Genomic DNA, 72,089 nt, shown 5'->3' on the forward strand with positions numbered 1-72,089 from the left:
TCCAAAACCCCCGAAAACGCCCCTGAAGCCCCTTCCCTCCTGAAACCCATCCCCTCCTGAAACTCATTGAAAGCCATCTGAAACTCCGCATGATCTCCATTAAATCTCCTAGTAACACTCCCTTGTTGAACTTCTTTGCGACCTTGTAATCCATTTAGGTAATAAACTGAATCCATTTAGGTAATGAATCCATTTAGGTAAAAATTCTATTTAGGCAGTCCCGACTCATTACCTAAATGGAGGTTTTAGTGTAATAAAAACACTCGCAAAAAATATGTTTCTAATTTATCACGCTCCAGTATATCACGCGATTATTTTTTTCATTCGTGATATAATCGAGTAAGTACTGTATTGATAGAAATTTTCATAACAAGCATTGGTGGAAGTCACTTTTCTGATTTTTGTCCGCCTGATATCCTATAGTGGGGTGCATGATCAACCCTAAGCGCTCAAAGGAGCAATTGGGGGTCATTATCGACGATAAGCTGAAGTTCGGAAGCCACGAAGAATTGCCAGCATAAGGGCAAGCATGACGATAATGGCATTGTCAAAGATACCTTATGTCAAATAGCTCGGCAATAGTCTCGTGTAAGCGTAATGCTGTTAGTACACGGGGTCAAATAATTGTCCAAAAAGAAACCAATGCTCAAACATCGTGTTTGACTCGATCGAATTTTCATTAGTGTCAAACAAATGTTGTTTTTGAGTTCTTTCCTTGTCAAATATTTGACCCCGTGTACTTCAGGCCTAAGCTGCTCGCGGCAGTAGCGGTCTCCATACTACGGTATGGCGCAGCTGCATCGTCGATTGCGCTAGTGGTCAATCGAAACGTAAAGCGACTCGAGAGTACCCACAGACTGATATGCCTTGGGGTGGTCAGCACATACCGCATGGTCTCAAAGGACGCGGAATGTTTGCGAGCGGGCATCATACTCATAGCACTAGTGGCGGCAGAGGATAAAGAGTGCTTCGTGCGACGTGGCATAAGAGTCGCGAGGCGGATTGCCACAACATTGTCTATGCTGAAGTGGCAAAAGGAATGGGATTCCTCCAGCAAGGGTAGATGGGCACACAGGCTCATACCGAGCGTGTCTAAATGGATGAGCAGGCCCCATGGCGAGGTGGATTTCACTTGACACGCTTTCTGTCAGGCCATGGGTGCTTTAGATGATATCTGCACAGATTTGGACATGCAGGAGTCATGTATGCAGGAGATATGCGGTAGAGATATCACTCCGGATAACATTGTTGAAGGAATGTATACGGGAGCGGACAAGTGGGACTCCGTTACTTCCACGGTCACGCGAATCGTTCTTGAACTACAGAGAAAATGGCGGGCTGTTTTGAGTTGAGTTGGCCCCTCTTCCTATCCGGGAGCTTCAATTCAACGGGGAGAGAGGACAGCTTAAGACTTCTCGAAATCATTCCTGAAAGGCGTACCGCGAAGGTAAGGAAGAGAGAGAATAAGTTTTTAGTGAGTCGATCCCCACATACCCCGAGGAACCACTTCTTGGGGGTAGCAATTTAGAGGAGAGGGCGGAGTCTCAGATTATGCTACGAGCCGTGTATTAGGTACAGGAAAATAGGCTACGGGGGGGTTCGGCAAAAATCGTCAAAAAATGCTACGTCATTTTTGCTGTTGCGTACCATATACGGCGGAGTGCAGATGGAAGACGGGTCTTGGAGAAGGCGAATGAACCACTAACTGCATCAGCTGATAAGAGAACCAGCCATCGCCCACACCGCGAAAATCGGGAGGCTACGGTGGGCGGCCCAAGCAACACAGAAAACATCTTTTAACCATCAGTATTTCCAAAGATGTTTTTAAGTGAATTATAAGCGATTCAGAAAACATCTTGTGTTAATATCCAGCTGTAATTATGCTGATTGAAAACAAACAACACCAAACATGTTATTGTCTATATCACGTATGAAATATGTTTATATAACTATTATATAACAAAAACATCAAGTTGCTAATTCAATCATAAAAGCAAACGCGACAGAACAACAGAAAGAAGATGAAGTTAAAAATAAACCAAAATGTAAACATTGTATGCATTGATTTTAACCATTCCTAGGAGGCTCTGGTCGATGGGGGAGAGTGAGTGGTTCATGGGAATTGACCTAAAGTAACAGTGAAGTTTCTGAAAAAAAAAAATCAATCAGCACTTCTCGGTCGATGGGGTTACAATTGATGTTCCAGTCCCCCATACCGTTTGCCGGTTACCATATCCTTCCTTAGGGGGCATCCATTTAGTACGTCACGCTAAAAATGGGAATTTTCAACCCCCCCTCCCCCCTTCGTACGGAATTTTCCTATACTTAACACATTGCTTGTCACACTTTTCAGAAACCCCCCTCCCCCCTCTAAGCGTGACGTACTTTATGGATGCCCCCTTACGAACGTCCCCGCGCTAATTAGGATCACCATACACAAATTTGGCCAACGTCCTCAAGGCCAAAATGAACAGGCTGCTGATCTACCAACTGGTCTGTCGAATACCATCCAGAAACTGAAACACCGCGCAACTTGTATTCCGGCCTATGTGAAAAAATCAGCATCCAACAGTCGGTGCTGTTCCAATTCCAGCGTGAATTCCGGCACTCAAACTTCACCTCTAGCACACATGAATTTCACCGGAACCTTTTCTCAGTGCTCCAATGCACTGCGTCGTCATTCTTCCTGCTACCGCGGGGATTATACGGAACACTGAATGGTCGGATAAATCATCGACCACCTATAATTCCACGGGAAACACAAAACTCCGTCGGACCATCAGCAGCGCAATTATTTACTATTGACAATTAGTTTGCCATTTTGACAGGTATAGCCCCGCTAAAAGTATAGCTATAAATATGTTATTTTGGCGTTGTCTAAATGTTAAGAAAACAGAGAGTGAGGGTATGTTGAAATGATGTTATTTAGACGTATTATAAATGCTTTTTCCGTTATTGATTGCGAAGTTGCTCTCGGGGTGCAAATTTAACGTATTTTGAACTTGTTTCAAAAAGCTTGACGTGTAAAGATTGGTTGTTCTTATTTAAGAAACGTCAAGTAGATTACAGTGCCGAACAGATATATTAATACACAAATTTAAAAAAAATGGAACAAAACCCACGCTATCATTGCTCGCTCGAAATTATTAAGGAATCTACTTCCTCAGTTTAAAAATACTCGAACTTTACTTGAGTAATAATCAGTAGTTAGCCAGAGGTTCAGTTATTTAACCCACCATCAGTCGCTTGCGTGTACTGAGTACACGCGTCTCAGAAAAATGCAAAAAAATAATCGAAATTCGCACCAAATTGAACCGGGTGTTGGTCCTATTCCAAGATCCACTCTTCTTCTTGTTAGTAAGGCAGAAAAAAAAATTAAAAAATGCACGGAAAGTACTCGAAAAATACGTAATTCTAACCTCACATTTTAAATGTGTACTCAGTACACCGGCGCTACCGCTGGTGTAACTTTTTTGTGAACCTGACCGTTACACGAGCGGTCGCGTCGTGTACTCAGTACACGGCAAACGCTTTCAATTATGGTTTATAGGCTTTACTAGATACAATGTTGGTGTCTTCGGCAAAAATGTCCAACTGGATAATGCGCGTCTGATAGTGGACATGTGGAACCGGTCAACACGATCTGGTCCTGTCCCGCGTGTCGGAATGGCCCTCGCGGGAACATGTTTCGTGTACATTTCAATTATGGCACCAAAACTAGGCATGCGACGGCTCTATCTTCATGATTTTTCATGTACATCATCTAAGTAACCATGAAAATGACCAGTGACCTCCCTGTCTAACCCGTGGCCACCGGAATGTCCCCTGGAGGAACCTGTTTTGAGGACATTTTGACCATGACACCAAAACTAGGCATGCGACGGCTCTATCTTCATGATTTTTCATATCCATCATCTTAGTAACCATGAAAACGACCAGTGACCTCCCTGGCTAACCCGTGGCCACCGGAATGTGCCCTGGAGGAACCTGTTAAGAGGACATTTTGAACATGACACTAAAACTAGGCATGCGACGGCTCTATCTTCATGATTTTTCATATCCATCATCTTAATAACCATGAAAACGACCAGTGACCTCCCTGGCCAAACCGTGGCCACCGGAATGTGCCCTGGAGGAACCTGTTTCGAGGACATTTTAATCATGACACCAAAACATGGCATGCGACGGCTCTATCTTCATGATTTTTCATATCCATCATCTTAGTAACCATGAAAATGACCAGTGACCTCCCTGGCTAACCCGTGGCCACCGGAATGTGCCCCGGAGGAACCTGTTACGAGGACATTTTGACCATGACACCAAAACTAGACATGCGACGGCTCTATCTTCATGATTTTTCATATCCATCATCTTAGTAACCATGAAAATGACCAGTGACCTCCCTGGCTAACCCGTGATCACCGGAATGTGCCCTGGAGGAACCTGTTTCGAGGACATTTTGACCACGACACCAAAACGAGACATGCGACGGCTCTATCTTCATGATTTTTCATATCCATCATCTTAGTAACCATGAAAATGACCAGTGACCATCCTGGCCAACCCGTGGCCACCTGAATGTGCCCTGGAGGAACCTGTTTCGAGGACATTTTATCCATGACATCCAGACGCGCCAACTTGGTCAAATTATTGGGGGGGCAAAGTCTGGTTTTTCTGATATTTTGTATGGGAAAATCTAAAAATCGTCAAATATTGGGGGGGGGGGGGGCAAAACCATGCTTGCCCCCCTAAGTTGGCGCCTATGATGACATCAAAACTAGGCTAGCAACGGCTCTATTTTCATGATTTTCCATATCCATCATCTTTGTAACCGAAAAAACTGCGTTACCAAAATAGGACCAGTTACCTTCAGGTCACACTCGTGGCCACGGGGGTAGCGGTTACCAAGACAATGAATATACAAAGTATGAAGATAGAGCCGGCAAGGAATAATTATCCACGCTTTTTGCACCATTTCATTGCAGATTACTCCAAAAGTTCTCGATATGATTCCTCCAGAAATTTCCCCTGTAGCTTCTCTAGGATTCCCCATGGGATTCCAGAGATTTTTGTAAGGATTCATCCTGCCATTCCCTTTAAAATTTCTACTGGGATTCTCCCAGTCATACCTGCAATGCTCGAATACTTCAACTATTCCTGCTCAATAAGTATTTGCTGAGTAATTCCTGCTTCAACTTATTCTGCACATTTTGTACTTTCTTCTAATTTTTTTCCAGGGGTTTCACCGGTAATTTCGGCAAAAACCACCAGGAATTTCTTCAGAGATTCAATCAAAGATTGCTGGTTCCAGGAAACCCTGTTGAATTACTCCAGAGATGCCTCATTTTCTTTCAAAGCATTTCTTTTAATGATTCCTTCATGAATTTCCCCTTTTCCATAGATTCTCGCTGTGACTCCTCTAGAAGTTTGCTTTGAATCCCTCCAGAAATTCCCGCTGGTACTTCACGTGGCATTTCTACATAAATTCTTCATGTGATTATTCCATGAATTCCTTTAGGAATTATACCTTTGCATATTTCGGTGGAAATTCATCCGGGGGATATATCACGAAATTTCGACAGCGATTTATCAAGAAATTTCTCTAGGGATTTATCAAAGAATTTCTTAAGCAATTTTCTGCAGAGTTCTTCTAGAACTAGGTGGGCTTGCCCCGGTTATATCTCGCAGTATCGCATGAAACTGAATTTGCTTCCACTGCTGTCTACTGTCATATCTTTTGGAGTTTGAAGGCTATGTTTCAGTAGGAATAATATGTCAAGAATAAGTACAGTAGACGTTCGGTCGGTGCAAACGGTTTAACTGCAATGATTTTTACTATAGACACTATACCCAGTAATCGTATAAGATGTTGAATAAGATGATAAAGTGGTGGCCATATGCAAGCATGCCTCTATTTAGGCGCATGCAAAATGTACGCATTGACTGGGTAGATTCCATAGACTCGCAGAGGCGAAGACAATTGTAGCCAAACGAACTGTCAGTTCGTGTAGCCAAACGAGCATGACGTCACAATTTCAATAGTGATAATGGATTACGTGACGTCATATTTGCTCGGTACACTCTAAATTCACGGTAAAACACACTAAAATCGTATTTCTCAACCATGTCTCCGCGAGTCTATGGAATCTATAGTGTCTATACTTTTTACCTGTAAGTCCGGTAAGTTCAACAAATTTGGAGTTATCGCACCGCCAAACGTCAAAATGAATGAATGTGGATGAATAAAACGAAGAGAAAAAGCAGGATCTTCATATAACAAAATGCAGAAGTAACTGATGCTTCACCCTCATTCACGCTAGGTGAATAAGTTCCTCTGGCCTATGAACAATCGCATGAAGTTCACGTTTTTTTTACGACAATTGATGGCTTGATGACATCTGTCAGGCGTTGCAGTTACTCAATTTCATTCGTTAAGTGAAACGTAAACATGTTGCAGTGAGCAGCTAAACAAAATTTCTGACTTCGAAAACTATCATATAACTGCGAAAGTGTTTGTATAACGCTAAACTGGTTAGCAGACTTGGTTCCAGGAGGAGCGTGATATCATAAAGACTATTCCGTGAATCACGCTTATTATTCAAATAGCAAAACATTGAAACCATAAAAAAGTTACGTTATATTGAGTTACGTAATATCGAGGCTACGTTATACCGAGGTATGACTGTTTACAAATCAGTTGGTAACCAAAACCACAAAACAAAAAAATATGGCTCCGTGCAAGGATGGAAAAAAATCATTCATTTATTGCGTATGCCTCACTCACATCCACGCACAATCTGATGCGAGTGTGCTTCTCCCCCAGCCAAGCAAAATCTTTCCACTTTCATTGCCCATTCTTTCTAATCGCCGAGCACCGCGCGAAGCAAACAACGACGGCCGAATGAATCGCTACCGAATCTGAGTGCCGAAGGCGAACGAACCAAGATTGAACGAGTGTTTGCGTACTGAGTCGGGTGTGAGAGCATTCATATTGGAACGTTCACTTAGCGTTCAGTGGAAGCATTCAGTACTGGGAATTGAATCAGTGAGTGCGTTTTGATTCAATCAGTTGAATGCCACTCGGTAGTTGAGAGAGCGAACGTTCGTTTCGTATACACCGATGCAAGCTGATTCATTTCGAGCTCTATTTGTTTCTCTCCTGATTCGCTTCGGTGGCGTCGGTGGCGAGCCGTTCGTGTTGCGCTCGTTTTTAGTGCGCCGGGCTCTCACTCAGCATTGGGTTGTTGGCGTTCCTTTTGCTATTATGCATCGCCGGTATTCGGGTGAGCGAATGAGTTTTCCCCTGCTTGGCTCCGTGAAGCAAAAAAAACTGTTTTTTATTTCTTTCTATTCGAAAATTACAAAACTAGATTGAACATACTTTATACGATACAAAAAAAACGCTTTTGGGAGGCTAATATGTATCAAATTAACGGATTCACCATGCTATAAGCGAAAATTATGTGCATGATCGCCTTCATATAGAGTAGGAACCGTGAGCGCTGGTCTTTTTCACGGTTACTTAGGGTAAATTGCCAATTATTGCACACTTTGAAAACTCGCTAACTGTTGCACACTCCATGCTTTTCTGATGGCGAATTTTTAAGGTGTGTAACAATTGGCAATTTACCCTAGATGATGAATATGTATATAACATCAAAAAGATGGAGCAGTTGCGTGCCTAGTTTTGGCGCCTTGGTCAAAATTGTTCTCAAAACAGGTTCCTTCAAGGCCAAGTCCAGTGGCCACGGGAGGGCCAGAGAGGTCACTGGTCATTTTCATGGTTACTAAGATTATGGATATGAAAAATCATGAAGATAGCGCCGTCGCATGCCTAGTTTTGGTGTCATGGTCAAAATGTCCTCGAAACAGGTTCCTCCAGGGCACATTCCGGTGGCCACAGGCTAGCCAGGGAGGTCACTGGTCATTTTCATTGTTATTAAGATGATGGATATGAAAAATCATGAAGAAAGAGCCGTCGCATGTCTAGTTTTGGTGTCATGGTCAAAATGTCCTCGTAACAGGTTCCTCCAGGGCACATTCTGGTGGCCACGGTTTAGTCAGGGAGGTCACTGGTCATTTTCATGGTTACTAAGATGATGAATATGAAAAATCATGAAGATAGAGCCGTCGCATGCCTAGTTTTGGTGTCATGGTCAAAATGTCCTTGAAACAGGTTCCTCCAGGGCACATTCCGGTGGCCACGGGTTAGCCAGGCAGGTCACTGGTCATTTTTATGGTTACTAAGATGATGGATATGAAAAATCATGAAGATAGAGCCGTCGCATGCCATGTTTTGATGTCATGGTTAAAATATCCTCGAGGTTCCTCCAGGGCACATTCCGGTGGCCACGGGTTAGCCAGGGAGGTCACTGGTCGTTTTCATGGTTACTAAGATGATGGATATGAAAAATCATGAAGATAGAGCCGTCGCATGCCTAGTTTTGGTGTCATGGTCAAAATGTCCTCGAAACAGGTTCCTCCAGGGTACATTCCGGTGGCCACGGGTTAGCCAGGGAGGTCACTGGTCATTTTCATGGTTACTAAGATGATGGATATGAAAAATCGTGAAGATAGAGCCGTCGCATATCTAGTTTTGGTGTCATGGTCAAAATGTCCTCTTAACAGGTTCCTCCAGGGCACATTCCGGTGGCCACGGGTTAGCCATTGAGGTCACTGGTCGTTTTCATGGTTACTAAGATGATGGATATGAAAAATCATGAAGATAGAGCCGTCGCATGCCTAGTTTTGGTGTCGTGGTCAAAATGTCCTCGAAACAGGTTCCTCCAGGGCACATTCCGGTGGCCACGTGTTAGCCAGGGAGGTCACTAGTCATTTTCATGGTTACTAAGATGATGGATATGAAAAATCATGAAGATAGAGCCGTCGCATGCCTAGTTTTAGTGTCATGTTCAAAATGTCCTCTTAACAGGTTCCTCCAGGGCACATTCCGGTGGCCACGGGTTAGCCAGGGAGGTCACTGGTCGTTTTCATGGTTACTAAGATGATGGATATGAAAAATCATGAAGATAGAGCCGTCGCATGCCTAGTTTTGGTGTCATGGTCAAAATGTCCTCGAAACAGGTTCCTCCAGGGCACATTCCGGTGGCCACGGGTTAGACAGGGAGGTCACTGGTCATTTTCATGGTTACTTAGATGATGTACATGAAAAATCATGAAGATAGAGCCATCGCATGCCTAGTTTTGGTGCCATAATTGAAATGTCCACGAAACAGGTTCCCGCGAGGGCCGTTCCGACACCCGGGACAGGACCAGATCGTGTTGACCGGTTCCACATGTCCACTATCAGACGCGCATTATCCAGTTGGACATTTTTGCTGAAGACACCAACATTGTATCTAGCAAAGCATATAAACCATAATTGAAAGCGTTTGCCGTGTACTGAGTACACGACGCGACCGCTCGTGTAACTTTTTTTGATGCGACTGATGGAGGGTTAAAAAAGTAAATATTGATTGCAACATTTTTGAACGGCACTGTTAGCCAATTGGAAAAGCTGCCATATTGCTCTCACCGTAATTTGGGAAAAATAGAAAATTTAGAAAAAAAAATGCACCATTGGATTGATTCAATCTGAATATTTCAACGCAATTCAGGGGCGGTTGAATTTTAGATAGGTGAAATCATATGTTTCACCATAAATCTTTAATCGCAATCAAAAAACACTACCCTTCCTGAAAATAAACCAATGCGTAAATTGTCATTAATTTGTTGAAGAAAATATGGTCTTTGTCTTCATCACCAGAGAACAATTTGTCGCGTTGCTGGAGTCATAAAATTATATGTAATATATTTTTTTTCTGTCAGTCGCTACGTAGTCTACATCTTCATCATGATATTTATATTATTATGTAGTTCGTTATAAACAAGGCTCTCGCAAGTAATATCACTATCAATTTTTCCAATTTGAACCCATGCATGTGGTATGTTATATAATAGTATTTTACAAATCGTATTACTAAGAAGCAGCTTAGTTACAACCAATGAATATATCTGTATTATTAAGGTATTTTCCAAGTATCCATTGCCGAAAAGTAACTTTGTTAATGCATGAAAGCTAAATGGAAAGCAATTATTAGTACTATAAGAGTATTGGGATACATCTTATATAACCTTTAAGATGTTTTATAAGCCGCCATTTTTTGCGCTGTTTTGAATATATAAGTATCCCATACGACGTTAAAAATGCAAGAATAATGCAATCGAGTTAGTTCGAAACTTGAATTTTAAACTCTTATATAACAAGCTGTGTTACTTGGGGGGTCACGTCATCAGAATGTCGGATGGTTAAAATGATTCTCGAGAGGCATCCGATCGGAACAAGAAGACGTGGTGCGCAGCGAGCTAGATGGGTCGGTCAAGTGGATGGGGGTCTGCGGACTCTTCACAGAGTGCGGATCTAAAGACACACATGGACCGAGTAGAATGAAGACGACTCCTATGTAGAAACAGCAGAGGATACTCAGGCCTTAGTCTGACCAGTAAGTACGGTAAATTGTAACTACCGATGGGACGCTCCACGCATCCTGTGGCTTCGGCGTCCATACGCCTAGGCCAGCTCACCTTTGAGGTCCCTCAGGGTCGGCATTGACCTGGGGGAAAGTCGAGCAATCCTACACTTACCTGCCAACTGAACAAACGACGAACAATAGGGGAGGCCAAATTAAGCGTTTGGAAGAAACTCTCTTGCTTTTATATAATAAAATATATAAGTTGAGTTAACCTACACATATATTGCGGGTCGTTAAGGGTTAGTTTTACAATTTGTTTACCGTTGGGGCCCATTGGTGTCGATGTCGCTGAAAGGGAAGGAGAGGACGTACCTGCAGGAGCACGTGCTTGTCGTCGCAGAGGGTTGAGCCGCGGAGAGAACGGAGAGGACGGCGCCTCGGGAGCCGTCTAGCTTTCGGCTCGGTTCCGGGTTGGTGGTCGAACGCTGGATACCGGCCATCGTTGCGACGGTTGGGCGGGGCGCTTGGCCGTAGAGATGCACGCCGTTTGCTATAGGGTGAAGGGCTACACTTTTGGCAGGGTTTCCACTTTTTCCATAGACCATTAGCGGTAGGTCTAGAAAGATGGCACATTTGGTTGTCGACCCTAGCACGGGTCCGTAATGGCTAAAAAACTTTACTCGACGCTGAAACCGGACAGCACAACTTCAACTCTGGCGGCACTCATTCCAAGAAACACTTGTGGCCTCTTTGCTATCCCAAATTCAAGTCGTTAAAAAATATCTACTCTTGATCCCATCATCCCCATCTCCCACTCAAAATCCTCGCTCCTCCCTCTCCTCACATACCTCACCTTTGATCCTCCCCCTATTACCGTTGCAATTCATCAAGTTTAGTGTTGAGCTCACATATATTCCCTTCTCAAAACAGGTTCAAAATTAGGAATACATCATTTGGTTAAATGGAATTTTGAATTTAAATTACTTGCAGTGGTTCTCAAATTATTATTTTTTTACTAATATTACTTATTTAACAAAGTTTAATTTTTAAAATAATTGCATGAAAAACTAATTTTACTAACATAAAGGGTGAGTCGTTAATTATTGTGCCACCCTACCTTCAACTGATTCGCAAATTGTCTACAGTTAACGAAATGAAACCAAATTTTTACAGTAGTTTAGTATATGTATATATTTCAACTTTTTGGTATAGGTTCAAATTTAGGATGCGTTTTAGTGAAATTCACGACATTTTCAATTAACGCCCTCCATGTGGACATGTTCAGGCTCAACTTGAAACAAATAATTGAAGCTCTCTGGTTTGTTTATGCGCATCGTGCCTGGTTTTCACCCAGCTCCAAGCTTATGTTTCACTGACAACCGTCCCTGTAACCTATTGACGAACATTAAGATGATCCGATAATGTATAATCATTAATTGTTCCAAGGCGCGATGCCATGATTTTAGATTTTAGCATATGATTGTACAACATCTTTTTAAGAACTGTTAACTAAATTTATTCTATATCGACCGGAATCTCACTGATAACTGCTCAATTCATTCTATGTAAACAATAGACTATAAGGAGAAACTGTGCAAAATTTGGTTGACTTTGGCGAAGTAGGAGAAAAGTTATGTTAGTTTGAAAATGGCACAATAATTATCGACTCACCCTTTATATTTTATTTATTTAAATTTTAACACAAAATGGTTTATATTTAACAAAGCTAACAAAAAATAACACAATTTAAAAAAAATTACTTGACTTCTCACATTATTGTTGCCGATATTGTCGGTATCAAAGTATAACTGCGAGTTTTAGCTGCTACTGTTATAAACCCCTAATATTTAAAATCTAACAAAACCAATCAGCAATAGAACTGTTACTTGGGAGCTGCAAACCTAATGTTGTGTTGTATTATTATCTATTATGAGCATATCATGTATTGTTAATGTTAAGTAGTGAAATTAAATGTTGGATGAAAACGAAAGTACTGTGGATAAAATGGAAATTGATTCTCCAAGTGGTCGCTGTTCCCCAAATTGCTTTACCCCGCGTGTCCAGTAGACAGAAATGTCTTATCTTTTTGCTGCCAGAAAAAGGAAAAGTTACAGAAATGTACAACAGCGTTGCTCTCCTTGCAAACTTTTTGGATTCGACTGCGATAGATTTTAGCTTGAAAATGGCTCTTCCAGTCTTGACAAAATTCAAATACAGCTATTTAATCTTGTCCGACGTTTCGGTCTTATTAAGATGGTCCTAAATGAGACAGAAACGTCGGACAAGATTCAATAGCTGTATTTGAATTTTGTCAAGACTGGAAGAACCATCTCCTTGCAAACGGCAAGAGAACATTTCTGTCATGAAACATCTGTCCGGAAAAAAGCCAAGACATTTCTGTCCAGTGGAGACGTCGGGTTAATAGTATTTGATAAAATAGAATATCAAAAGGGGATGACAACGGTATACAAAACACCTCCAGTGTATCTTTTATTTTTCTATCTTGTGCAATGGCAATGGCACCCATCTGCATGAAACGTAACTCCCAAGTGAAATTATATTGCACTTTGTGAGACACATTGTACTGAATACTGATTACGTAGAACAAAGCACATTATATCCTTGAGTCTTAACTCTCCTAAGATGTTAAATTAGGCGCACCTTGACGGCGTAGTGCACGTTCAGCGAACCTGTCTGGGTTACATTGACCCCACCATCCTACTAGGGTTAAAGAAAGGTTTGTTTTGTTGGGTTTTATATCGAGAAGAATCGTTGTGATGCGTATCGAAAGAACGGCTTTGTATTACAAAAAATGTTGCATATAGTAAATGCAACAACTCCGCTTGTGCAGAAACCGTTTCATCCCCTCTCGGAAAACTAAATGTGGGAAGTTGCAACGAAATTCCACGCCAGAAAGAAGAGTTATTCCACGAGTTGTATTGTCTGTTCGCGGTAGTGCCTTGAAGCTATCATCACAAAGAAGCGAAACAAAAAAAAAAACCCTTAGAAATGCGAAAGAGAAATTTCCCATCGATAATCTCCTTTCCATTATCACTTCGTTTGACATGAAAATAGATTCTGAAACTTTTTGTCTCTATCGAAATGTTTCGGTTTGCATGCTGCATTTTTTTTTTTTTTGCGATAGCTTTTGCATTGTTTTCCCCGGGGAGAACTGCTACTACCTACAGCTTCGGCAGTTAGTGGAACACGTCTGATGGTGCTTCGAGATGCGCGTGCCAGACGGAATACCTATTGGATGGGTACCTAGTAGATATGCGAACGCAGCTATTGCTTTTGTGTGCAGACAGAGTCATCACAGTGTACTCTGTGGAATGTGAATCACGTGTCAAGGAAGGCGCTAGGCCAAGTCTGGAGCGGCCATATCGGTATTCAAACATAGATTTTTTTCCCCAATCAGAGTTGACATAGATGAAGATGGGGAAGATTAAATCAGCTTGTCGACACGAATGACGTTCCACAGGTCATTATTTTAACAATTATGAATGGGTAATTCAAGTAATAAACGAAAAAGGTGAGTTGATAATTTGGAAGGAACTTCCAGCACAGATCTGATTGTTGAAAGTTCCTAGTACATTCTAGTCTATGTCATGAGCATCTACTTTGAAATTTGGGTTTTGAAACGACAATGCACGGTTAAAAAACTTCGTAAAGGTTTTGGACGATATACATATCTAGTTCGTTAGAATCTTTCCGGAGACTATGATTTCAGATAAGGTGAAGAACTTTGTAACGATAAAATTGTCTACTAATATCAATTGTTGTCAATCAGACAGTTAAGGCAAAGGCATAATAGGTAATAGGCCCTGGAGCACGAAATAGCGTAACTCCGACCCAGAAAAGTCAATTGAGTGAACGAGGTCTATTACGCTGATTCGTTCATGCCCGGCTATGGCTACTTGTTGTCAATAAGACTCTCGGGCAGTCAATTAGACATGAAAAATAATGTATGGTGGAATTCTACATGTTTGTAATGACATTTTGCAACTTACAACTAGGCTTACTTACTAATTTATCCTACAGCGCTGTGGACATTACCAAGGACTGCTGCTGATGCTTACGATGGTACCGGGGCCCCCGGTCTGCAGTTGTTACTCGAACGCGCCAGTCATCTGACAACGTATCTTGGCGCAGACTCGTTGTACTAATCATTCGGCGCCCAGGTCATCACTCGACCAATGGACGCGTTTCACACCAACACACTAACACACTGTCTTCACGCCACTCATCATCTGTACCCACATGCACCTCGGTCGTCCTTCGCCGAGCGATGTAGGGGATTTGTATCTTATCGCTGCTCTTCGTGCTTCCGGACGTGAACAGGTTCCGTAAGTGAACGTGGCCGTATTGGTCTGCCACTTCAGCGACTCGTTGGGGATGATTCTGGTGCACTTTTTCCTCACTTGACGCACTTCGGGAACACTGGAGTATGCGATCGTCACTCGTCCCCGGACAATCGTTGTACGTGATTCAGGGACGGAACGCACACCGTACCGACACGTATTGTCGAGACCCGTCGTTGGCTCTGCGTCGGCTCCTGATAGGTGGTGAAAAGTCGGACAGTGCCTACACGCCGCACAGATGGAACTAGGGTTGACCAGATGTGTTGAACAGCCGTGGCCTCCAAGCTTGACGACCTTAGACCGAAGCACGGAAAATCCCGTATGAAAAAAGCCCTGGAATGATCAAAATGCGTCGTTAGCTCTTGATTGTGCTTTCCGGATCGCTCCACATACTTCTCGGGGAAGGCCTTTTCCTTTAGGAGTTGGGCTACGGTGTTGGAGGTTAGGGCGAATGTGTTTGCCGCCACGCCGTTGGAATCTGGAGAAAATTTCACGGATTAGGGTTATATTCCAAGTGTTGTTCGGAACCAGGGTTCCCACCTTTGTTTTGCTGCCGGTCAGATGCTTCCTACCGTGATACCGGCGGTAAATAGTCGATTCCCACTGCGGTATCGGCTGCACTGGTCACCGTTGTTCCACTGCCGTTCCGTAGTTCACGTGCGCCTTTTGAGAGAGATAAATTATGATTGCATCACTTTTCACACTGGTTGTGATCGGCACTTACGAGCGAGGTTGCTGCTAATATACGCGCACTGTGGTGTACGTCCGCTCTGCAAATTGCTTTGCAAGGTTTTTTTTTTGGGAATAAGGCCTCCGGCCACCTTCCTTGCAGCTGGGTTTTACCACTTTTTCAGCGGAAGTACGTTGAGAGTGACGATGAGCGAAGTGAAGAATTTGACAGTTGAGTGGCGAATTGACAGGCGAGTGGCGAGGTATGTTTCGCTCCTGTCGGCGAATCTGGCTGCGTGCTACTTATGTTTATCTGGGGTTTATCTGGGATACACACATAATTAGCTTAAGGTATTAACATAGCAGTATCTACTCATTTGTCGACATGACTCGTAACACAGTATCACATTTGCGAGACGAAATTTTTGTGAAGCTGGCCATGCTTCACAAAAATTTCGAACTGCCTGATTAGTTTTGAGGAGCTCAATAGACCTTATTCTACTTAATACATAGTACAGATAGGCAAATGTTTACATATTGTACACCAAGTCTGTATAAGAATATAAAAGGTAAGGTATTTCGGTAAGGTAGGATGCCCACACTACAAACTAGTGACAGAAGCGCATCAACAGTTACTGTTACCACATAGATTTCTATGCCAGATTGCTTAGTTGCTACTAAACTTATATCTACTGTTCAGTATTGCGGTCCGTAAAACCACGATACTTGGGCGCTTAGTATCTAAGCCTACTGAGTCATGTCGAGAAATCATATACATATAATGTGTTATTTACACATGTTCTATTCAACATACATAGAGATATTCACCTTTTGCTTGTTGTGTTGCTTATCTATTCGATGATGCTTTGCATCTTTGCCTTTCGAAATCGCGGTTGCGCTGAGTGAGTCGTGTCTTCGGTGTGTATGCCGTTGCTGGTGTTGATTCGATGCTGCTGGAAGATGCAGAATGTTGTTCAGCTTTCGATTTCACGGTGAGGCGGAGAAGACAAGTGCGTATTGCTGTGGCGCCGTAGCTTGGTAGAATCGCCGACGCCAACGTAGACTAACTTTTAGCGAATCAAAAGGATTCTGTTGATTGAAGCCGCCTACAGTTTGGTGGGATTCCGGGACTTAGGTTGGCATACTGGAGCTTTCGGGGTGCTTGCTTAGCTCACAATCGCTGTGTGAAACGTAGTTGTCATAAGGCGAGACGTTTCCGATGTGTCTGTCCGGTGGGAGGCTGGATTCTGCTACTGCTGCTGTTGCGCGTGTATGAGATGTACGTAGCGCTCCAAGGTTGAATGGTCAGCTATCATCTTCCTCCTCGAAAGGAGCGTGTCAAGGCGGTCCTAACGGAGAAAGATAAGCCGGTGTTGAACACTATTGTCGCATACTTCGAATTGAATACGTAGGCATCGTCACACAACAGCTAGCTTCTTGATCATCTCGGTACGCCTTCGTCCTAGTATGTGTGTGAAGTTTCGTTGTTGTACGATGGTCACATGTTGTTCCTGGTTTCTTCGAGCGATTGTGTTTGGAAACCTATCACCACCATTCACGTGTCCACGTATGTATGAAGTTCTGCTGTGCTGCAGGCTTGTCTTCGTATGGATTCTGTCTGGTACTCGCAAGGGTCTTCACGGGTTCCAGTATACCTCGCCCATATGGATGGTATTTGGGAAGGCGAGGTTTCGGCGAAAGTTGTTGGTCCTCAAGCCTGTTCCGCTCTGCGTGTTTTGTTGGCGATTATGCTCTTTGTTGACAGTTTTGAATAACTGTGGACATAGCTGGATATTCTTAGAGTAAACGTGTTCGTCAGTCACCGTGAGTTGCTGTGTGTTATCACGGGACTGTCGGTTCTTCCGAGGATGTAGTTCTTCGGGAGCTCCGAGACAAAGAACGTTGGTCGTGGAGAAGATGGGGTTATCCTTGGACGGCGAGGTTTCGTAATGACATGTTTTGGGGCCTCAAGCACGATCCATTTACCAAGTTATGTGGCCATTTCGGCTCGTTGTCGGCAGCAAGGAGTGTTGCGTACATAGCTTGAAAAGTTAGGAGGACTAGTCCTCTTTGATGTCCTTCATGTGGTAGACCCCCATGGATCCAGTCTTGACATCTTCGAGCAGATACATGTTCTGCCCGCGGACATCCCTGACGAAAGCTGGTATGAATTTGTGACCAAGTTTCTTAGTTTTCTCCTCCACTGCCGAGGATAACTTGAAGGAACGTCTCCAGACAAGTTCTCCTACCGCAAATGATCTGCTTCTGGCGCGTAAATCGTACCTTTGCTTGCTCTTCTCGTGGGCTTTGTGGATGCGGACTATGATGAACCTTCTGATGTTCTCCAGCCGCTGTAGTCTTTTCCTCTGCTCTTCTTTAGTGTCCGCTGGGCAGTTGAGGTCCTGTTGCACGTACTGATCCGGAAATAACACCAGATCTCTGCCGAAATTGGCAAAGTGCGGGCTGCATCCTAGAGTCTCGTGTTTGGCTGAGTTTATGGCAGAAACAATCTGTTGGAGGTGTTCGTCCCATCTTCGGTGGTCGTCTTCTACCAGTGATCGGACACAGGTGATCAGTGTTCGATTCACCCGTTCTGCATTGTTGCACATGGGTGAGTAAAATGCGGTTCTCATGTGCTGAATTCCGTATCTTGTAAGCAGACTCTGGAACGTGTGCGACACAAACTGTACACCGTTGTCGCTCAATATGATCCGTGGGACTGAGAACCGTAGAAATATATTCCGTTCTAGAAAGTCCACCATCTGTGCCGCGTTTGCTGTCCGAAATGCTTCTGCCACCACATATTTGGTTACCCAGTCAGTGACGACTAAGAGAACAGTGTTTCCTGCTCGTGAACGGACCATGGGACCTACCCAGTCGATGGACAGCATCTCCCATGGCAATTTAGCCGGTTTGGTACCGCCCATTGCTGGTGTCAGAGGGACATTTGGGGCTTTGCACGCCTTGCAGACAGTGCAAGCCTTAACGTGCCGTTGGACATCCATGGCCATCTTTGGCCAGTAGTGATCCATCTGTACCTTCTGGAGCGTCCTTTCGAACCCTAAATGGGCAGCTGTTGGTATGTCGTGGAATCTGCGGACGATTTCGTTCCTGAAGCTTGCTGGGACGACTCTTTTCCAGCGAAATGCTTGGGCTCCAGTTTCGTCCTTGATTGCGCAGTTCTTGTAGAGTTGTGCTCCTTGGAGCTTGAGATCCGGGTACTTATCCGGATCCGCTTGTACCGATTTCAGCAACTCCATATACCATTGGTCTGATTCCGATGACTCGCCGGCGATGGCGTTTATTTCACCGATTCTGCTGAGACAGTCCGGAACGACATTTATTGAACCTTTGCGATATTTTATGTCAAACGTAAATGCGTTGAGCCTCAAAATCCACCGCGCAAGCCGAGGAGTCGGGTTCTTCATTGATTTTAGGTACGACAGGCTGGAGTGATCACAGTAAACGATAAAGTGAGATCCTTCCACGTAACCCCGGAACCTCTCAATAGCGCGAATGACTGCTAAGCACTCCTTCTCAGTAACTGAGTACTTCCTTTCGGCGGATGATAGTTTCTGCGACATGTAAGCTATCGCTTTTTCTTGTCCGTTGTGCTCTTGGGTGAGCACAGCACCTATTGCGAAATCTGAGGCATCACAAGCTATGGAGAATTGCTTTGCATAATCCGGAGTGGCCAGAACTGGGGCGGTGCACAGTTGTTGCTTAAGGTTTTGGAAGGATTTCTCACACTGATCTGTCCACTTGAAGCGTATTTTGGCTTTGGTTTGCTCGGTCAATGGAGCTGCGATGTTAGAGAAGTTTTTAATGAATCGCCTGTACCATCCTGCCATGCCAAGAAACCGTTGGATTTCCTTCTTCGTGCTGGGTGTCGGGAAGTTCTTCACTGCATCGGTTTTTTCTGGATCGACGTTCCACCCATTCTCATCTAGGACGAAGCCCAGATATTTGATACTCCGCTTACAGAATGTGGACTTTGCTACGTTGATGGTGAGTCCTGCTTCTCGTAGACGTCTGGCAACTTCCTTCAGTACCCTTATGTGTTCTGCGAAAGAGTCTGTGGCTATCACCAGATCGTCTAGGTAGACGAAGACTTTCGGCTCCATGTCGATGAATAGTTGGTTCATCACTCTCGACAGGGCTTGGCTGGCGGTTGATAAGCCGAAGGGCACCACCTTAAATTGGTAGTGACCCCTTTGCGGTATGGTGAAGGCCGTTTTAGGTCGATCCTTCCGCGCCAAGGGAATTTGCCAGAAGGCTGCTTCGAGGTCGATAGATGACAAGTATTTTGAGCCCCCTAGGTTGTTCATGATTGCGTCGATATGAGGTGTTGGATAGGCTTCAGGCACCACTATAGTGTTCAGCTTGCGCGCGTCCAAACATAATCTCATGCTTCCATCCTTCTTTTTAACCGTGACGATAGGGTTATTCCATGGGCAACAGTTAGTCTCCTCGATCACGTTTAAGTTGAGCATCCGGTCTACCTCCTTGTTTATGTCGTTCAATAGAAAGCGTGATACTGGATAGTATCGCTGTTTGATTGGGGCTGCAGTGCCGGTGTCTATCTGGTGTTCGTAAAGGTGTGTGCGCCCAAGTTTTCCGGTGTTCTCTGAGGTTGGGAAGGAAGTTATAGTATGCTCAAGCTCGCGTTGCTCATCGTCGGATAGCGATCGTAATTTGTCCAAGTCTACATTGGAGTCCATTTGTATGCCACAGATCTTCACACTCACTTCGAAGGACTGCCAGAAGTCTACCCCAAGGATGAGAATGTCCGGAAGCGTACGAACACATAGTATTGGTAGAGTTAGCTTTCTGTTGTTGTATTCGATCGGTAAGTGTACGTAAAAGCTTGCGTTATGTTGTGTATTGTCCGCGGTGCTAATGATGCCTTGAACTTGGAACTTTTTAAGTCCCAGTTCTTCTGCTAGGTTTGTCAGAGTACCTCCGAGGACGCTGCAGGTTGCACCGCTATCCAACAATCCTTTTAGAGATCGGCCCAATACTGTAATATCTGCGTATGGTCTATTATCCGTTGTGATTGTATTTATGATCGTGGAAACTACTTTGTGGAATGTGGGTAGGTCTGTTAGGTGGGGAATTGGAGGATTGATGGGAGTATCGCTGCCCCTAATAGTTGATGCTCCCTCTACCGGTTTCCCGACAGATTACTTCGGTTGGGTAAGGCCAGTTGTTTCCACCTAGAAGCACAAGACGGACAGCTTCTGGTGGTGACGCCTTTGTTGCCGCAACTGTAACAGAATGTGTAAGTTTTCGGGCTAGGACATGTTGGATATGTGTGCCCTTGGTTTCCACATTGCCAGCACGTAACCGTTGTTGGTCTGGCACGTGTGTCAGGCATGCGATCCTCCTGTCCTATTGTCTGATCCCTTGCCCATGCTCCTTGTGTTTGTATTGCGTTGATTTCTGCCTGTTCCGTTGTCGCTTCTTCCCATTGAATTGCCAACTGTTGTCGAGCTTCTTCCTGCACGAGGATGTCTTCCGGTTGAATATCTTCTGCCTGTTCGTTTGGTTCTTGGGATATAATGTTTACTTGCTGCCGGTACTGCGGTCCTGTTGAATTCACCCGTGGATGTCTGTTGAAGGTTGGGTTATCCGCCCTGTTCCACGCTGGCCGTAGTGGTCCTGGGTTTCTGTTGCGCATACAATAAGATCGGGACACTGCGAAGTCACGGCAAACTGCTACCAGCTCTTTTACAGATGTTGCTCGAGCTGCCGATGCGATCGGTGTGAAATCGGCATTGAGATGCGATTTTAGTATAAAAAGCTTCTCCGATTCAGGTAATGGAGGCTCCACGATTTCGAACGCTGCTACCAAATCTCGGTAAAACTTGGCAAACGGTTCATTTGGTTCCTGGAATCGCAGATAGAGATCCTGTTTTACGATTTCAGAGTAATTCGGTGGTAAGAATTCTCTTTTTATCTCTAGTTTGAAATCGTTCCAATCGCGAAGGTGCATGTAGCAACGCGTGTACCATTGTAGTGCGCTTCCCTTCAGTAGGTGCTTTATGGATCTTAGCAGTGTAGTTTCATCCACCCCTTCCGTTATGGCATATGTCGTCACCATGTTCAAGAATTCGCCCAGCAAAATGGTGTTTGCTTGACCAGCGTATTCAAAAGGCCACTTGTAAACCGGTTGAGAGTTTTGTGGTCTGTTTTGATAAGATCTGCTCGGCCATCTCATCTCCAGTGGTTGAGCATTTTGGTATGTTTGATTGGTGGCAGTTCTATACTCGTGATTTGCTGCATTTGGCATACCCTGCCCATAGTGATCATCTGGTTTGGGTGGGAAGTCTGGAGTCCTTCTGTTTTGCTGGTCTGTCTGCTGAAGAGATATGTTGCTTGTTGCACGCATCGATTGGATGTTTTGATTTTGTTGTGATGTCCCACATGTCGCAATAGCAGCGTTATGCTGTTCCCTCGCCGGACGCCATCCTGGTTGATTTGTTATAGCTGGATCTAAAAACCGCTGCTGTGACTGGTCTTTCTGCAATCGGAGCTGATATAGTTGTTGTTGGATCTGCAGTTCTCGTTGAATCTGTTCTTGCTGAATCCGCTGGAGTTCAATTTGCTTTTGAAGAAGTAGTTGTTGTTCCTGAAGTTGTCGCATTTGGTCCAGGTGTTGCTCTGCTGCGTTCCGTTGGAACGTTGGTTGACGTTGGCTTCCTGATTTGACGCTGGATTGTAGTTGCGCATTTTTCAGCCGTTCGAGAACCTCTGCGTCATCTGGGAGAATAGCCTCGTTGGATTCTGGAACCGTTTTAGGTGGGTGCATGTCCAGAATGGTTGTATCGACGAAAAAATTGCTGATTTTGAGAAGGGACAGCTCTACTACGTCCTCTAGTTGTTTCACGTATCCTGCTAAGTTCTTCTCGGTGATCATCTGCAGTCGCGATCGATAATGTAGGAGCCTGCTCCTGCATACGGCGAGCTCCAATGGATCCTCCTTCTCTAGGCCCTTCTTCACTCGATCATTGATGAACTGCATCTTAACTTGACAGTGTCGCAAGTGGTCCTCTTGCGAGATGATATGGTCCGCACAGATTGGCATCTCCATGTTGGTTCGCTCCTTCTCGATATGCTCACGCAGCCTGCTTGTCTTCTCCCTCTTGGTTCGCCTCTGCTGGTCTTCGTTCCTCAGTTGCAACTCAAAGTCGAGCTCTCCATCCGATAGGTGTAGGATATCCATTTTCTGAACTCACACAACACGACTCACTATGACACTTCACAATTGACCGATTCGCGAACTGAAAAGATCGTGGATATTTCAGTTGGGCGCCATGTAACGATAAAATTGTCTACTAATATCAATTGTTGTCAATCAGACAGTTAAGGCAAAGGCATAATAGGTAATAGGCCCTGGAGCACGAAATAGCGTAACTCCGACCCAGAAAAGTCAATTGAGTGAACGAGGTCTATTACGCTGATTCGTTCATGCCCGGCTATGGCTACTTGTTGTCAATAAGACTCTCGGGCAGTCAATTAGACATGAAAAATAATGTATGGTGGAATTCTACATGTTTGTAATGACATTTTGCAACTTACAACTAGGCTTACTTACTAATTTATCCTACAGCGCTGTGGACATTACCAAGGACTGCTGCTGATGCTTACGATGGTACCGGGGCCCCCGGTCTGCAGTTGTTACTCGAACGCGCCAGTCATCTGACAACGTATCTTGGCGCAGACTCGTTGTACTAATCATTCGGCGCCCAGGTCATCACTCGACCAATGGACGCGTTTCACACCAACACACTAACACACTGTCTTCACGCCACTCATCATCTGTACCCACATGCACCTCGGTCGTCCTTCGCCGAGCGATGTAGGGGATTTGTATCTTATCGCTGCTCTTCGTGCTTCCGGACGTGAACAGGTTCCGTAAGTGAACGTGGCCGTATTGGTCTGCCACTTCAGCGACTCGTTGGGGATGATTCTGGTGCACTTTTTCCTCACTTGACGCACTTCGGGAACACTGGAGTATGCGATCGTCACTCGTCCCCGGACAATCGTTGTACGTGATTCAGGGACGGAACGCACACCGTACCGACACGTATTGTCGAGACCCGTCGTTGGCTCTGCGTCGGCTCCTGATAGGTGGTGAAAAGTCGGACAGTGCCTACACGCCGCACAGATGGAACTAGGGTTGACCAGATGTGTTGAACAGCCGTGGCCTCCAAGCTTGACGACCTTAGACCGAAGCACGGAAAATCCCGTATGAAAAAAGCCCTGGAATGATCAAAATGCGTCGTTAGCTCTTGATTGTGCTTTCCGGATCGCTCCACATACTTCTCGGGGAAGGCCTTTTCCTTTAGGAGTTGGGCTACGGTGTTGGAGGTTAGGGCGAATGTGTTTGCCGCCACGCCGTTGGAATCTGGAGAAAATTTCACGGATTAGGGTTATATTCCAAGTGTTGTTCGGAACCAGGGTTCCCACCTTTGTTTTGCTGCCGGTCAGATGCTTCCTACCGTGATACCGGCGGTAAATAGTCGATTCCCACTGCGGTATCGGCTGCACTGGTCACCGTTGTTCCACTGCCGTTCCGTAGTTCACGTGCGCCTTTTGAGAGAGATAAATTATGATTGCATCACTTTTCACACTGGTTGTGATCGGCACTTACGAGCGAGGTTGCTGCTAATATACGCGCACTGTGGTGTACGTCCGCTCTGCAAATTGCTTTGCAAGGTTTTTTTTTTTGGGAATAAGGCCTCCGGCCACCTTCCTTGCAGCTGGGTTTTACCACTTTTTCAGCGGAAGTACGTTGAGAGTGACGATGAGCGAAGTGAAGAATTTGACAGTTGAGTGGCGAATTGACAGGCGAGTGGCGAGGTATGTTTCGCTCCTGTCGGCGAATCTGGCTGCGTGCTACTTATGTTTATCTGGGGTTTATCTGGGATACACACATAATTAGCTTAAGGTATTAACATAGCAGTATCTACTCATTTGTCGACATGACTCGTAACAACTTCCATATCTGTTGTTCAACACCACCCTCGAAGTGGTTATGGGACGAGCCGAGCTCAACTGTCGGAGCACGATTTTCATGACATCTGTATCAGGTATCAGAAGGCCGGCTCCAGAGGCACGTTATCCTCCATTTGGGACACTTGTGCCATCGCCATAATAATAGCCTATTTCATCATCTACCTGAGGAAAAAGGAAGGAAATAAGGATAAGGATAGGGATAAGGACAGGTCGGGAAATAGGAAACAATACCCTGGAAGAGGGTACTAACGCATAAGCGTGCCACAATGGGTTCAAACAGTGCCCTGAAAAGCGAACTATAATAACGCATAAAGCGAAAGAGAGCATATAGCTTTTTACCACAGCAGGTTAAGAACAACAGAATATCCTGAAGATTCAGGTTTCTGAAGTCAGTTTCACTTAATAAGTGTTTACCGAATACTCGGCAACGCAGTTGCGCAAAAACTGGACAATTTTTTTCCTGTTGGGGACATAGTACAACTACGACCACCACCACCACGAAGTTCCATAATCGGGTTCACAGCTATCACATACAAATGAGTCAGCTTGCTGAATATTCGCCATGTGGTAGCTGAGTCGGCAGTGGCCAGTCAATGCTTTGACCAGAATGCTGCAATTCTGCTTTGACAGATTTGTCAGATTCTTCGCCACCCTTGGAGATGGCTCAGTACAATACAATTTGGTTTGACGACATGACTCCAAACTATTCCAGTATTGTCTGTGTTGAATGGCAGCCCAGGTATGAATCTGAAGCATTACCCAACATTTTGATATCGGCATAGCTGGCTCAAGGCCAATGAAGTCATGTGATCCTCCAGTGCGAGCTAACTCATCAGCCATTTCATTTCCAGCGATGGAAGAATGGCCAGGTACCCATAGAAGGTGAACAGCGTTTGCTGAATTCAGCTCCTCGATTTGAGTTCGACAAGCGATAACTGTCCCATATTTAGGGCCCATATAGCCGAGGCGGTAAACGCACGGGTATTCAGCATGACCATGCTGAGGGTGACGGGTTCGATTCCCGGTCGGTCCAGGATGTTTTCGTAAAGGAAATTTCCTTGACTTCCTTGGGCATAGAGTATCTTCGTGCCTGCCACACGATATACGCATGCAAAATGGTCATTGGCAGAGGAAGCTCTCAGTTAATAACTGTGGAAGTGCTCATAGAACACTAAGCTGAGAAGCAGGCTTTGTCCCAGGAGGACGTTACGCCAAGAAGAGGAGAGGAGTTGGCCGAAGCAAGTGCTTTAATAGCAGCCTGGCTATCTGAACAGAAGTATATTACTTTGCCCATTACGTGCTGCTGAAGTGCTGATTGCACTCCGCACATAAGAGCAAAGATTTCGGCCTGAAAAATGGTGCAGTGTCTACCAAGTGAATTAGACTGATACAGCCCTAGCTCACGAGAATAAACACCATCACCTGCTCGGCCTTCGAGCAGGGAGCCATCAGTGTAACATACGATGCCGTCTGAAATACTTCTTTCCAGATATCCAGATGCCCACTCTTCCCGGGAAGGGAATTACGTGGAAATTGTCCTATATGGAAAATTACAAGCAATTGCAAGATTGCTTGGCGCAAGAACAATGTTGTCCCAATTCACTAAAAGTGGAAACAACGAGGTGTGTGTGTTGATGTGCGGTTCACAGGAGTTTCCTCTAGTAGATCGAGTACCCGTAGCCGGTAAGTGCAAGAAAGTGCTTCTTGTTTAAGATGAATGTGTAGTGGGGCAACGCCAAAGAGAACTTCGGTGATTCACATACCAACTAACAATGTTAGATAGCCGTCGGAAAAACCATCAGTAGGAAAACCGCTATTATTGAGTTGTCTCAATAATGTATCTGCTACGAGATTCCACAAAAGCGGTGACAAGACTCCCCCTTGGGGGCATCCACAAACACTCGATTTGCTAATCCCTGCTAGACGCAATGTCGAGAAGAGATATCGGTTTCTGAGCATGACTCCGTGCGGCTTCCAATATGGCATCGAAAGGCACGTTGTCAAAGGCGATATCTAAGAAAACACCCAAACAATATTGCTTTTAAGCGAATGCTTTCTCGATATCGTAAACAACGGAAGTCACTGTGGACTTACCAGATTGGTAGGCATGTTAGCTCACATGAAGAGGCACGTTGGCCAGATGAACATCGCGGATGAGCTGATCCACAATGCGTTCTAAGCATTTCAGAAGAAAAAAAGTCAAACTGATAGGTCTGACACTCTTTGCTTCTTCATACGACGCACGACCCAGTTACGGAATGAACTTCACAGTAATATCCCTCCAAGATTTGGTAATATACCCTGTAACAAAACTGCAAACAAGTATTTTTTTTTTCAAAACATGTTTGAAATGATCAAATCCCTTCTGAAGCAAAATAGGATAAATCCCATCTGCCCCAGGAGATTTGAAAGGAGCAAAGCTATTATGTGCCCACTCAATCGATTCTATAATTACAATTTTTCCGAGCCGAAGCCAGGGAATCGTAACTACAAGAAAAGACATCAGGTTCATCCGAATATGTAATTTCCACACATCCAGGGAAGTGTGTGCTGAATAAGTATTCCAGAACTCCCTCATCAGAGGAAGTCAGATCGCCATTTGGCAAACGAAGTTCGTTCACCCGGAAATCCTTAGATTTCGCAAGGATTTTGTTTAACCGACTGACTTCACTCAAACTAGAAACATTTGTACAAAGGTTTTTTTTTTCAGCCAGATCGTTCAGCAGACCAGAGAGCTTTCCTGTAGGCCTTGCGAGCTGACCTGAAAGCCTACGAACCAGCCGAACGTCATCTGTTCCAACTCTTTCTACATTGTTTCCTGAGTTTCGCCAGATCAAAGTTCCACCAAGGGATTCCTCTTTTGATCTTCACAGACCGTAGAGAGCATACTTCTTCAAAAGCTTCCATGATGAAGATAGTTATAGTGTCAACGGCATCATCTAAATCACTAGGAGTGTCAATGGATTGTGAGTATCCATGAAATTTGGCCGCAACCAAATCAGTGAATAGATCCCAGTTAATTGACCGAGGATTTCTGAAACGTATACTAAAAAAACTACATAAGGATTTCAGACGATATACAATAATACATATCTAGTTCGTTAGAATCTTTCCGGAGACTATAACAAGGTGAAGGACTTCCATATCTGCTGTTCAACACTGTCCTCGAAGTGATGATGTGACGAGCCGAGCTTAACAGTCGGAGCTCGATTTTCATGAAATCTGTCCAATTTGTCTACTTTGCAGCTGACATGGATATTTTTGCTAAAATATTTGAAACGTTTGCAGTAGCTATACATCCGTCTGAAATGTGAAGCAGCTCGGACTGATTATGAACGCGTACAAAACGAAGAATATACTGGCAGGTGGAACCGCAAACTCCAGAGCAAGCCTAGGCAGCAGTGTTACGTTAGACCTAGACGAGAACACTCTCGAGGATTTCGTCTACTTATTAACGGCAGCCCCGAGTGTACCCATGTGATATGCAAGCGCATCATCAGCCTGTGCCGGGCCTATGAGACTAGGGGCTTCACAAGATGCTGCAGTCGAAAAATATTCACCCTCGCATCAACTATGGATTTTGCACAAAGAGCACATGCAAGCACTCGAAGTGTTCGAACGACGGGTGCTTAGAACAATCTTTGACGGTGTGCAGAAGAACGACAGTGAAGGATGAACCAGTGGTGATTTAATGGTGGCCCAAAAGCAAAATAGGTTTATGTATATGGGAATAACTAAGGCGAATTTCCGAAAAAGGTTCTCCGCACTGTAGAGCATAACCACATGGGTGAAGTCATAGAATCACAGCCAAATTGAATTCTTCAGATCTCAATGATGAATGTTGCCGAAGACCGGAACTTATTTCGACAATCGGGTAAAATGATAAAAATTCTCACTCGCATGCGCATCTTTATACACGATGTCCTGCAAGGTGTGTAAGAAGGTAACACGCACACTATGATTGCGTGTCAAGCGAGTAGATCGAGCTGTGGTCTTCTGTTCAAGCATGCATGGGTGAATATTGATTAACAACTTCTGTGTCGTCAGTCGAAACGAGTTGCGGTCTTCGGCAACATTCATCATAGAGATCTGAAGAATTCAATTTGGCTGTGATTCTATGACTTTATCCATGTGTTAATTCTGTACGATCTTTTTTGAAAATTCTCCATAGTAATTCCCATATAAATCATTTTTGTTTTTGGGCCACCATTAAATCATCACCGAAATGGCTGAAAATTTGACAGGTTTCATAGTTTTGCACCAAAGATTACAATAAACATATGGGATCTTTCACGCAGAAAAATGGCGCTTGATTAAAACAATAAAACGCATGGTTGATTTTCAAACTGAGAATTTATTTATTCTAAAGTTATATTTAATTGTTTTCATTTAGAGTTTATCGATAAATACAACCGATCACCAACATTTCATATAATGTCAAAAATTTAATTTGTTTCAACAAAATAAAAACCATAAACATGGTCCGAAAGCACTCACACAGCTATAAAATACTTACCCCAACATCGCCACAACGAAGAAGGTGTAGCAAATCCTTCACACCAACTTCCAAGTGCAGCTGTGGCCGTGATGGATAACGCGCAGGTACTCACGACAGCATCCACAAAAAGTTGATCGGTTTCGCCTTTTTTGTCTTTTTTTTATCGTTCTCCTCCCTATCCGCTTACTGACGGTCTAAAAATAGATTTCCGAGCTGCCACAGTTGCTGCCGTCATCAACACAATCACATTCCGGGTTTGTTAGTGGCAAAAGTGCAGTCGTTTGAATCAATCCATTATTTCATGTTGAAACCCAAGTAACACAATTAGTTATATAATAGTTTAAAATTCACTTTTCATACTTGGCTGGTAGTATTTATCTTGTAATATTTACTCAAAATTCGTCACCTATATAATCAAAACAGCGCAAAAAATGGCGGCTTATAAAACATCTTAGAAGTTGTATAACATGTATTAGAATTCACTTATAATGCTTATAATTATGGTCATGGTACGTTCCAACCAGCTTGCAAAAAATCATTAGTTGCAATCTAGTTATTCGCCAATGACAGTAACTATCAAAATACCTAGATACTATAACCGCAACAATCAGTAGCAATTAAGCTATTTTCGAGTGATATAACTCATAGAAAACATATATAGTACTTACCACTTGCATGCGATTAATTTAAGTTTTACTAGAGTAATATAATCGGCAAAAAGCATTTTTATAACAAGTAAACGTGACATATTTATACGTGAATTCACTTAAGCATTAATTTCGACAGAAAAAAACAACAAAACAAATTGTGTTAATAATTACTTTTATAGCTCTCGAACCTGGAATAGTTCCCGTATGATGGAGTCTAGTTATGTTAAGTACTCGGAAAAGAAATAATGAAATTGGTCTTTCTGAGTAATGATAGTCTTGTTTTTCTTGCCCTTCAAGATTTGTGGCGAAACTGCTAATTGTACTTCTCCACATTTCAAGCGCCAACGCAACACATTCAGACAAAAAAATATTGTTCCCAAAACAACCCTTATAATGCCTATGTTTGAAGGCTTTGCTCAAAATTATACGATGAAACAATATGGCAGACTCAACAAAAATCTCACAGTGCCGTTCAAAAAATTCAAGAACTTATTCAATTCTAACGAATTTATGATTGCGCTCATGGCTTGTTTCTGATTTGTTTCAAACTATCATGTGTATTTTTTTGTTGATGGATCATTAAAAATCGTGGGATATATTATTGCCAACTTGTGTCTTATTTCTAAGTTTGTCTTCATTGTTTAAGCCGGCACTGTAATCGGAATGTTTTTTACTCAGGCACATAAATATCTCTGCAGATGTTACGGTTTGAAGTTAGAATAACTTAGAAATTACATCTATTAAACATACCCATTCATTTATGTTTAGCAAACATAAAAACTATGCCAAAAAAACTATTATATAACTCGTATTCATCTTTGCCGAAACTAAACTGTCAAATTGTCAAAACAATTGTTGTGAATGTTGGAGCTGTTAATTTTGTTGATATTGCACTGGATAGAACACGACCGCGTCGGATTATTCTATAGTTTCCGTGAGATTTCTGAGCACGACCGTCGATTATTCAATCGGTAGCCGGTATTTAAGGTTTGAAATAATCCGTGGACGATTTGGAAGCCGTAAATAAAGAGTAAGACGGCATCCCGGCGGAAAACTCATTTGCCGGGGGTAGATTTGGTTCTCAACCATTTGACTTCAGCAACTGTTCATAGCCCTGAATGTTTGTGTTATGGAAGAAGGGGTCACGCTGGAGTTCGAAAAGCCTGTGCAATGTGCACTGCAACGGTTTATAATGCAAGAAGTGGTTTTACGATTTCAGAGATTTAGCTGGAATAGTCAGCTTAGTTCATACTTTGGAGCTCCTAAGGCAGGTTGGTGTGAGTGGACCTACAGATTGAGTTCTAGCACCTGTTTTGGTTTTGCCAGTAGTTAATCGATACTGGATCTGGAATTGGAAGTAGCAGGTGAAAGATTATTCAGCAAACTACATGTTACACGTCATATTTCGGTTTAAGTCATAACATATTGCAATTTGATAAAGTAATCGTAAAATATGTAAGGTTATGTAAGACGAGAATGTTAGTTGCTTTCATGATCTATTTGTTTGAAGCTCTAAAATGGTTGTATTTTTGTGTAATCAACGTATGTTGTACATGGTAAAGCCTATGTGCGATGAATTGCACATTTTTGCTATTTGTTACTGCTCAACTCAATAAGTGCTTGAATATAACTAAAGATGTATTTTGATGTTCTTATAATACATTTATAATACATCTATTGAATATTTGATTTCCCAAGATGTTTTCTGTGTTACTTGGGAAATACCATATCTCTGTTTGTTTTAACAAACTGTCAAAAATTTCGACAAATGAAAATATTTGTATTATCAAACAATAGAACATTTCAGTTTAAACTAGAAATCAGTTTGTCGCTACAGTAAACTGAAAAATCAGTTGATTTGAACTAGAATTTTATTGTGTTTACAATTTATTTTTCTGCGTGTTGAATTTCAAACATGTTTCAAGTCTGAACTGCCCTAATGAACCACAAGCTCGCTGGATGTAAGACTGCAGCTACAAACCGCGTATTGTGTGTCGTATGCTGAATGAATCTCAACAAAAAATAGGGTCTGGGACCATTTGGGCAGGAGCACCTATTTTGGGCACTTACCGCTATAGCTCAGTCAATTTTAATCCGATTAACTTGATTTTTGAAACACGATCAGGAAGGCGCAGTATCTAGCTATGTTCAAAATTTCAAGTCAATCGGTTTGAAATTGACTGTGTTATAGCAGCAAGTGCCCAAAATAGGTGCTCCTGCCCAAATGGTCCCAGACCCTACATTCCGTCCAAGTATTTCATTATTCTGTAAGCTCATCCCACACGAAAGGTAAAACCCATTGCCAAAATTCTCCGGGAATACAATGTAGCACAGTACATCATCTTCATGACTTCCAGTGAAAAGTGACGATTCACAGTATGAGAGAAAAAAAAAAACACAGTCAGTACATATCCATAATCGAGCGCAAAGTGCAGATAGACCCTGATGGAAGGATGAAGAACCAAAGTGTACCCATTCAGCTCCAACCAATTGTTGTCATCGCTTTTGGATTCGTTTCTTTTTTTTTTTTTTTTTTTTTGAGTCATAGACTACAGACATTGCGAACATCGATGATGATGCAGGCATGTATCTACAACCTACCAACGTACTCCCCTATATGCACAATGTGAATCCGGTGGATTTTCGAATCCGAGCGAGCATTATTTGAATCGAGCCAGAGCCATGACAGAGGTAGGTATTATCACGTTGGCCGCGCTTTGTTGTTGGCACATGGTTACGCCGTGAGGTTATGCGGATCTTCTCTGGTCCGCTCAGTGTGTATGCCCTCACTCGGTTGGGGATGTGTATCGAATTCGGGTTTTTCTGCAACCCGCACCCATTGTGGCCAGAAAATACATGCAACATTTGAGGTTTTGAGGTGAGCAACCGACTGCTGGGTGTTTGTGCATTATATTTTCAGAGGCTTCCATCATATTTCAATCATGGTGGCTGCCAGGTGTACGTTGCGGCACCAGTGGATTGCTCGCCAATAGTGTTCCAAAGGCTTTTGGGAAATGAGGAAAAAACAAGTCAGATGATTTTGGTTGGAACAAGGCCCAACAACGAACAAGTTCATCAAAACATTTTTAAATGGATTAGGCAGACAATGAGAGGAATCAATAAATGTGTTTGAGAGAGCTGTTAAAATCTATGCTTATTTAAGTGTAAAGACATGACCGTCTTTATCGTTTGATGGTGTAGATCTGAACTAGATTCCACTATCACGCATTGTTTGCTTCCTTTCGCAACAGGGCACCTCGGACCGGTAGTTCCGAGTGGTAAGTCCCACCCTATGATGCACCCCCGCCAGCCAGCAAGGACGAAAAATACGACAGAGACCGCTAGCAGAAGACAGGATCCGCTTGGGCACCTCGGGACTAGCCTCCCGAGCGGTAAGTCCCACCTCATCCAGGATCGCCATCGAGCATCACCCACCTTCATTTTGCAGTGGAACATAAACGGTTTTTGGAACAACTTCCCCGACCTGGAACTCCTAGTTCACGACCAACTGCCCCTGGTACTGGCACTCCAGGAGGTTCATCGAATCGATGAAAGTGCCATGGACAATACCCTCAGGCAGCGCTACAAATGGTTCAAAACGGCCACCAATTCCATCTACCACTCCGTAGCGATCGGCGTCTCTGCTGAAACCGCGGCTTCCCGACTGGACATCGACACGGACCTTCCAATTGTCGGTGTCCGACTCGGCCTGCCATTTGCCGTATCCGTCCTGTCGGTCTACCTCCCCAACGGAAAGCTCCCCGATCTGCAAAACCGCCTCCAAGACGTTCTTCAGCAGGTTCCAGAACCGGTCATAATCGTCGGCGACGTTAACGGATATCACCAAGCTTGGGGTGGCAGCAAGAACAACATCCGTGGCAACTGCGTCATGGAGTTTGCCTGCACAGACGACCTCGTTATTCTGAACGATGGTTCGCCAACATTCCAGAGGGGAACGACCGAAACGGTGATAGACATCGCGCTAGCCTCATCGAGCATCTCCGCCCGCCTGCTGTGGCACGCGGTAGAGGACCCCCACGGCAGCGACCACTCACCAATCATCATCACCCTGAACAACAGCAGCCCACCGGAAACAACCCGACGACCCCGGTGGCTCTACGAAAAAGCCGACTAGGCAGCGTTCCAAGCAGCCATCGAAGAAGAGATCGGGACCGGGACGCACACCTCAATGGAGGAAATCACCTTAGCGATCATCTTGGCAGCCGGCCAGACTATCCCAAAAACCAGCCCCAAACCGGGGAAATGCGCACTCCATTGGTGGGACGAAACCACCAAAGCGGCGGTGAAACTCCGAAGGAAGACACTCCGAGCCTTCAAAAGGGCGAAAGACCGACTCCCGCCGGACCACCCAGACATAGCGCTAGCGAATGAAAACTACAAAAACGCGCGGAACGCCTGTCGCCAGGAAATCCGCGAAGCCAAGGAGAAGTCGTGGAAGGAATTTTTGGACTCCATCAACGACCAGCAGTCGTCTGCCGAGCTATGGCAGAAAATAAACGGATTGCAGGGCAAGCGAAGAGTTAAAGGCATGTTCCTAACGGCCAACGGCCAACCTACTAGAGACCCCCAAATCATCGCGGAAACTCTGGCAGGGTACTTCTACGGACTCTCGTCCATCGAGAACTACCCCATCCCCTTCCTAAAAGCCCACCCATCTCCGCGCACCGCAGTCGCAAGATTCGCCGTCCCCCCTGATTAGAGATGGGCAATCAGATCCGGACCCGTTGAAAAGATCCGGATCCGTGCAGTGAGTGAGCGAACCGTGGCTCTTTTCCAGAGAGAGCCGGATCACCCGTCCGCATGCCTCTGTACGAAAGATCTGAGAAAAGTGTCGTAAAGTTATGTCTGCCCCAGTGTTGGTAAAATCACACTCAAGTCTCACTCATTAACCGCTCCTGCGTGAGCAAACTCGCGCGCGATTCTGAATCATTTTCTCACGCGCGAGATTTTCATGCAAAATCTCGCTCTCGCGAGTCAAGCGCCGAAAACTCGTTCGCTTGTAAAACGAATCCAAATCAATTTAAATGACATTTAATGTTTTTACATGCAAGATATGGTCTCTTTCTGTCATACAACCGTCAACATTTCGTTGCAAATAATAAGCAAACCGAGAAATAAAGCAATGAGTTAAATCATGATTCAAATCATGCTTGATTTTTACGGCAGTGAGTTTGGCGAGTCAAGAATCGCGCGTGAAAAAACTTAACCATGAGTTTTGAGATTTTGAGTTTTTACCAACACTGGTCTGCCCAGTGCGGTTCGGTCATTCACGACTGAGCCGCAGACCCGTTCAGAAGATCCGGTTCACTAGAGTGATTGATCCGACTCGGTTCCGATCACTGAAGTGAGCCGTTTTGCCCACCTCTACCCCTGATCGGGGCCAAAACTTCAACCTCCCGTTCCGCCTTCCCGAGCTGGAATTTGCCCTCAGCAGGGCAAAAGGGAAATCCTCGAGACCGGACGAGCTTGGTTACCCCATGCTCAGAAATCTACCTCCCAGCTGCAAGCGCAGCCTGCTGCAAGCAATAAACGACATTTGGGCTTCGGGCGCGCTCCCGGCCGAATGGAAGCACAGCCTGGTGGTTCTGATCCCGAAAGGCACCGGACCAGAAAACAAGACATCCAGCTACCGGCCGATCGCGCTAACCAGCTGCGCCTCCAAAATAATGGAGAAAATGGTGAACCGTCGACTAGTGGAGCACCTGGAGACCAACGGCCACCTAGATCACCGGCAGCACGCTTTCCGGGCCGGACGCGGCACCGGCACTTTTCTAGCAGAGCTAGGTCAGACCCTGGACTACGCGCTAGACAGCAACCAGCATATCGAGCTAATTTCCCTCGACCTGGCCAAGGCTTACAACCGGGCATGGACCCCCGACGTCCTGGAGAGGTTGGCCCGATGGGGCATCACCGGGAATCTACTCCAGTTCCTGAAGGATTTCCTTGTCGGAAGGACGTTCCAGGTGATCGTCGGGAACAACCAAAGCAGCCCACACGACGAAGAAACCGGAGTACCACAAGGATCGGTAATTACGGTCACCATCTTCCTGGTGGCCATGCGCGGAATCTACCAGACCATCCCAAGGGGCGTATTCCTCAAGGTGTACGCCGACGACATCACCCTGATTGTGGTCGGAATGCACCCGAAGGCCATAAGGAGGAAAGCCCAAGCAGCCACCACCGCCGTCGGCAAATGGGCCGCCAAAGCCGGATTCGACATCTCCGCCGCCAAGTCTGGGAGGTTGCATATCTGCGCGGAAAACCACCAGCCGCCACGGAAACCCATCACCCTAAACCAGGAGGCCATCCCCACCAAAAAGACTTTGAAGACCGTTGGCGTCACCCTGGACCGGCATCTCACCCTGCAGGCCCACTTCGACCAGGTCAAGAAGAGCTGCAAGAGCCGTTTAAACCTTCTTCGGAGCATCTCAGGCAAAAGAACCCGGAGCGACAGAGCCACCTATCTGAGGGTCGCCGACGCTATCATTGGCAGCCGGATAACGTACGGCATCGAACTAACCTGCCGAGCTTAAGACCGTTTAATCAGGACGCTAGCACCCATCCACAGCCGGGCCATTAGAACCATTTCCGGCCTGCTCCCCTCAACCTCCGCAGACGCAGCATGCGCCGAAGCTGGCGTTCTGCCCTTTCGGCACAAAGTCGCGCTGACCACCTGCAACCGAGCCATCGGTTTTTTGGAAAAATCCCGGGAGAACGGGCAAGGCTGCTTCCTCGCCGAGCAAGCAAACCTGGCCCTCCAAACCGCGGCCAACGCCACACTTCCCCCGGTGGCTGGTCTCCACCGGCTTGGGCCGAGAAGCTGGTCGGCCAGGGCACCCGAAGTTGACAACACGATCAAGAAACGTTTCAGACGGCAGGCTCAACCTCAGCAAGTTCAAGCACATTTCCACGAAAGGATAAGAAAACGGTACCACAATTGGGCGATCCGGTACAGCGACGGCTCCAAGGTAGGCGAACGAGTGGGAGAGGGAGTTCACGGTACCGAACATGAACAACACCACCGACTCCCGGCGGAATGTTCGGTCTTCTCGGCTGAAGCTGCAGGGATTTTCCAAGCAATAACAGCCCCAAGAGACCGACCCGTACTTGTTGTGACTGACTCACAGAGCGCTATCTCAGCAATCGAGAGCCCAAAAGCGAAACACCCCTTCATTCAGGGCGTCCAGGCAGAATTAGATTCCGCCGAACACCTGACAGCTCTAATGTGGATCCCCGGGCACTGCGGAATTCGCGGAAACGAGCGAGCCGACGATCTGGCTGGCATCGGCAGGAACAGCCCTCTCCTTACACGGAAAACCCCAGCAGAAGACGTGAAAAAGTGGGTCAGGGACACCATATGGCGGTCCTGGTCCGACGAATGGAGGCGGAACAGGATTCTGTTCCTACGAAAATCTAAACCATCCACGGGGCCCGGCGAAGACCTGCCAAACCGGCGGGAACAAACTGTCCTCTCTCGGCTCAGATCGGGACACACTCGGGTGTCACATAGTATGACCACCAACAGCTCCGGCTTCCACCGACAATGCGAAATCTGTGTCACATCAAACACGGTCGAGCACTTCTTGTGCACCTGCCCAGTTTACGAGGCCCTCCGTCAGATGCACCAGGTGACAGACGTCCCCAGGTCACTGGCCAACGACAAAGTCAACGAGCGCCAAGTAATCAACTACCTCAAGGAAGCTGGCCTCTTTGACAACATTTGAGCGATCGGCGTAAGGACCCTGGTCGTGGGCACCTCGGACCTCTCGGACTCCCCGGGAGCCGAGTGGTAAGTCCCACTCCAAACAACCTACCCCTCCACCACGACACCACGATCAATCCGGTCGTCAAGGAGCAAATACAACACTACCGTTCAGAACTCCCCGGGTTGGAGCCCCCCCCCCCCAGACGAAAAACTCTGGGTTTGGGTCCCAACTTTCCACGAGAACGCAAACCATCGAGCGCCTCGGGTTTACCCAAGGATTAATTACCCAGCCAACGAAACCACCGCGGCCGTGGGCACCTCGGACCCCCCGGACTTTCCGGGATCCGAGCGGTAAGGCCCACCCCAAGCGGCCCACCCACTCAGCCCCCACGCCATCGCGATCAAGCCGGCCGATCTAGAAGGAAAGGGTGGCCCCGCTTCGGGCGCCCGCACAACCCATCCAGCCATTACGTCACCGCGACTAATCCGGTCGAATAAGGAGGAGAGGGTGCCCCACCACGGGTACCCATATAACTAACACCACCCCACAAGGCCCCCCGGGTTAGGGGCCCCCTCAGACGAAAAACTCTGAGGTTGGGCCCCAACCCCACACAAGAGACAAACCGTTGGACTCTCCGGAATCCCCATCAACCAAACATTCAAGCGATGAAGCCACCCCTGGTCGTGGGCACCTCGGACCTCCCGGTCTCCCCGGGACCCGAGTGGAAAGTCCTACCTCAAGCGACCCACCCAACTACCATGTCACCGCGACCAAACCGGTCGATCAAGAAGAAAAGGGTACTCAGAAAAACTCTGGGGTTGGGCACCAACCCCCCACGAGAACGCAAACCACGGAGCACCTCGGGCTTCCCCATGGACCAACCACCCAACCAACGAATTCATCCCGGTCGTGGGCACCTCGGACTCTCGGACTCCCCGGGACCCGAGTGGTAAGCCCCACCCCAAGCGACCCAACCACTCAACCAGCGCTCCCCTACGACCAGCTCGGTCGGATACGAGGAAGAAGAGACCCATAATTAACGTAAGAGACAGTAATTTATCTTCAGACAATAATGTTCTACTCTTCAACCGCTTAACCTAATTTACAGTTCTTTTGTCCACTGGGGCACTGCGTGAGCGATTCCAATTGGCAGCTGAACTTACACTTCGTACTGCGCCTAAATGTATTCTATTTCAATTATGTATGGGTAACATTTCACATTTTCATGGAACATATGATCATTCTCTATGGAGTGCTTTTTGACTTTTTATGAAGCGAGGCATTCCAAGAAGCAGCACGAATCGATACTGATCGATGTTTTTTGATAAACTTGATATTTTTCTATGCTATTTGTTTTAATGTGAGAAACATTTTTTTCATATCAAAAGTTCATATAAAGTCACGACTAACTTTCCAATAGGGCATATGAAAAAATGGAACACATGCAAATAAAAAAATATATCACGGAAACGGCTTGTTCGATCGGAAAGGTGTCTTCGGCAAAGTTGTAGATTAATATATGACGGCTCTCAGAAAAATACACATTGAAAAAAATATTTTGTTTTTCTTCCAAAAAAACTGAATTTTGGTACTAAAAATTAAATATCTTAAAAAGTTATTTTTTTACCATTCCCATTTTTTGGGAGAATAAAGATCAATCCATAAGCTACATTCTGTGAAATTTTTATGATGGTAAAAAATATACAGAATAGTTATGACACTTTGATTATTTTAAGTCATTCAAACACACATGTTTTTTTTTAGAGTGTATGTTATTTCGTGAGTATGTTTATGTCACTGTTGCAAGGTGTTCTACACTTAGTTTGTCACATAGCGATGAACTGTAATACTTGTATTATACATGTGATATTGAATTAACTGTACAACTAGTCACGATTGCAAAAGGGTGGGAAGATGCCAATTTGTGTACCTAGCAATGTAGAAGCTTAGGATGGAGGTATAGAAATGTATTATTGTACCTACTAATGTACCCAATTTTTTGCATACAAAACTACCTTCAGGTTTACGCCTGTGGATACCAATAGGTATATGCTTTTTGATATAGGTAGATTTTTTTCATCAACGGTTTCTAAATATATATTTAACTGAACAGTAAAGCTATTGCTTCAGTCATGAAATCGCTAAACATATAGGAAGAAGTGAAAAGTGATATTAGAAAGTTCATCATCAAACATGAATAAGCGAGCAAATTTTATAAAATGTTGTAAGCCGTTTGAGGGATAGCAGTGCTCTAAAGAGCTGCGACATATTTCAACAAACACCATCGATAAGTTAGAGGCATGTGGATATGCTGAAGCATCAACATTGAATACGTTATCGTATTTGCACGTCCTGCCGTTTAAAAGTTGATCAACTCTCGCTATCATCCGAGCAACAATGTGTATTAGGAAGATCATCTGAAGCATCCGAGGAGTGTGAAGCAGGAAGTTCAAAGATGGCAACTGCTTCCGAATTACCTGACGTACCAAGTGCAGAGAGCCTTGCCACTGTATCTTCAGTGACTTCTGTGGATACTGATACATCATCGGCAGAAGAATTCAGGCAACCCGTCAATATTGAAATATTTTACAGAGGTATTGCCGGAATTCAAGTAACACCAATAAAGTTGGAAAAGTTGAACTACGCCAATTACGTCGAAAAGAAGTACCGCCAAATCAACGAAGGCGTTAGGAGATCTCTGTTCAAATTTGGACGCGAAGCAGGAGAAGATGCCGACTTCACCGAAATAATTATAAATATGAAAGAAAGATTTTCAAATCCAACAATAACGAGAAAAGAACAGCTGTTAATTTTGTCGATGCTGCCGAGTTCTTGGACAATCAAGGCCATGGAAGAATTCAATACAAACAGAAACATCGCAACGGAGGCAAAAAAGTTCAACGATAACAAGGCTGTATCAAACAGCACCAAATCTATCAGTTTAAGTGATGAAACTAAAGTGGCAGTGATACAGTTTTTTGAAGACGACGACGTAAGCCGACCAATGCCTGGTCAGAAAGACTATGTGTCCATAAAGAAAGATGGAAAGCGTCAAGCCGTCCAAAAAAGACTATTACTGACGACCTTAAAAGAGGCATATACATATTTCAAACAAAATCACGGACATGTAAAAATAGGCATTTCGTCGTTTGCAAGCCTTCGTCCTCGTCAGTGCAAACTTCTATCTGCTTCAGGAACACACAATGTGTGTGTGTGCACAAAACATGAGAACGTAAATCTTATATTGCATAGTTTGAACAAAATCAACCTTGTTATGAATTTGAAAATGTTAACTGCAAGCTTACTATGTAGAAACACAACGTCAAATTGCTATCTGCGGCGTTGTGTGGATTGTCCAGACTCTTCATCCTTGGAAAACAGTTTGTTGGGAAAATTAGAGGAAAAATATCTCAGTCAATTTTCGTTTGAACAGTGGGTATCGACTGATAGATGTGACCTTGAAACTATCATAAAGCCAATAGATGAGTTTGTTTCATTTTTTTGCTCACAGTTAGAAAGCTTAATACCACATGATTTTATTAAAATTGAACAATCGAACTTTTTAAAAACGACCAAAAATGATTTGCAAGAAGGTGAGTTTTTTGTTATTTGCGACTTCTCTGAAAACTATAGTTTTGTGTTACAAGACGAAGTGCAGTCCCATCATTGGAATGTACAGCAAGCAACAATACATCCGTTCGTAATATATTTTAAAGAAAATTTGCAAGTTAAGCACTTCAGTTTTATAGTCATTTCTGAATATCTAAGGCATGATTCAGTGTCCGTAAATTTGTTTATTTCAAAAATGATTGACTTTCTTCGCGTGGATAAAAACAAAGAAATCAATAAAATATATTTCATATCTGATGGTGCTGCGTCGCAGTATAAGAATCGTAAAAATTTTTCAAGCCTTTGTAAATTCAAAGTTAAGTACGGAATTGACGCACGGTGGCATTTTTTTGCTACGTCGCATGGAAAAGGCCCTTGTGACGCAATTGGAGGAACAATAAAACGTATGGCTACAAGAGCAAGTTTAGCAAAGAATCGTGAGCACCCTATAAAAAATGCAAAAGAACTTTTTGATTGGGCCAATCATAGAAAAGAAGAAGATTTAACCAAATTATCATTTTGTTTTGCTACAACAGAGGAATACGAAATAATGGCTTCAGAGCTTAACGAGCAATATAACAATGCAAAAACAATCCAAGGGACTCAAAAGTTTCATTGTTTCATACCACTGTCAGAAAGTAAAATCAAAGCAAAGCTTTATTCAAACTGTGCTGATTCAAAAGTTTTCGATATAAAAAAATGCAATGTGAATTGAAAAAATATGTTATGCTATGTTATCAAATAAATTGTTGAAAATTGAAAGAGGTTAAAAATAAATATATAAAATATTCATAACGGTGTTTTTTTTTTCAAATAACATGTGATTCCTTAGGGGCTGTCCATAAACCACGTGGTCATGAGGGGGGGGGGGGGGGGGGGGGTGTTCGGCTAATGACCATTTTGTATGGACAGAAAAAAAATTTTGTATGGACAAATGACCACGCGGGGGGGGGGGGGGGTGGGGGGGTCGAAAATTAAAAAAAAATGACCACGTGGTTTATGGACAGCCCCTTATAGTTGCCCTTGTTTTCTAACATTTCTCCTGTAGCAATTGAATTTCCAATACCATTGCAAAAATGACCCTTTTTAAAAGTTAGTCGTGACTCAATATAAAAAAAACAAAAATTGGCTCCTCATATGAAATTGATCACTGTGAAATTTTTAAAACTTAGATACATATGCAATAAAAAATGACATTAGAAACATACACTCTAAAAAATCTATGTTACACATAACCGAAAATGTTCAAAATGTCATAACTTTTTTGTACATTTTTTTACCATTATGAAATTTTTACAGATGATAACCAACAGAATGAACTTTATTCTCTCAAAAAATTACGACGGTAAAAAAATAACTTTTTGAAATATTAAATTTTTAGTAACAAAATACACTTTTTTGAAAAGAAAAACAGATATTTTTTTTCATAGTGTATTTTTATGAGAGCCGCCATTTATGAATCCACAACTTTGCTGAAGACACCTTACCGATCAAACAAGTCGTTTCCGCGATATAATTTTTTATTTGCATCAGTTCCATTTTTTCATAGGCCCTATTGAAATGTTAGTCGTGATTCGATAAAAAGTTTAAATAAGAAAAATTGGTTATTCGTATTAATTAGAACAGCTGTGCAAAGTTATAGGCAAATTAAAAATGCAAAATTTAAAAAATCCGATATTTTTCGTGCTGCTTCTTGGAATGCCTCAAGCGTTTCTAGTTGTTTATGGGTGCATTAAAAAGGCTTCCATGGTTAGCCTAAGTACAATAAAAAATGCACTTTTCCTGTATCCAACTTAGAGACATTTTGCTAAGGAGTTTGAAGTTATGCATAGTCACATAATGCCTCGCCAGTTATCGCATCTTATTGATGGGAAGCGCGGTGGTCTTGTAGATGGCGTAGTATGATTTTTCCGTGGCATAACGTCCAATCATGGAGTTGCGTCACAAAGTCCTAGTAAAAAAGGTACAATGGATTTTATGACGCATCCAAGCTTTTTGACGTATCATAAGAACCTAGTCATTATGGCTCGGGCGTAATGACCCAGTCCCTTCCTAGATATTGCAGAATCCCGTAAATTCCAATGGGTATGAGTGACATCTCATGAAAACTTGCACTTTGTAGGTGGCATCAATAATGGTGATCGCTCGGAAGTTCTCACGCACTGAATTATCGCCTTTCTTGTAGATAGGACAAATTATCCCTTTCTTCCAATCTCTAGTGTGCGCAGCTTTTTCTTTTTTCTCGCTCACTCTCGTCGGCATTTTGCCCCTCTTTTATCTCGCTCTTTCTTGCGTTTATCAAAAAGAATAAGCGAGAAGAAAAAAAAGCTGCTCACGCTAGTGCTTCCACTCCTCTGGTAGTTGTTCCGTTTCCCATATCCTTGTTTTGGTACATTTCGGCTTGCGAAGCCGTTGCGTTGAGTTTCGGTAGAACTTCCCAGATTCTAGAGAACTGTACAAGTATCCAATCTACGAAGTATACCGTAACTACGCTAACGCTAACGCTAACGCTAACGCCAACTTCTCAGATTCTAGAGAACGGCTCATTAATTCCATTTTCCCGTGCTTAAATTCTTCCAGGTGCTGCACGGTGGGACGAACGGCCAAAAACGTGAACTTTTTTCAGCAGTGTCTTAAAACGTAATTTTATCGGCATGGTGTCTTCGGATGAAAATTTTATAAAAATAGGGCGCATTCAATGGCGTTAAGTTTTAGTTCGCAACTTTGCCACAGGCAGCGCTGTAAAATCCAACTTTTTTGTTTGACTTTTTTCAATATGGTGTCTTCGGCAAAGTTGTAGATATGCTCAATACAAATATCTTTGCTGAAGACACCAACCCTCTATCTCTTCGTTGTTTCAAGATACAGACGTATTTTATGAATGACCCCCCAAAAAATCACGTTATTCATATGTTTCAAAAAACGCGCAGTTTAGAAAGTTGCAATGTTCTACAAAGTTATGTAAAATGTCAAAATAAACAACTTTGTGGAAGTGAATAGGGTTCTAAAATGTCAATCTAATATGAGTTGACTTTCTGCTTGTTCAGTTACTATACGTGCTTAAAAATAATATGTGTTTGCTTGCTGGTGATATCACTTGGATACATATGACCGACTGGTTTAGCTCAGAAGCAGTGTTTGTAAAATAATGTGATAGTAATTCGATAATAATTGGTGTTTGTGGGCGCAATAATGCATACAATTATGCGAATAGATAATATTTATCACTTCGCAGAAGATAATAGGGTTCTAAATGACATACAAAAACTAATATTATTGTTTTAGCGTCAAAAATAGGCTCTAGTAAGATTAAGAACCCCTGCTAAGGATACTCATGGATACAGCCGAAAATATCGGGATATTCAACTAATAGTAATACATATTGAATCTAGTGGGGTTTGGTTTGCATCCGTTTGCATCCAAGATAGTTATTGAGCCATGAAAAGCGGCTATTTTTTACTCAAAAATAGCCATAACTAACCCTATTTAGATTTTAGAACCTATTCACTTCTACAAAGTTATTTATTTTGACATTTTACATAACTTTGTATAGAACATTGCAACTTTCTAAAACAGCGCGTTTTCGAAATATATGAATACAATGATTTTTGGGGGGTCATTTATAAAATACGTCTATATCTTGAAACAACGAAGAGATAGATGGTTGGTGTCTTCGGAAAAGATATTTGTATTGAGCATATCTACAACTTTGCCAAAGACCCCATATTGAAAAAAAAAGTCAAACAAAAAAGTTGGATTTTACAGCGCCGCCTGTGGCAAAGTTGCGATCTAAAGCTAAACGCCATTGGACGCGCTCTATTTTTATAAAATTTTCATCCGAAGACACCATGCCGATAAAATCACGTTCAAAGACGCTACTGAAAAAAGTTCACGTTTTTGGCCATTCGTCCCACCGTGCGCTGTTTTTTGTCCCGAAAGGGGTGAGCCTGTAGCTTTCGATTCCGTTTGTAACGTTCCATGCTCTGCCAGGTTCCATATTACAGCAAAACCGCCAGCACCGTGCTACGTTCATCTTCCCCAAAATCTCTCTAGACTCTTCGTTAAGCCAATCAATCCGTTGGCTCTGTTCCATGAACCCGTAGTGCTTTCAACTGCATTGTTTTAGAGATGAGATCAAAAAGGGCCTCCATAGCCACATCTGTAAAGGCGTGGGTATTTGGCATTACCATGCTGAAGGCGACGAGCTCGATTTCCGATCGGTTCATTAATTTTTCGTCAAGGAAATTCCCTTGACTTCCTGAGACATAGATAATCTTTATGCATGAAGCGTGCTCCACGATATACACTAAAACATCTTTTGTGCAGGTTAATTTTATGCACTTTTAAATTATGAACCTTTTTAATGCCCTAAATAAAAATGCAGAAACGACGGTAACTATGGCAACGGTGGCAGGAGGGCATTTATAGGGGAGAGCAAAAGGAGGTTGCAGGGGCGTCTCTGGGGTATAACAGGAGATCTCAGAGGAGTTTTAGGGGATGTTAAGGGATACCAGTCAGCCTCATGGACGTTTAGGGAGGACTGGTGAACGTTTAAAAGCCTCATGGGCGTTTCAGGTGGTCCAAGGGGATTTCAAGGGGATAGCTGGAGGTCTTATTGGATACCAGAATGTATCAGTGTTCCAGGTCTCAGAAGGTTCCAGGTGAGTTCCAGAGGGTCTCAAGAGCGTTTCAAAGTGTCCCAAAGGGCTCCATGGGAACTCAAGGGCGCTATAGGGGTTTTTCACAGGGTTTAAGAGGGGTTTCTGCAGATCTCAGAAGCGGTTTAGGGGAACTCAATTGAGGGGTGTTCACGGCCAAAATTCCACTCCATACAAATTTTCAAATTTTTGTATGAACAAAAGTTTACGAGGAGTGAGGGTGGTGTCTGTGAAGACCAAAATTTGGTCTACCTGGTTTATGAACGTATCCTGATGTCCGTCGTATTCTTCCTGGCCAACTTCTGGATGTTGGATTCAGCACACCAAACGCTTTCAGCAATATTTTGCTGAATTTTGTCGAGCTGAAGGGTTCAGCAAAATTTTTTGCTGAACTTTCGGCAAAGTTTGCTTAATTTCAGCAAAACGTTACTGGTGATTAGCAGAGTTTACTGAACAATTCAGCAAAATTTTGCTGAATTTCAGCAAAATGTTTACTGAAACCTTCAGCTCGGCAAAATTCAGCAAAATTTTGCTGAAATCCTGAATCGATTTTTGGTGTGAACGTAGAGTGCAGCGAGCTTGTGGTTCATGCTTCGCCACCACACACCGTTTTCCTGCACACCGTCGAAGATCATCCTTAGGGGCTGTTCATAACGACATAGACCAAAATCCAGAGCCACTCCCTGAAGCGTAGATTTTGTTTTAGTAGGATGAAAATGGGAGCCACACGTTTAATAAGGGAACCACATGGAAGGAAATGTCACAGAAATAAGCGATGGTTATTTTAATTCATCGCCGACGTTTCGATCCTCGGGATTGGTTCTTCTTCAGGGCCTGTGGTTTATTGACGGTTTTAATCTCGGTAATTGCACATTTTGACTTCTACTTACTTGAAGTTTAACTTGTGAAGTGCCAATACCCTATCTAAATATCTAAATAGAATGGATCCAGGTTTTCGGCCGAAGAGTCAAGAATTTCAGTCAAATGCCATTAATATGACGAGGAAACCAGGATGAATTGCACAGACAACTGATTCAAAGCAGTCTAACAATGGTGTGCCTGAATGTTGACCAAAAGAATCCCTTGGAGTTTGGGGAGCCTCGTAGCCGTGCCGTTAGGGTCACCAAGCTTCAAATCGCACCATGCTATGGTTCCCGCTCCGGGCGACGAAACTTTTCGTGAGGATAGTTTCTTCTCCGTATCCACTGGTACATGATCCGTGTGTCCCTTGTCTAGTGTTGAGTTTCATTCAGTCTGTACAGCCTCTGGCTGAGGACGGTGTCCGCGTCGATTTTCACCCTTCAGCTAACAACACACTGTTTTCTAAAGAACGTGGTTTGGTGTTGACAGTCTGGAGCATACTGATTTATTGTTCTTGTTAGGGTGGTCCATTACACTGAGTAGCAGGGTGGTTCAAATACAACATCCCCCCTTTTCTTAAAGCTAATATTAAAGGTATTACATTTTATAGGAAATATAAAAAGTTACATTTTGTAATCTGCAAACTTTGATGGTTTTCTGACCTCCCTCCTAGGTCGAGTTTCAGGAATCGATGTTAGTTCTCGTTGTTCGTCGATACCCTGTTGTTTCTCGAAATCTGCCGCTTGCGACTGGCCCTCTGGAACGGATGCACCGCTAGGCCTGCCGCTAACGGTCTTGTAATCACGTCTCTCGAATACCATCTTCCTTCGATCCTCAACTGGGACTTCCTGGGACCGATGATCATCACTCTGGCGGTCCGTTACACTTGGTTGCTTTACTGGATCCTCGTTAAGTGTAGTATTAGGCTTGTTGCTGCATCCCGGTTTAACGTGAACTGCACTTCTTCTGTAAACTCCGCCATCCTTCGTTTGTACTTCGCAAGATTGGTCTGGGAATTTTCTCACTAGCGTTGCTTGTTCCCACTGCTTAGTAGCGTCAGGTCTTCGCTGAATGATAACATTTTCACCGACCCGCAAATCTGGAAGCTCCTTAACCCTTTTGTCGTAGCTTGCCTTGACTACCTTTCTCTTGTGTGCAATCCGTTCCTCAACGCGTGAAGCTTGCTGCGGTTGTAGCTTGTTCGTGATCATTGGTACTACCCCACGTGTGCTTCTCGAGAAAATTCGTTGATTAGGACTGGCCCCGATCGCATTCGGTGTGTTGCGATGCTGCTGCAGTGCTTGCCAAAAATCCGCCCCGCTTTTTCCACACTTCTTGAACAATTGCTTCATGGATTTTACTGCTGATTCAGCCTTGCCATTTCCTTGAGCGTGATATGGGGATGATGTCACATGCGCAAAACTCCAATCCTTCGCAAACCTGCTCCACTCTTCGTTGTCGAACTGCGGCCCATTGTCAGTAACTACCACTTGCGGCGTACCATGTCTTGCAAAATTGCGCTTGCAAGCCGCGACGATGGTTTTCGTTTTGGTGTCGTTGATGAAATCTACTTCGATGAAGTCCGAAAAGCTATCTGCCGTAACCATCATAACAACTTTCTCACCACCTTGTTTGATCTCGCCCAAGTCAATGTTCACTCGCTGAAATGGGTACTCCGGTATCTGGTGTGTCGTCATTGGGGGCCGGCACTGGCTGGAACTGAATTCCATACAAATCTCGCAGTTGCGCACGTAATTGCAGATTTGATCCGCCATGCCTGGCCAGAACAAAGACTCTCGAGCAGCCCGCAACGTGTAGTCAATTCCCAGGTGCGCAACATGCAGCTTTTCAATGTACTTCTTCCGGAGGCTTTTTGGTACCAAAATGCGGTCTCCTTTGAAGATCACTCCTCGAAACGTTGTGAGGTCGTTCTGGAACGTTCTATAGGGTAGTAATTCGTCACGCAACTCTTCTTTTCTTTCTGGCCAGCCTTCTATTAAGACTCTCATCAGGTTGCACAGGGTTTGGTCCTTTCTGGTTTCGGTAGCTATTTCCTCGAATCTGTCGTCAGAAAGGTTGATTAGTTCGACTACATTCACGCTGGCTATTTCGCTGAAAGCAGCATCCACTTTTTCCACGTGTATAACATCCGCATCGGAACCACTTGCTTGCCTCTCTGTGGCGGTCCTGGACATCAGGTCAGCAATATACATCTCTTTTCCTTTCCTGTAGCGTACGTCGATGTCGTACCTCTGCAAAGTCATCCTCATTTTTTGCAGTCTCAAAGGTGCTTCGGTAATCGGCTTCCTGAAGATGTCCTCTAACGGTTTGTGGTCCGTCTCGATCAAAAGTTTTCGTCCTGCAACATACTGGTCATGCTGTTTGCACGCAAATACGATGGCCAGACATTCACGTTCGATTGACGCATAGTTCTTTTCCGTTTTAGTCAGTGTCCTTGACGCATATGCAATCGGCCTACCGCCTTGCAGCAGGACACATCCAACACCGAGTTGACTTGCATCACACTGAATCGTCAGGGGCTCGGATGGATCGTAATACCGAAGTATGGGCGTTTGCGTGACCAAACGCTTGATTTGCGCAAAGGCATCCGCTGCTTCTTTGTCCCATTCAAAATCGACGTCTTCTCGTGTCAATCTTCTCAACGGAGCGCTCACATCTGCTAGCATGGGCATGAAGCGCCCCAGGTATGTTATCAATCCTAGGAATGTCATCAACTGCTTCTTGTCTGACGGTTCTGGAATATTCAAAACAGCGGAAATCTTGCTCGGATCCGGTTTCACTCCTTTGTCTGTCAAAATGTGACCAAAGAACGGCACCGACGATAGCGCCACTCTTGCCTTCGATCGGTTTAGCTTCAATCGTCGCTCCCGGAACCTCTGCATTGCTGCCTCCAAATTCCGGTTGTGGTCCAACATCGCCTCTTCTATGGTGTCACCGCATCCGAACACAATGACATAGTCAGCAATACAACGTACTCCACGGAGACCCGCGATGACCTGCTGCTGAGCTTTCTGATATACTTCGGGTGCCAACGATATTCCAAACGGCATCCGCTTCCAGCGATACACGCCCATCGGTGTCCAAAATGCCGTCAAATCCGCGCTTGGTTCGTCCAGCTCCAGATGCCAGAACCCGTTTTTGGCGTCCAGTACTGTGAAGACCTTAGCCTTCGCAAAATCCGGTAGCATCTCTTCTATAGTTGGTATTTGATGGTTGGCCCTTTTGACGGCTCGGTTTAGCTCCGTTGGATCCAAACAAAGACGTAGTTTGCTTCCTTTTTTAACCAGCACCAAGTTGCACAGCCAGTCCATGTGTCTGTTAACCGGTTCTACTATTTCCTTCTTCTCTAGTTCCTCAATTTTGGCCTTGAGCTCTGGAAGGTATGCCAGAGGAATACGCCGGGGCTTTTGCTGTACCGCTGTAATAGAATTATCAATTTCGATTTTGAATTTTCCATCGAATTTACCATCACCCTCAAACACGTCTTTGTACTTACTCAAGATCTTATCGCATTCTTGCTGAAGCGTGCTGAGGCTGTACATGTCATGTACCTGGATGATGCCTAGATCCATTGCTGACTGTGACGACAACAGCGGTGGTCGATCTTTCTTCACCACAATGAACGTCAATTGCTTCGTGCCGTTCTTCAGCTTGATCAGCAAGTCAATCTGCCCCATTGGCGTAATGATTTTACCGGAATAGCATCTCAATTTGATTTTCGTGTGGCTCAAACTGTGACCTGGCATCAGTCGTTCCAAGTCTCTCTGGCACACTACGTTAACCCTTGCACCGGTGTCAACTTGTATTTCGAATGGTGTGGTTTTCTTCTGCCCCACGACGACTTTCAGTTGGACCATTATCTTGCCAGCATCTTTGCAGTCATCGATTTTAGCAATGTCCACGAATTCACATTCTTCGGTGTCGGAATCGTCGGATTCCCCCGAACTGTCCACGACTCGGCGAACATATCGTTTAGCCTGCTTCTTTTTGTTCTTCCTCCAGCAAACAATCTTGAAATGATTCTTCCTCCCACATTCGAGGCACTTCTTTCCGAAGGCCGGACATTTCATCTTCTCCGGCACATGGTCTCCACCGCAATACCGACATTGCTTTTCCATCTTCTTCGTAGCAGTCACCTTGAACGTATTTCTCGATTCCTCCCTGTTCGGTGCCATTCTTTCGTATTTCTTGGCCAGCTCTTCGATCTCCTGATGATCCTTCACCCTCTTCACCATGTCCGCTACCGATATATTCCCGGCTTTCAAGAGCTCTTTCCGCATCTGATGGCTCTCGATGCCAGCGATCATCCGATCCTTCAAAACTTCTTCCTGCTGAGCGTCACTATAGCCACACTTCTTCACTTTTCTTTTCATCCTCTTCACAAAATCTTCATTTTTTTCGCCTTCTTGTTGACAAATCGTGTTGAACTCTGCTCGTTCCACTCGAACATCTCTCTGCGGCACCAGATGCTTTCGCACCTCTTCCAAGATTGCATCCGGTGATGCCTTTTGGGCCGTAGTCAGTGGAAGCTCGTCAATCATCATCACCGCATCCGCTCCAATGACGGCCATCAGCGTTGCCACTTGTTGTGCTGCCGGTTTCGTGGCCAGCTCCGTGGCCAAGGCATAGTACTTCCATTGGAGTTTGAAGATGCCAATGGCTTCTTCCTTGTCACCGTCCAATCTCAGAGGTGCCGGAATCGGAATATTTGACATTTCGAGGTTATGTCAACACCGCGAAAACAAAAAATGTCTTTTGACCGGAACTTCGAACCGACCAACGTTACCCGTTCGCGACGACGTATCGAACTAGCTAAATCGTACTAATTTACGGGGCATTTACGCAGAAAGACCGAATTTCACGCGATTTTCCGACAAAAAACCCCACTTCTGACACCATGTTTTCTAAAGAACGTGGTTTGGTGTTGACAGTCTGGAGCATACTGATTTATTGTTCTTGTTAGGGTGGTCCATTACACTGAGTAGCAGGGTGGTTCAAATACAACACACACAAATTCCCATGACACCTAGGCCTGAGAGATCGTAGAGCTGTCAACATCTTTCTTACAGGGGATGGCCAAAATGTTTGGGATAGGCAACTTTTTTTCTCCCACAAAAAAATTCAACATGCTGTAACTTTTCATAGAGTGATCAAAAAATCTCAAATGTTGACTGTTTGTCAACCTATTATATGTGCATCATTGGAACAAGTTTGAACTGTCATATCTCGGAAACCAGTGAACTGAATTGAATGAATTTTTTAACGTTTAATAACAATATATTGATACTAGCGTTCGAGCTGCGCGATCAAATACGCCCTTGTCATCAGTCAGTGCTTTCGGAGTATGAAATGTGCCCATTGGTTATGCTAAAGTTGAAGAATCGGTTTTTGATCCTCAACGTATACACTCTTCCGCTGATTGGCCATCAATCGATCACGCGCATCTGCATTTCGCCCATCACCGTGATTTTCAATAGGCAGCCAAAAAGTAATATTTTTACTGAAACTCGATAACAATAAATTGATATACAGGTCAGACTCGATTATCCGGAGTCGGGTTCTGAAGCTTCCCAAACATACATCTAAAGAACGGAATGCTGTATAAATCTGACATTTTGCCATTTTATTGAACCAACTTTGATGATTATTCAGTCAAAATTTCAGCTCTGTACAGCATTCAGTTCTTTAGATATACGTTTGGGAAGCTTCAGAACCCGACTCCGGATAATCGAGTGCGACCTGTATTAAGAAAGCCCCGGAAGACCATATGAAGGCGACAACTGCATTTGGCACACTCTGTGCTAATTTGTTTAATATTATTGTTTGGTATACCTTCTTAACCATTCTAGTGAAAACTGATTCAATTGACCTCCGGTATGCGGCATAGTTCGGAAACCCAGGCACAGTTATATATTTTACGTGAATTTAAGCTCATATGCAGTGCCCAGTATTTATCAACTCGCAAATTAATGACAAAGCTGTACGGTGAATAGATACTCATTAGTTCCATCAGCAGCACACATCGTGTGAAAACGACCAGCCAGCCACCCAGAGAGACTAATGAAACGTCAACACACACGTTGCTGGCGTTGTTGGTTTGGCATCGAATCGATATTCTGCACTGCCGCTCGCTCAATGCTTTCAATTAATGTCGCACTAAAATTGCACACTTGGCAAGTGTCTTTTATCGATATAAAATTCTCCCTCTCGAAACGCACTGGCTCGCAACATGCAATTGACGTGGAGTATTTGCGACCATCGGGCAACATTTTTCTACCATTTCCCAGAACGATTTTTCGGCTCTATCGTTGTTCATGCTGGTGTATGGCCTGGGCAAAAAAAAAGAAAATAAAATCCTGCTCACATCAGCAGAACCGCCGCCGTCACCCAGCATGCTGTCGACTATAATTGCGATGGCTATGTGCCGGAAAATGGGTCCCCATTTTTCCTGTTCCGTTTGGTGGGGAACCTCGGGTGAGACGTCCGTGGGGAATAAGTTGCACCACTCAATCTGGATATACGAAGTTTATGAACAGGTTAGTATTTGCTGTGGATAAAACCGAGTGGAAGAATTTGTGTAGTATTGAACGTTGAACAATTTGTCATTGAAATCATCGTCATCATCAAACATTTGACAGCAGTTTTTTCGTTCAAAACAAAAGTCTTTGCTATGAAAATATATTCACTGTACTCCGCATGAGGAATAGAATGCAGTGAATATATTTTCATGGTCGATGTTTTGATTTACAGCGAGAAAACTGCTTTTTATTTTCCGAAAAATGATGACGGATGCTTGAGCCTGAATACATATGTACGTCCATTGGGTTCTTCAGATCACGGTTGACAACAGTGTGAATCGTGGAAAATGACAGCTCATCATCACAGTAAGTAGTGCCAACTATGGGTCTTAAAATAAACGGCAGACGAAAAAAAGATTAACCTCCGCAACAAATGCACCATGTACAGAACAATAGTACATGATACTTGGACCAAGCTTAAGGAACATATATTCAAGCACTCGAAGTTATGGAGTGACTGTGCTGAGGAGGAACTTTGGCGGTGTGCAGGAGAATGGTGTTCTGGAGTGGTGTTTCACCGCCATCCAGAAAAGGTGGTCAAAGCCGGAATGATGTGCCGGGGCCCGTGACGCAAGTGATTACACGTTTTCTTCATAAGCAGAAGTCATGGGTTCGATCCCAGCCCCGGCACTTTCGTCAGCTGCTCTTTTCGGCGAACGGCAACTCATAATGTACTCCCAATCGGACTGGAAAAAGGAGCAACCAACAGCCACACATCAACATCCTCGTGTCCATCATTCTACCATTATAGGGTGGAAAGTGAAAGCAGCGCGAAAAGCAACCAGTTCGATATAGTAGAATAATAGAATACATTTAGGCGCTGTACAAAAGACGCGAACTGGAGGCATAGCAAGAGTTCCTCAAATTAATCGTACAATTTGTCCCTCCGGATCTAAGCGCATCTGGAAGAGAATTAAATTTTCTTTCCAGAAATGGCACGTTTGTTTCTCTACGATACGGAATTCAATATGAAAAAGTTAAAACAAAGTGCACTTTACCTATGCTGCGCCATGGCACTTTTTTGTGGAGTCACTCTTTTCATAGGGTTCTCATTCCTGCCACCAGATGCGGAGGGATCGTTAGCTTCCGTCAAATTCACTTATAGCTAGAAAAGTAAATGTGTACATTTGACACAGTGATGAGGCTGACCCAGTCGTACAAAAAAGGTGTAAATGATGTTTCCGTGAATCTGTCTTCTGAATACCGTCGGAAAACTGTTGGAGTGGATTATTCTGTAGAGGCAAGGAATTGTCGGGATGTACAGTGCGGTGCGAAAAAAAAACCTGTGCTTCAAACAATCTCAAGTGCTGGTATCCCGTTTTTGCCGAGAGACAGAGACTTATGAGTGAGAGCTTTCATTACTGTGCGAGAGACAAATCGCAGCATTAGCTCTACGCAGAAAGTGCTTCGCACTGTGAATGTCACAGTGCATTTTTTTGGTACTTTCAATACACAGAAAAAAAAACCTAAAAAAAATTGAAGAGTTTGTGTTTTCGGCAAAGTTGTTAGGCTTATCAAAGACTTACAGGCGATGGATCGTTTGATTCAAAATGTTACCAATCTTGCGTAGAATCAAACACAGTGCAAACGCAGAGACCAGCACAAAGAGAATGCTTACGGCAGAGTGCTAGAGACAGAAAACATCCAGCGCACGTCAAAGAAAGGGTGCAACATACAATCGATTGCACGTACTCACCTCCTACTAGTTTGTTGAGATGTCTTGTAGCAGCTTGTGCGGCGCGAAAAGAGTTTTGAGTCACACCAAATCCCTGGTCGAGGCTAACGATCTATAGCAAAAGGTCAGATGATTCTGGTATCTGGGCAGCAGGCAGTACAGTCTCGGGGCCTGGCAAAGCACAGCAAACCCCCCCCCCCATAACCCCCCGCTTGCGACAGAGCGTGATTGATGAGGGCCATCAATCAAAAAAGAGAAGAACTGCCCGCAATCAACGTGGCTGAATAGCTTGGCAAGATAATGGACTTTGCGTCCACGAAGCCCAACATCAGTAAGGACCTTAAAGTGGCCCTGTTGCGAATTCGTTTGTTTATGGATGATGCCAAGCATGATCACGAGAGACTCGTGAAGTCTACAGCAGCGGCAGAACCGGCGAAAGCTAAGGTTACGGAATCTACCCTGACGGAGGCCTTCGCTTTCGCAGGAAATCCAAAAGGTGTGGCGGGTGCGACTGCTTTTGATAAATACTCGCAGAAGCGGGTGAGGCATCCGTCAGGTGAGGAGCTGTCAGGCGCTGTCCGCAAGGCTAGGTGGATACTAACCCCGAAGGTCGGCAGTAATGCCGGCAAGTCGGGCCCCAGCCTGGCGTCCCGGAAAGCTGAGAAGGATGGGCCTAAAAGGACTCGCCCTTCCCAGATGAAAAGGAACAGTGGGTTGCGACCGTTGTTAGGCCCTTAGCAACCACAGAGTAGGACGAACCAAGGGGAAGATTCCCTTGGACGAAAATCGAACTGAAGAGGAAGATGAAAAAACCGGAAGTCGAGGAGATCAGGGACGCCAAACCAAGAAAGCGTAGAGGATCAGTTGCCAAGCGCGTGAAAGGCGACGCGCTCGTTATCAAGGCCAAACAGTCTAAGTACTCGGACGTCTTGAGGACGATGTAAAGTAAAACTCGTGGATCTGGGAGCCAACGTGCGCAGTATGAGACGTACTCGTACGGTTGAAATGATCCTCGAGCTCAAGCGCGACAAGGAATGCAAGAGCTCTGCTTACAAAAGTGTGGCGGAAGAGGCCCTTGGCGAAGGGGTCAAGGTGAGGGCTCTTACAGCAGAAGCAACTCTAAAGGTAGAGAACCTACACTCTTAAAAATAGGAATAGGACGTGAAGCATCAACGTACGTAAACATCTCACGACTGAATGGTTTATTTGATTCAATTTTGCAACCATCATGTAAGTTCGAGTTGTTTGCACAAGATGCCAACAAACGTATCTGACTAGGTACATAGAAACAGTTTCACATTTATTGTCTCACAACTCGTGATATGGAGAGGTATAGTCCGTGCCTCTCAATCAACGGACCAGTGTTCGAATCCAGTTCAATATTTTACTTTCACATGTTTTATCTGTCGATTCGGTTCTTGCGATTACTAGTTCGACTTTATTTGTAATGGAAGACGTAAATTTGAGTGAAACGGATCGCTCCTTTTATGTGCATTTAAGTGAACTTAAGTTTACATGATTTTTTTTAAGAGTGTAGACGAGGTCACTGAAGCGGAAGAGCTCGTCACAGCACTGCGGTAACAGTACGAGGTGCAGGTTGTCACCACAGCCGTTTGGCTACGGAAGGGATACAGGTAGCCTTGGTGCTGCTACCCGTGGCGGACGTAAATAAGTCCGCAAAAGTAGGGGAGATCAAGGTGAGCTGATCAGTATGCTGACTGACCTTGCATGAGCCACCGGAGATTTGCTTCAGGTGTCTGGAACCAGGACACAAGTCATGGGACTGTAAGGATCTCGACAGGACCAAGCTGTGCAGAAGATGCGGCGCCGTGACCAGTCCACTCACGTGTTTGATTGTTTGCCGGGAAATCCGTGAGCAACAAGCACCCAACGAGTGGTCCAAGGTGTATGATCTTCAAAACAGCCGTTGCGAACAAATCACAGTGCTGGTAACACAGCTGAACTTGAATCACTGTGACGCAGCTCAGCAACTGCTTTATCGGCCGGTATCTAAGTGGGGGACGGATACCCTAGTAGCACGCAAGTTCTATACAAGTTTATGTAACTCCAATATGACTGAATTTCATATAAGAGTTGCATAGACCTATGTAGAACATGTGTGCTACTCGGGTATTGTCGTCGAAGCGAGCCCATACCAAGTACCCGTCGGCAACGGCAATTAATTGGGTCACGGATGGGTCCAGAAAATGGCGGCGGGACGACGGGTAAATACCCCTTCCAGGAGTTGGTATCTACTACCTATAAGAGCTTTTTTGCCGGCGAAGCAAACGGGGTCTTCTTCTGTATCAGGTATCAGGTATCAGAAGGCCGGCTCCAGAGGCACTTTATCCTCCATTTGGGACATTTGTGCCATCGCCATACATATGAGCCTGTTTCATCATTTACCTGAGGGAGAATGGGACAAGGGATGGGAATTGGGAAAGGGAAAGGTGATGAAATAGGAAGAGGTGCCCTAGAAGAGGGAATGAACGCATAAGCGCAACGAGAGCTCATAGCCCATACCACAACGGGGTTAATCAGTGCCCTAAAAAGGACACTGTAAAACGCAGAGGCGTAAAGAGAGCCTACAGCTCATTGGAGGTAACTTGTGACGTCATGCGACTTTCAATATGACATAGAAAGGCACGTCATCAAAAGCATCCTCAATATTCAAGAAATCACCCAAGCAAAAACTACGTTTGTTTGAGCGAGTGCTTTCTTGAAAACGTATACAACATTGTGTAAAAGAGTCACTGTGGACATCCCAAATTGAGAGACATGTGAGTTCACATGAACAGGCATGTTAGCCAGACGAACATCACAGATGTGATAATCGACAATGCGTTTCAAGCATTTCAGAAAGAACGAGGTAACCAGATAAATCTGGAACTTATTCCTTCTTTTACAACGCACGCACCCTTTCGGTATAAAACTACAGAGTAGTTTCACGCCATGAAAATACCCAATAGAAAACTACAAGAGTTCAAAACATGTTTGGAAAACTCAAATCCCTCTGGGGAAAAATAGGACAAAGCCTCATTCGCTCCAGGAGATTTGAAATAAGCAGAGCTATTTAGTGCTCACTAAATCGATTCTATAGCTACAATCCTCGGGGTCAAAGCTAAAGATTCGTAGCTATACAAAAAACTGGTTTACCCGAAGATATTTAGAACTTGAACTGGTCCGAGTTCCATTCAGGAATACCTCTTGCGGTTCCCAGAGACCACAGAGGACAAGCTTCTTTCTAAGCAATAGCTATGGTATATCGCAATGAAGGGCGTTGTAATAACAAAACCACAATGAAACTCTCTTGGAATAGCAATGGAAGCGAGTTATCCATAAAATGTGATCGCAACCAATTATTACAGGTTCCCTAGTTTGTTGAGCAGGGACGCCTGAATACGCAAAGCTTGCAAAGGAACACTGAAAGGTGCATAAAAGGTCAAATGGAGATTCCTCATCTGACACATGCCAATCAGTCAACTCATGACAAATTCTGCTCATGCAGAGTTGGGTTAGGTGCAATTCTATCTTAAGTTAACAATGAACTGTTCTACCTAAGTATTCAATTAAACTGAAGCATCTCAAATCAAAGTTTGAGCCACTTCAGATGATATAATGATCGTAGCTATACTGCCAAATATCAGCAAAAAGATGCTGAAAACAAGAGATTGCTTGAAGGCATCCATAAGAAAAGGTTGAAACATACTGTCAACCTTATTCTAAAATATAGCATGCTCGAGGCACGACACTTCATTTATAATGAAAGAAGTAAAACTGGGTTCACAAGGCAACCTATACAAAAGTTACCCTACGGAAATGAACTTTTTGAAGTAGATCCGCTTGGGCTACACACGCTTTTTACGCTGAAATTTGATCTGAAGTTTCCTTGCCATAGCCACTACCCAAACTAGACAGGATTACACTCTTCATAATCACAGCACAAAAAGGAAACATCAACGACGAACCAAATCGGTGCCAATTGAAAAACGCCAATGGCGAAAACGCATTAAGCGAACCCATATAGGTAGTAATGTAAGCTAATTAACAACATTTAAATAACCCCGCCCTTATTTAGCCTCCAATTTGAAACTTAAGAAAAGCAACTGATTATCTCGGAGAAACGCAAGGTCCACTGCACCATTGCTCCGGTTAGCGCAGTAAGGGCTACATACTGTGGAGGGCGCCCTGGTACTCCACAGGCTCCGTTAGCGGTTAGGTTTTTATTAGACCCCCCTAGCCATTCATTCCTAGGCACGGTAAGCATAAAGCCGCATCACACCATGAATTAGGGGTCACCTGTTGGTGGATTCTTACCACCGGAACAGGCGGTCCGTATTGTTATTCTTAGCCAATTGAGACAACCGCTACCGACACTACACAGCTATCTAGGCTGATCGGGAAAAAAAGTTAACATTGATGGTCAACTTCCAAACGAACCCGAACAGCCTAAGAAGAGCTTTTTTGCCGGCGAAGCAAACGGGGTCTTCTTCTGTAGCTGCTATTTGCCTCGATCGAGCAGTTTACGCAAATGCTGGACTGTATGACGTTTTAGCTGACTGGGCAAAGGCCGATTGTAACAGCAGGTGACTTCAGTGCCTGGGCATTGCAATGAGGTAGCCGTTTTACGAACCAGTGGGGTCAAACCCAGCTAGAGAAACTTGCCATTGTAAATGTTGACCTGGCTAATATCAGTAACAAGAATACCTTTAATCGGAATGGGGCGGAGTCGATTATTGACTTTACATTGTGTAGATGTGGTGTAGTCCTGGTCTAACAAGTAGTTTGAACTGGAGAGTAGACGATGGCTACACTCACAGCGAACACCTGGTCGCTCGCTACAGTATCGACTACAACAACAGCAGGCAGCGGGTAGGAGAGATTCACTGTTCGGCATTTCCAAAGACAAATCACCTGCCTCCAAGTCATGCGCAAGCATGCATTAAATGACCAAAGAAAGTTTCATCACCTCCTCTCTATCACCTCCGCACGTCAAGGATGCGCGGATTCCACAATCGGCTTTAACAATGTTTGTGCACATGTGTATATGTCTGGAAATTCAAACTTTATTTGTATGTGTATGATAAGAATAAATAAATCAGTCCCTACTTGACCATTGCAATGGAAAGGTGTCGCATACTCCACCTAATTTATTACTTTGTAGTATCACAATGATAAACGGGTTCTACCCTTGCACGAGCAAAGCTTTTTATATGTTAGTAAATATTATGCTACTAAATATGTAATTATGTTAAGTTAAAAACTTTGTGTTCATCGATCATTAAGCATATCTCTTTCATTGTCTTCTATTCCCGTAATTCAATTATTAATGTCAATGTTTTGGTAGAGACATTGCTGATTAGAGTAATTAAACTGATAATATGTGGCTTGCTGGGAGGAGTATAGGTTTACAACATGTTAAACTATTATAACGATATGATCCCATCCTACCAATCTCTTGGTGACGAAACGGGAAAGAAATAATTGAGCTGCTTCTTGATATTCGCACTATAAAGTGTCTCAAATCATCAGAACTGCTGCTGGCTCAGTTTAAATAATACGTTGATTTTGCGATGTTATTTCTTCTGACTAGTTCATTTTCAGGATTGTCAGCGGTCCCTTATTTCTTTGGTTATTCAGTTGCCCATTTAACTGAAGCAGTACACGTGTGGGTATTCAGCAAGACCATGCTAGGATTTACGGGTTTGATCCTGACAGGTCCATGAACTATTCATAATGTAAATCTCATTGACTTGCTTGGTTACAAAGTATCATCGTGCCTGCCAAACGATATACAAATGCAAAATGATTCAGATGCTTATAGCTAGTTATAGATTAAAGCACCAAGCCAAAGAGCAGACTTTGTTCCACTTATGCCGAGGCAATAGAAGAATAGTATTAGGGGAAAAGCGAAACACTTATGCCATTCTGAGTATGAGCCAGTCCATAATTCATTTCTCAGATGATCGATACCAGGCCAGGCATTATATTTAAATGATTTGATGAATGACGAAATACCATTTGCATACAGAAGTTGTTCCAAAGAAAAATGTTCATTTTATGAGAAATTTCTCGGTTGTTAAATAGTATCAGACAAATGCGTTCGCTTATGATTTTCCAAAATCTTCATTCTCCTTAACTTAACATGGTCACCTTGCCCCGCGTTCCCTTTCATACCATAGCAAATGCGGACCTGGGCTTGCTCTTCATTCCTTCGGTTAGCATCAATTTCAAACTCATTGATAAATGGTAATTTCAACCAAACCCGTTTCGAGGCTTTGAGGTGGCTTTCCGCAATCATTCTCCTCATTCTGTGAACTTTTGTAATTAGTTCTGCGGTGGACAGAAGTGGTCCGAACTCCAGCTTCAGCTTCAGCTCCAGCAATTTGCGCGAGCGAGGACTGACCGGAGCGACAATCAACTTGGGGACGGCCGATTTGATTTGATTTAAATCGCTTCCGGACAGTATAGTGAAACCTTTGACTGGTCGATTTCAGTGGCAGGGTCCGTCCGTCGTCGTCCGCTTGCTGGTTTGTGCGTGTGGTTTCTCGGAAGATTGATTATTTCGATACTCACTGGCAATTCCACGGCACTGGCTGCTGAATGGGGTAGCTCGATGCTATCAATGCATTTGTTTGCGTATTATCAATGGGTCCTGTTGATTGGTGGCATGCCATTTAAAAATTTGAATTCAAGCTCTGTACAGCAATTTATTTGATCGTTTATGAATACTTACTACACTGACAGTACCGATAGTTTTATGGCTGCAGCATTACACGGAGCGGATTACTTTTGATGGGTCATCTATTATGCATCTATCTGAACGATGGATAGCATCAACAGCTCAATTATATCACCGATGTTGAAAAGGTCATTTTATCGCAACATAACTGGTATACCGGAAACCAGAATGCATTGAATGGCAGCGAAGTGTATCCAATAAATGGCTTGAAAAGCAACATTTGTTGCGCGGTTAGCTGTTACGAGCTGGATGGTTGTTGACTAGTCACTACTGATAAGTATTTTATAGAACGATATTCCTAACGTGGTAACAGCGTCTTAAAGGAAACCCAACGTTAAGTTCAATTTCTGAGAAAGTCTTAAAATAAAAAAATAAAAAGAACACACTTGGAAAAACCCGACTTTGGTAATGTTTTACAGTTAAAATTTGGTAACGATATCAACTTTTACTGGACTTCTTCAGAGTTTGTCAGTTACACGATAACATTTTACCAAAATGTGGTATTTTTTACAGAATTTCGGTAAAAATCTATTACGGATCGCTCAACAGTTCAGATTTTGGTAAAAATTACCGCACGGGACTAGTTGTGGAGGCTTACCGAATGTTCCTAGAAGCAGTAATTACAAAATAATGCGCAAGCTTCAAATCGCTTTAAATTAGATAAATTGACCATAAGCATGTTATGTCCACATAACAAACATCAACAATAACTTCCGAAAATTATTCACTTTTAACCTGATACCCCCGGAGGGGCTAGGTTTTTCGCCATATTTGATTACGTTCACCCCAAATAATTAATTCTAACCATCAACTTCAGTGGTCATTGTACTTTGCCGGTGCGATTATTAATTCAAAATTCATTGATGTTACATGCACCGCTCAGCATCCAGCGGCCGAATCCTTTCAACCAATAAATTAATATTGTCAATCACGCTCGGCAAATAATTTCATGATCCACTAGGTTCAATTAGTGGAACACTTGTACCGAACAGCTACTCATTTACGCTTCCATTAAATGCACCCTACTGCATCAAAGTGAGCACCAGTTTTTAATTACGCAAACAAACCATTTCGGGCGTCATAAATAGCGGGGCTTTATTACCCCATGCCGTGTCTCTGTCTGTTCTCCATGTCAACGACTATTCTTGAATACCTGAAGTGTAACCACCCAAGAGGTCGTAGTGAGCTTTCGACGAAAAATTGAGAAAATGTTCGTTTTAAAATACCTGGGATGCACCTGACCATTTCTCCGATAGGCGAATTCCGGCGCACTTTTTCTTGCTGGTAGCCAATGGAAGAAAATGTCTACTCTTCGAAAAAACAGTGCGCCGGAATTCGGCCACATGTGCTCTTTAAGAAGTTTCTGCGCAGATTCCTCTGGGAGTTCCTTAAGGGTTTCTTTCAACAACTCCTTCTGGCAGTTCCTTCTAGGCATTGGCGTAGCTAGCTTTTTCTTTCTTCTCACTCACTCTCCTAAACAAACGCAAGAAAGAGCGAGATGCAAGAGGGGGCCTGTGCCCCCTCTTTCATCCTTCTCTTTCTCGTGTTTGATTAGGAGAGTGAGTAAGATAAAAGAAAAAGCTAGCTACGCCAATGCTTCTAGGACGCCTCCAGGAGTTCCTTCTGGAATTCCTCCACGAGCTCCTTCCGGGATTCCTCCAGAAGTTTCTTCCCAGATTTCTCCAGATGTTTTTTTCGGAATTCCTCCATAAGTTCTTTCCCGGATTCCTCAAGCAGTTTCTTCCGGGATTTCTCCAGTAGTTCCTTCTGGGATTCCTTCAGAAGTACTTTCTAGGATTCTTCTAGGTATTCCTCCCGGGATTTCTCTAGGAGTTTCTTCCAGGCTTGCTTCAGGAGTTGTCCTCGGGATTCCTTCCAAGACTCTTCCAGCAGTTCCTTCAAGTTTTTTTGCAGGATTCCTTTACGTATTCCTCCCAGGATTTTTCCACAAGATTCTTCCGGAGTCCCTCCAGAAGTTCCTTCCCGGATTCTTTCAAAAGACCCTTCCGAGATTCCTCCATCAGTTCCTTCCAGGATTCCTTCAAGGTTTCTTTTCAGGGTTCCTCGTGTAGTTTCTTCCAGGATTCCTCCAGAAGTTCCTTCCCGGATTCCTCCACGATCTCCAACCAGGATTCTTACAGAAGTTCTTTCACGAGTTCCATCTGAGATTTCTCCAGGAGATCCTTCCCGGACTCCACCATGAGTTCCTTCCCGGATTCCTCCAGCAGTTCCTTTCAGGATTACTCTAGGAGTTCTTTTTGGGATTCCTCGAGGAGTTCCTTCCCGGATTCCTCCAGAAGTTCCATCCGGAATTACTTCACGAGCTCCTTCCGGGATTCTGCCAGAGGTTCCTTCCGTGATTCTTCCAGGAGTTCATTTAGGAACTTCTCCCGGAGTTCCTTCCGAGATTCTTCCAGAAGTTCCATCCGGAATTACTCCAGGAGCTCCTTCCAGGATTTCTCCTAGAGTGCTTTTCGGGATTCCTCCAAGAGTTCCTTTCAGGATTCCTCCAGCAGTTTTTTAATCCTCCAGCAGTTTCTTCCCGGATTCCTTCAGCAGCTCTTTCCGGGTTTCCTCAAGGAGATCTTTAGGTATTCTTCACTGGATTTTCTAGGAGTTTCTTCCGGGATTGCTTCAGGAGTTCTTCATGGGATTCCCAAGGATTTATTTCCAACATTCCTCTGGGAAACCCTTCCCGGATTTCTCCAGGAGTTCCTTCCACGATTCCTCCAGCAGTTCCTTCCGGGATTCCTCCAGCAATTCCTTTCAAGAATCCTCCAAGTTTTTTGCAGAATTCCTCTAGATATTCCTCCCAGGGTTTCTGTTGGAAGCGAGGTTGGAAGTTAGGTAGTGATGAACGCTTGGGTAGCGTCGAACCTTCAGCCGTCTAGTTTGATGGAAGGTGTCTTGCGTTCTTTTAATTTATTATTAAGAAACGGTCACCGACGGAGCTAGCCTTGCTATGGCCTGCGTGGCCATTAGCGTGGGACACCAGAAGACATTTTACTCCTGTACACTTTTTGAGTTCCATTTTGGTCCCATATCAACTGTGCAAAATTTCAGCTAGATCGGAGAAACTATATTTTAGCGCCAGCCATTTTAAGTTTTCATACGATTTACTATGGGGAAAATCACTTTTTTAAAGAAAAATCGCCACAGGTTGCCCCTTAACCCCTAAAAATAAATCGATGAATGATTGGAAATTTTACGAGGAACTAACCCTCCGAAGACCGCAAAGCGATCTAAAGCATGTGGAAAAAGTTATTGACTGAAAACTGTATGGCATGCCAAAGCTGTTTAACATGTAAGGAATAACAATAAATAATAAAATCTCGTCATTTTATCGATCGGGGGAGGCTTAATAACTTTTTCCACGAACGTCGCATCGATTTGTGGTCTTCGGAGGTCTAATTCCTCGTAAAGTTTCTTTAGTTACAGAAATCATTCATCGACTTATTTTTAGGGATCTAGGGGTGACTCCTAGCGATTTCCCCATAGTAAATCGTATGAAAAACTAAGAATGGCGGGCGCTAAAATATAGTTTTTCCGATCGATCTGAAATTTTGCACAGCAGATATGGGACCAAAGTGGAACTCAAAAAGTATACAGGAGCTAGAGTTTTTCCATTTTTTGTATTTTCCCATATAAACCGTGTACCAGGCTAGCGGCCATGGTGGACAAGCTCTAAGAGTTTCTTCCGGAATTCCTCCAGGAGATCCTTCCCATAATCCTCCAGGAGTTCCTTCCGTGATACTTCCAGAAGTTCCATCCGGGATTCCTCCATCAGATCCTTCCAGGATTACTATAGAAGTTTTCGGGATTCCTCCAGCAGTTCCTTTTGATAATTTCTCCTGCAGTTCTTTTTGGGATTCCTCTATGAGTTTCTTCCGGGAATCCTCTAGCAGTTCCTTCCGGGATTCCTCCAAAAGTCCTTTCCAGAATCCCTCTAGGTATTCCTCCCCGGATTTGTCTAGGAGTTTCTTCCGGGATTCCTCCATGAATTCTCTCTAGGACTCCTAGAGAAGAAACTTCTGGGATTTCTCTAGGAATTTTTCTTAGATTGCTCCGAAAGACCCTTCTGAAATTCCTCCAAGAGTTTCTTCCAGAATTCCGCCAGGATTTCCCTCCAAGATTCTTCCAGGAGTTCCTTTCGAGATTCCACCAGGAATTCCTTCCGGTATTGCTTCAACAGTTCCTACCGGGATTTCTCCAGCAGTTCCTTCCGGGATTCCTCCACGAGCTCCTTCCGGGATTCCCCCAAAGATTCCTTCAGTGATTCTTCCAGGAGTTCCTTCCGGGATTCCTCCAAGAGTTCTTCCCAGGGTTCTTCCAGCAATTTCATTCGGGACTTCTCCAGGAGTTCATTCCAGGATTCTTCCAGGATTTCTTTCCAGGTTTTCTCTAGGTACTCCTCCTGGGATGGATTTCTCTGGGAGTTTCTTTCAGGATTCTTCCAGGAGATCCTTCCCAGATTCCTCCAGGAGTTCCTTCCAGGATTCCTCTAAGTAATCCTCTCGGGATTTTTCTGGGAGTTTCATCTGGGATTCCCCGAGGACTTATTTTCGGGATTCCTCTATGAGTTCCTTCACGGATTTCTCTAGGAGATCCTTCCCACATTCCTGTAGGCATTTCATTCGGGATTCCTCCAGCAGTTCCTTCCGGAATTCCTCCAGCAGATCCTTCTGGGATTTCTCCAGGAGTTCTTTTCAGGATCCCTCCAGGAGTTGGTTATGAAATTCCTCCAGCAGTTTCTTCCTGGATTACCAAAGAAGTTCCTTCCCGGATTCCTCCAGCAGCTCCTTCCGGGATTCCTCCAGGATTTCTCTAGGTACTCCCCCTGGGATGGATTTCTCTAGAAGTTTCTTCCAGGATTCTTCCAGGAGATACTTCCCAGATTCCTCTAGAAGATCATTCCCGAATTTGAATAGGAGATCCTTCTATGATTCCTCCAGGAGTTTCTTCGAGGATTCCTCCAGTATTTGCTTCCGAGATTCCTCCAGAAGTTCCTTCCGGAATTCCTCCAGAAGTTCCTTCCGGGATTCCTCCACGAGCCCCCTCCGGGATTCCTCCGGAGGTTCCTTCAGTGAGTGTTCGAGGAGTTTCTTCCGGAATTCCTCCAGCAGTTCCTTCCAGGATTCCTCCAGCAATTCCTTTAGGGACTCCTTCTGGCATTCTTCCAGAGATTTCTCTAGGAGTTCCTTCTGAGATTCCTCCAGGAGTTCCTTCTAGGATTCCTGGAGAAGTAACTTCTTTCCAGGATTTCTTTCCAGGTTTTCTCTAGGTACTCCTCCTGGGAGGGATTTCTCTAGGAGTTGTTTCCAAGATTGTTCCAAAAGACCCTTTCGAGATTCCTCCAGGAGTTTCGTCCAGGATTTGGTTACGGGATTCCTCCAGGAGTTCCTTCAGATATTCCAACAGGAGTTCCTTCCGGTATTGCTTTAGTTGTCCCTTCCGGTATTCCTCCAGCAGTTTCTTCCGGGATTTTTTAGCAGTTTCTGCCGAGATTCCTCCAGAAGTTCCTTCCGGGATTCCTCCAGCAATTCCTGCCGGGATTCCTCCACGAGCTACTTGCGGGATTCGTCCTGAGGTACCTTCAGTGATTCTTCCAGGAGTTTCTTCCGGGGTTACTCCAGCAATTCGTTTTAGGATTCCTCCTGGAGTTCTTTCCAGGATTCCTTGAGGCATTCCTCTCGATATTTCTCTAGGATTTTTTTGTGAGATTCCACCATAAGTTCCTTCAGTGATTCCTGCAGGAGTTCCTTCCGGGATTTCTCCAGAAGTTCGTTCCGGGATTCCTCCAGCAGTTCCTTCCGAATTTCCTCCAACACTTCCTTTCAGGAATCTTCAAGAAGTTCCGTCCCGAATCTGGTCTGGTGTTTCTTCACGGATTTCTCCAGGAGTTTATTTCCGGATATCTTTAGCACAGTGGTGCTCAGGCTGAGGGATACCGCGGGCCAAATTATCAATTCGGGATCGACCTGCGGGCCGCAAAGAATATTGATGCACACAAACAACACAGCAAAAAATTTCTTGTGATATCACATCACTTTCGCTGCACATCAGTCGCGTCGTAAAAGTGATGTACAAATTACATCCTTTCCACACAGTGAATTAGCTGCCGTAGCTTGAAAGTGAGTCTAGCAATCGCTAGAACCGGAACGTTAGATGTTTCATATATAAGTAAAATATTGGCATGGATTCGTACACTGATCCGCGGATTGTGAGGCATATCCCTTGCCTCTCGGCTATTTCGCCGAGTTAGAAGGAAGGTGATAAATATGATACTGCTTCTAAATATCCGTTGAAATGGGTTTGTTGACACTTTCTGGTGCCAACCAGGGTGTACATGGTGAGTGTGATAATTGTTGGAAAACGATGTGTCCGAGTGAGATTACGTTCGAAAATGGATACATCGCCAGAAATTACGCGCCTGGAAATTACAAAATTATTTGCTGTGAACTAAAAGAACAATTCTACAACACATTTATTGAAAATCAGAACTGTAAGAGACAAAATTTATAATCTGCTCCCTTTTGGAGTTTTTTTCTTAAAGTGACAACAATTGACTCATAAACTGTGGATTTTTCTGATTCTACAGAACAAGAAAACTGGCATTAACAGGAGCACTCGCTTCGCAGGAGGTATTTTTACCGATTCCGATACTCACTTCACCCACTTTGTTCTGGCCGTGGGCTGGATGGGCTGATTTTTCAGAAATCGATCCGGCTCGCAGAAAAGAGGTGCACTCTGCTTCGCGCCACTTTCACACTTGTTCTGTAGAAGCGTGTGTTTGCTGTTCGGCTATTGTTTCGTAATGTGTGTAGGATGCCGGCGTACGTACTGCTGAGGTTGTCAGTGTCTGTACGCTTATTGACTGTGTTGGGTGTGTTTATAATGTGACATGTTTCGAGTGTAGGTAGATTCTGTTTCTTACGACTAGAGTCTAACAGTTGTGTGTTTTTGCAGTTGATTCTGGAATCTTGTTTGTAGTTACTCCAAAATATTTCCTTTTTTTGCTCCAAAAATTTCTTCAGAAGTTGTTTAAAAATTTGCTGCTAGAGTGGTACCAGAACTTTTTCATGACTGGTTTTGTGGCTTAGCTGAAACGCCGTAACATTTCAGAGTCGTGAGTTCAAATCTTACCAGAACGGATTGTTATTTTTGTTTGTTTATCATTTAAATTTTTTATTTAAATTTAACAAATTTAATGAGATATTTCCAAGAGACGATCCAGCCTAAAGTCTCTATAATAAAGACAAATCAATCAACAAGATATTTCAAATAATCGTTATAAATTTCGATTCGTCTCTAAGTACTCCACGGGCCGCATTTCAAGGCCTGAAGGGCCGCAGAATGAGCACCACTGCTTTAGCAGCTCCTTCCGGGATTCCTCCAGGATTCCTTTAGGTACTCTTCCCGCGATTTCTCCAGGAGTTTCTTCCGGGATTCCACCAGGGGTTCTTTTCGGGATTCTTCCAGGAGTTCCTTTCGGGATTCCTCCAAGAGATCTTTCCAGGATTCTTGCAGGCGTTCTCTCCAGGATTCCTCTAGGAGTTCTTATCAGGATTCTTCTAGGAGTTCCATTCGGGATTCTTCCAGGAATTCTTTCCAGGATTTCCTCAGGAATTCCTTCCGGAAATCGTCTAGCTGTTTACAGCTAGGGGAGCATCCATTAAGTACGTCACGCTAAAATAGGGAATTTTGGACCCCCCCCTCCACCCTTCGTACGGGTTTTTCCTAAACCTAATACATGGCTCGTCACACTTTCACCAGAGATGGAAACACTCGCATCGTGAATTAACTCGCGAGTGTAAAAGCAACAAACGGTTTACTCACGGTGCCGAGAGTAAGCCGTGTGTGAGTTTATTCGCACCCGCTTGCTTCACGAGTATGAAGCCAAACAAAAACAAAAACACTCATGAATTTTTATTCGCGAAGAACAAGTGGAGATGCGGGAATGGCATTTTGGTGCGATTTTAATAGCAAAACAAGTAATTATCCATCAGATAGTAGTGTTTTGTGCTTTATTGTGCCTGAAAAGTTAATCTGTCGGTCGTGTAAATTCGTTTTTTCACAAAATTGAAAAATGTTCAGAGCTGCTTCGCGAATCAATCACGAGTGCGACGAGCTTCGTTAGCTCGCGAGTGAAGGAAGTACGAATATATTCTGGCTTCTGTTGTTCACGAGTAGGATAGCTTTGCGTTTGTGTCTACTCAGCTGCATTCCTCACTGTTTTCCATCACTGACTTTCACAAACCCCCCCCCCTCACCCTAGGACGGTGACGTACTTAATGGATGCCCCCTAGTCGTGTTCGGATTTTTTTTTTTTGTAAAACCTCAATTGCTGAGTGTTCGGTAATTGATTTTTACTGGAATTATGTAGAAAAAATACCAAATTGCGGTTAAATATTATTGTTTATCTGTCCAAATCTAACGAAGTTTGGTGAAAATTGCTTACTTTACCGATTTTCGGTGAAAAAAAAAACTTGACGCATGAGATTTCGGTAAAACATTTCCGTAGTCGTTGGTTTTTTAAGTGTGTTCTTTCCAGAATTCCTCTCGGAGTTTCTTCCGGGATATCTCAACGAGTTTTTTTTTCCGAAATTCCTTCCGGTATTCCTCCAGGATTTCCTTTCGAGATTGAACCAGGGATTCTTTTCGGGATTCTTCCACGAGTTCCTTCCCGCATTTCTCCAAGAGTTCCTTTCCGGAGTTCCTTCCAGAATTCCTCAAGAACTTCATTCCCGGATTCCTCCGAGAGTTCCTTCCAGAATTCCTCCAGGAGTTCTTTCCGGGATTCCTTCTGGAATTTTCTGGGATTCCTCCAGGAGTTTATTCCGGGATTCCTCCAGCAGTTCTTTCCGGGATTCCTTCAGGAGTTCTTACCAGGATTCCTCCAGATATTCCTCCCATAATTTTTTAGGAGTTCCTTCCGGGATTCCTCCAAGAGCTCCTTCCCAGATTCTCCCAGAAGTTCTTTCCGGGTCTTCTCCAGAAGTTCCCTTCCAGATTCCTCCAGGAGCTTCTTCTGGAATACCTCTAGTACCTCGTTCTGCGATTCCTCCAAGAGTTTCTTTCAGGATCCTCTAGGAGTTCCTTCCGGGATTCCTACAGGAGTTCCTTCCGAGATTCCACTATAAGTGCTTTCTGGGATGTCTGTAGCAGTTCCTTCCAGGATTCCGCCATAAGTGCCTTCCGAAATTTTTCCATGAGGCCCTGTTCCAGGAATTGATTCCAAGATTCTTAAAGATATTGCTTTCAAGATTTCTTTGGGATTTACTAAAAGCATCCTAAAAAAAAGTACCATTCAGTATTTTCTGACGGTTCTTCCGCGCTTCTATAAGGAGTTATAGCCAGATAATCGCTATATTCTGATTTTTCATGAGAAGCATAATACATGGTTGAGCAGAATCGAAATGTAAATTTAAAAAAAAACGCTGGCTATCTATCAAGCTTTAGAGCATTACTAGCGAACTTAAGGTGAGATGCGAATGTTTCACCATTGCCCTCAGTAACACACTAGTTTTACTGTAAGAAATTCTTGTTCGCCCTTTGATTCAACACATATCGTTGTTCAGCTTTAGGCGATTTTGTAGACCATTTCAAATTGACCTGTGTTTTTAAATAGGTATCTCTAAATTATGACTAGGGTTGTCACCTTAAAGTACTTATGACGGTACTGGCATTTCCTGATGCTAAAAATACCAATAGCCATTATGATTTGAACCAATTGCATTTGTCGTCACTCTGCCACACGCCATCGCCGGTTGGAAAACTTCCATTACACATTATAAACAAACAGTATCCCATCCTTAACAAGCTGTCAGCTTAGTACAAAATCCTTCACACTTCACGCCTGATTCGCGTTGCGTTGCGTATGTATGCCAAGTTATTCAAAAGCACTCTGTTCGACGTCCCCGTCCGTTTACTCGGCCATAATTTAATACACTTTCGATCGAGTGGGCACCGCACCATGCAGAAATTTATATTCGTTACGCATACTTGACGATCGTTATACGCTCGCATGCATTCTGGTGTCCTCCTGCGTTTATGCATTCGCGCTTTTTCAAATGTCCTAAATATCTATTGGGCACTTTTCAAGAGGATGCGAAGACTGATTCCTGTTTCATGTTTTCAAATGTAGGTGTTTTCTAAAATTAATAGAACTGTATTATTTTAATCGAAAAAATATTAATTTTTCCACACATGTGGTGTAACAGTGCATTATTGACCATTGCCGGATGAGAGTGAGTTCAATGAGCTTCTCTAGGGCGCTGCAAGGCAGCACTAAGGCAGCCATTAACGAAGTTTCTGAGGCCACCATGCGGTACGAAACGAAAAGTTTACCGTGGAGTTTCAGGAAACAATCACGCAGCAATGGAAATACTGCTGCAGCATTGTACCCGGCAGAACAATAGATTCTCCAGAAATGACGAGAATACCAAATTCTAACGAATATCCTGTTCGTCAACTAGGTATATGGCGGTGTATGACAGTATAGAAGATTATCTGACTTATCACAGCAACGATGGCTGGTATGCAAAATA

The 72,089-nt window shown here is 44.0% G+C and overlaps 4 protein-coding genes across 4 annotated transcripts; 1 reads left to right on the forward strand and 3 right to left on the reverse strand.

Annotated features, from left to right (window-relative positions):
- Nucleotides 1-14,257: 14,257 nt before the first annotated feature.
- On the reverse strand, nucleotides 14,258-16,300 carry LOC134290475 (uncharacterized). The gene is made up of 3 exons (XM_062857625.1): nucleotides 16,297-16,300; nucleotides 15,227-15,453; nucleotides 14,258-15,166 (listed from the first exon to the last, which is right to left on the reverse strand). The coding sequence occupies exons 1-3, from the start codon at nucleotides 16,298-16,300 to the stop codon at nucleotides 14,693-14,695; spliced, it is 705 nt and encodes a 234-aa protein (XP_062713609.1). The 3' UTR covers nucleotides 14,258-14,692.
- A 6,608-nt stretch (nucleotides 16,301-22,908) lies between these two features.
- On the reverse strand, nucleotides 22,909-33,092 carry LOC109429331 (uncharacterized). The gene is made up of 3 exons (XM_062857626.1): nucleotides 33,002-33,092; nucleotides 23,828-24,054; nucleotides 22,909-23,767 (listed from the first exon to the last, which is right to left on the reverse strand). The coding sequence occupies exons 1-3, from the start codon at nucleotides 33,090-33,092 to the stop codon at nucleotides 23,294-23,296; spliced, it is 792 nt and encodes a 263-aa protein (XP_062713610.1). The 3' UTR covers nucleotides 22,909-23,293.
- A 2,077-nt stretch (nucleotides 33,093-35,169) lies between these two features.
- On the forward strand, nucleotides 35,170-37,416 carry LOC134290476 (uncharacterized). The gene is made up of 2 exons (XM_062857627.1): nucleotides 35,170-36,194; nucleotides 36,261-37,416. Exons 1-2 carry the CDS (start codon nucleotides 35,170-35,172, stop codon nucleotides 37,414-37,416), a joined length of 2,181 nt encoding a protein of 726 aa, XP_062713611.1.
- Nucleotides 37,417-47,149: 9,733 nt separating this feature from the next.
- Nucleotides 47,150-51,262, reverse strand: LOC134290477 (uncharacterized protein K02A2.6-like). Its single transcript, XM_062857628.1, has one exon. The coding sequence runs from the start codon at nucleotides 51,260-51,262 to the stop codon at nucleotides 47,150-47,152; it is 4,113 nt and encodes a 1,370-aa protein (XP_062713612.1).
- Nucleotides 51,263-72,089: the final 20,827 nt, after the last annotated feature.

This window comes from Aedes albopictus, chromosome 3 (genome assembly GCF_035046485.1).
Source record: "Aedes albopictus strain Foshan chromosome 3, AalbF5, whole genome shotgun sequence".
Classification (NCBI taxonomy): domain Eukaryota; kingdom Metazoa; phylum Arthropoda; class Insecta; order Diptera; family Culicidae; genus Aedes; species Aedes albopictus.

Bases quoted from the DNA above. Each gene is read 5' to 3' on its own strand.
- LOC134290475 (XM_062857625.1), bottom strand. The intron at 15,167-15,226 runs GTATGTGGAGCG...TGATCATTCCAG, and splicing joins GAAAAGGCCTTCCCCGAGAA to GGCTTTTTTCATACGGGATT.
- LOC109429331 (XM_062857626.1), bottom strand. From the start codon at position 33,092: ATGGCGATCCTGGATGAGGTGGGACTTACCGCTCGGGAGGCTAGTCCC. The intron at 24,055-33,001 runs GTATTTTTCGTC...AACGGTGACCAG, and splicing joins TTCTGCTAGCGGTCTCTGTC to TGCAGCCGATACCGCAGTGG. The intron at 23,768-23,827 runs GTATGTGGAGCG...TGATCATTCCAG, and splicing joins GAAAAGGCCTTCCCCGAGAA to GGCTTTTTTCATACGGGATT.
- LOC134290476 (XM_062857627.1), top strand. From the start codon at position 35,170: ATGCTCAGAAATCTACCTCCCAGCTGCAAGCGCAGCCTGCTGCAAGCA. The intron at 36,195-36,260 runs GTACGGCATCGA...ACCCATCCACAG, and splicing joins ATCATTGGCAGCCGGATAAC to CCGGGCCATTAGAACCATTT.
- LOC134290477 (XM_062857628.1), bottom strand. From the start codon at position 51,262: ATGTCAAATATTCCGATTCCGGCACCTCTGAGATTGGACGGTGACAAG.